The sequence below is a fragment of the Panthera uncia genome, chromosome D1 (genome assembly GCF_023721935.1).
Source record: "Panthera uncia isolate 11264 chromosome D1, Puncia_PCG_1.0, whole genome shotgun sequence".
Taxonomy (NCBI): Eukaryota; Metazoa; Chordata; class Mammalia; order Carnivora; family Felidae; genus Panthera; species Panthera uncia.
In genome coordinates, this window is record NC_064808.1 from 22,370,644 (window position 1) to 22,442,732 (window position 72,089).

Sequence of the window (72,089 nt, forward strand, 5' to 3'; positions counted from 1 at the left end):
GCTATATAAAAGCATGCAACAACAAAAATCTATATGAAGTCATCAGAGAACTGTCAAAAACAATGGGTTTAGATAGACCAAGATTACAGAAAGGGATAATCATGGTGCATTTTGGCTAAAGATTGTTTTCTGATTCTGGCTTCACTCAACAAGTTGAGGATCTGGGTCTATCCCTGAAAGAGGGCTACTTCAGGGACACAGGAAAACCAGCTGAAATTTTTGCTAATTATGATGGGAAAAGAAAAAACTTCTTCTTTTTTTTTTTTTTTTTTTTGAGAGCATAGGTGGTCAAGATCCAGGGAAAAGAGGATTAACTGAGCCTGACACAAGGCAATTCTCCCCTCAAGGCATTGACTAAAATCTGCAGCTGTTTAGGAAAGGCGATATAATGTAAAGGTGAAAGCATGTGAAAAAGTGGAATACAGATTTTGAGAGTCTGGCCAAACTAGGAAGATAAGAGATTAGTGTTCAGGAGGAGCCATAAGGAGAGGCCATAATGAATAAACTAGATTCTTGGTTGGAAGCCATGGAAGCTTATCCTCTAAGAACTGATAAAAACAAACAAACAAACAAACAAACAAACAGACTGACCCTTACCAAATCTGCTACCCATTCTCAACTGGGCTTTGTCTCTTTGATTTAAAGTAATCAGTCACCTTTCCTTCTCTATAACAAAGGGGATGGGCTTTTGCTGGAAGATTGTCCTTTTGTCTGGAATCTCTACAAAGATTTCTTCAAAAAAAAAAAATAGACTACAGAGAATCCAGATATAGACAGAACAAAATGAACACTGATCTCCCATAGCCACAGGGTTGAGATTTCTGAAAACTAAACCCCAAATTCTATCTTTCAGATGACTGGATTATAAAGAAAAACTAAAATCACAGTTTCATAAGTATCATATGGTGAAGTTAAGTCACTGCTTGTAAAACTACTTGTCTAGACAGAGAGATACAGGCAGATTCTGATGAAACAGTAGACTTTGAACCCAAAATGTTTAGTAAGACTTTCTTACAAATGAAAGCAGGGCTCAAATTTCTCCCTTGTCTAAGGAGGACAGCCTCTCCTTATTTAAATCCCTAAAGTAACATCTCTTGATATAGGTGCCCTGCACTACAATGCTGATTTCCCTAAGGACCCACTCATATGCAGCTAGCGCCTTCTAAGTGTATAACCACATTTAAGTTTGATCCAGGAGGAGATATCAAAAACACCAAAATATATGCAAGATTCTGCCAAATAATATATGCAGGAACCTCAGAGAATATATACTTAATGGACTTTTAGAGTTTTGTACCATTTTGGAAGAAATGCAATTTTGGATGGAGTTAAATTTATTATTGAAACTATGGTAACACGACAGTCCAGATTTAGTGTGTTACTTTGAAGTGGCTGGAAGTGACTCCGACAGTTGATACTCTGAAGACTGGACACCAATGGTAGAATACAGTGAATTAAGTTGAGATGTCAAAATTTCCTTAGTATTTTGTAGGAAAAACAAGTAATAATAATTAAAAGGTTTGGGGAGATGGAAATGTTGGAATGGATTTATTATTGATTCTCTGCTAACCTACCTCCTCATTATATACTATACAAAGGCCAGGAGGATACCTTTTTCACAGACATTTCTAGAAATATACAAATCAGGCAGTAACAGCACCTTTAAAGGTCCTATTGTGTCTGTAATCTGTAGCCCAGGAGTCACAACAGAAAATGCCTCCACTGAAATGGGCTCCCTGACATTAATGGGGATGATGAGATACCAGAATGGTAGAGGCCACATATTATCCTCTAAAAAGAAAGAATATGAACAAAGTTACCATAACGGGCCATTATCAGAATTGTTTGACCAATAAAAATCCTTGGTTATGAGAATTTTCTAAGTCTGAAAAAATGGGCAGTTTACTAAAGTCTTAATTTATATAAGTGAAAATATCTTCTGGGCTGTTGAACTCATGGCAATAGAAAATCATGATCCCTCACAAAACTCCCAGATTTAACAAATTCAAAGATCCAGGGCCCTGTGAATGCAGGAGAAAATAGGTTGTCTTGAGGAAGAAATTTGTTATACCATTGCTCATTCTATGGTTATTTTCCAAGTTCCAGAATATACTGTGGAAGTCAACATATTTAACACCTGAATATTCCCCATGTTGGTTTAGTAACCAATTTAGCAAGGTAGCAATAACACATTCTGGAGGAATTTCAGAGCTTTGTGTCCTTTAAACATAAAAGTTACAAATGTCAGGACTGCGGGGGAGGGCAACCTGGGTGGCTCAGTTGGTTAAGTGTCTGACTTTTGGTTTTGGCTCAGGTCATGATCTCATGGTTTGTGAGTTTGAGCCCTGCATCGGCCTCTGTACTGACAATGCAGAGCCTGCTTGGGATTACCTCTTTCTCCCTCTCTCTGCCCCTCCTCCACTCACACTGTCTCTGTCTCTCTCAAAATAAATAAATAAACTTAAGAAAAAGTTACAAAAGTAGTGACTTTTATTATATCTTTCTTTAATACCTCTAAATGGCCTATACAAAAGACAGACACTTTGGAAACCCATAGTGGATTATCATGAACTTAATCAGATGTTAATTCTTACATCTGCTATTCCAGAAGTGGGTTCTCTGCCAACCTCATCTGGTATTAACCAAAGTCTCATGAGTGGCTTAGTTCTACATCTTTGTAAAAACCACCAGATTCAGATTTCTCTCACCTGTCCATGAGACTACTTGCTGCCTTACTGTAGGACTATACCAACTTTCCAGCCTTTTGTCATAATGTGGTCTACAGGAACATTGTCCATTTTTCGTTCCATAGGACAAAGTGTTTGTCTTCTGTGTTGATGATATCATATGGGTTAGGCACTGGTGAAACACATGTGTACCAAAGTGTAGAAATAAAATTTTATATAATTAAGGAACTTGCCATTTCACTGAAATACCAAGGGTCTAATGAAAGGACAAATCGATGCATGTGGCATCCCCTACCACTACCAAGAGAAACACGGGTACTACTGGGCATCTTTGGGTTTCAGAGTTAACATGTATTTCAATTGCATGCTCCTTAAACACATTTACTGAATTACCCGCAAAGGGCCAAGAGGAAAAGGAGACTTTTCAACAGATTCAGGTTACTCCAAAAGCTGCTTTGTCACTTCAGCCATATGACTCTGTCAGTCACATGGTACATAAAGTGTCTGTGACAGTAGAAATGTTGGGAAGGGGAACTCGGTAGGCCCATATGGGACCTAATAGAGAATTTCAGCCCTTTAAAAGTGAATGGACACAGCACTATAGTCCCACTCGGGAATAGTCCTGAAAGGCGGTAGTGAAGAGAAAAACTCCAAGTGGCAGAACTTTAAGCAGAGTACATGATTGTTCACTTCACCTTAAAGGGAAATGGCTACAGATACTGATATACACTGATTAATAAATAGTGTCTAGCAGTTGGTCTGGAGATTAAAAAATTTGAAAGAATAAAGTTGAAAAGTGTCAATGGCATAAAGTGTGAGGATATTTATTCTAATGTGAATGTATTCACCAACAATATCTTCAGTACAACGGACTGTCAAAAATCATGTGGCAAAAATGACTGATTCTGCTGATATCAGTGAGCCTCTTTCCTTAGCCACCCTTGCCTTTAAATAATGGACTCACTGTGACAAATATGGAAATTATCATGGGCAAAGAAAGCTACATGGCATATTACCATCAACTACAGTTGATCAGACCACAGTCTTCAGCAGGTAATAACCACAATTTATCATCAGCAGATAATAACACTGATACAGCATCACTTCCCAGGAGACCATGCAGCCACCTGGTTGAAGGGGAACTGTTTGCACTTTCTGGAATAGGAACATATCTAGATAAAAACTCATGTTCAGTATTACTAATGCATCTGCCCAAACTATCATCTGGAGAGTTAACAAAATGCCTTACTTTTGTCATGCTATTCCAGACACCAATGCTTATCTCCAGGAAATACATTTTACAGAAATTCAAAAACAATATTCTCAGGCTCAAAATGTCCATAGATCTTAGTATTTTCCCCATTACTCTGAAGCAGCTATCTTGATGGAAGGATTCGACGGCCTTTGGAAGACTGTCAGGGCAGCAAATGAATGACCACACCTCGAGGTACTGCAGTAGTGTTCTGCCAGGTAGTGTTTATGCTCTGAATCAGTAACTGATATATAGTACCTTTGTAAAAAAAATGTCCATTTATTTATTTTGAGACACACGCACATGCACGCATGCACGCGCACACACACACACACACACACACACACACACACATAGCGCGTGCATGTGAATGGGAGGGGAGCAGAGAGAGAGAGAATCCCAAGCAGGCTCTGCACTGTCAGCACAGAGCCCAATGAAGGGCTCGGTCCCACAACTGTGAAATCATGACCTGAACTGAAATTAAGAGTCAGGCACTTAACTGACTGAGCCACCCAGAAGCTCTGATATTTGGTATCTTTTAAACCATAGCCATGATACATAGTCACAGGAAAGAAAACAAGGAAACCATATGCTTTGTTTATTACCTTTTATAATCTAAGAAAGAAATACTTCTAACAAGTAAAACCCATGGCCCATCTGATTGGAAGCAGAAGCTGCACAAAGAAAAGAATTACTGTGCTGTGCTGATTAATCTTATCTGTAATGAGGAAATTAGGTTGTTACTCCACAAGGAGAAAGAAGCAGCCCAGGATGTGACTGGAACCATGAGATTTTTTCTGGGAATACTCCAAGTATCCTAAGTCTTATGGTTATAATTAGCTGAAAACCACAGTAACCAAATATAACAGAGACAACTAATAGTGTAAACACTTCAATAAAGACATATGAGTTGCCCTAAGAAGTGAGATACCATAATCAGAATACAGATATACAACGGATTTTGGAATAAGAAACTTGTAATTGTCCTCTGCTACCACTTTATTAATTGCTATGTTATTTATGTATTTTCTTCTTTGCTTTGATATTATTTGTATATATCAAATAATTATTTTTTCTTCTCTTAATTCTAGTATGTGTTATTAGACGTTAAATCTCAAACTCATATTTAAATTAAAGAACATCAGAGGGAAAGTGTAACTTCACTGGAAAGAGAATAAACATCACCCAGAAATTCTATAGGACTTTGCGTCTACCCCTTTTGGGGAGAGACGTTGGCATGAGAAAATTAGTGTTGGCATGTCTTTAGTTTTTTATGTGACAGAGTTCCATTCAGTTAAACTGAAAATTTGCTTAATTAGTGTCTTCATTCAGAAATTGCATATATTTATAAGGGGCATGTGTGAATGCTGCATTGACAAAGAGATGCATTATAATAAATTATTTGCTTCAAGGTAGCATCATCACTTTTGCTAATATTTCAGAACTCCCTTCCCAATATGTGTCTTGGTTAGTTTCCTCACCAGAGGTAACTGCCTAAAGTTTGAAGGCACTCATGAAGTTGAGTTATTATTCTAAACTGTTTGTAGCTGATGGATGTCATGGTCAGAAGTGGTGATTGACACGTTAACTTCTAAAGATACAGAAACTTCTACAAACGTTGGCAGCTATTTAGACCTAGCTATTACCTCCTTTGTAATTGTTGTAGTAGAGTCTCAGATTTCCCCAACTGTCTGTTTTTCTCGTCGCTGGAGTGCTTAAGATCAAAATCATAGTAAGAGGTTTCTGATCTTTTGGCCACAGCCATCTAGACATTCTCTCACCCAACTCTACATACATTGGTGTTACCTCTAGGTCCTATATAAAATCTTTATTTTCGTAATGCTTGCTGTGGCTCTTATGTTCCTACTGAATCGAAAGAGATATAATAATTAAGTAGCTAAATAAACAAAAGAAGAACATATGTGAATGAGTGAAGTGAATATGTTATGAATCAATGATTAAGATTGACTCAAGGGGCGCCTGGGTGGCGCAGTCGGTTAAGCGTCCGACTTCAGCCAGGTCACGATCTCACGGTCCGTGAGTTCGAGCCCCGCGTTGGGCTCTGGGCTGATGGCTCGGAGCCTGGAGCCTGTTTCCGATTCTGTGTCTCCCTCTCTCTCTGCCCCTCCCCCGTTCATGCTATGTCTCTCTCTGTCCCAAAAATAAATAAAAAGTTGAAAAAAAAATTTAAAAAAAAATTAAATAAAAAAATAAAAAAAAAAAAGATTGACTCAAGTAGGACCTGACTGGGGTTCGGAGAAGAAAAATAAATAAATCAGCCAGATATGGCTATAAGTCATCTGCAAGTGATTCCCTTAATTGAGTTGACATTTACACAAAGACGATACAAGATAAAAATCTCGGAGGAGACACATTAGACACAGTCTTCTACCTTTTTTAAAATTAGAAGCAAGACAAGAATAACCACTGTCCTTACTTCTATTTGCCATTGTACTTGCATTGTTTCTCATTGCAATACAACAAGAAAAAAAATAATATCAAAAATTATATAGGTATAAATTATGGTGAGTTGTTAGATTTAGATAACAGAAAGATGGGAAGATAGTCTTAGAATTGTATACCAAGGGAATAAGAAACACATGTATAAACACATTTAAAATAGGTGAAGGGGTGTTGTATTTTTGAGGAGAGAGGCTTGGAGAAGTTCTTTGGGATAATACAAAGGTAAAAAAAAAAAAACAATCAAAATGTAGTTAGGCCTCAGATGTACTATGGTCTTAAATAAAGAGATGGCAATCACTGGGTTTCTTTTATTTATTTATTTATTTTTCTTTCCTCCAGTTCTATTCAACTGTTTGGATGCATATGTGGAGACATACATGAATTTCATAGGTTTTTGGGTAGGCAGGGCAAGGTTGGTGAAGAAGGGGGTAAAGTGATGAACACTGGATTCTAAATTAGGTAAGAAGAAGAGTGAGAAAACACACTACAGGGGGACAAACACACTACAGGGGGACAAACAGAGAGTAGTGGAATCACAATATGAGACTGGTGTATTTGAGGAAGTAAGGCCTAAAGACAGAGAGTAGTCAAAGAATAAGATAATGAAAAATTTTGAGTCTGGAAATGGCATAGTTGTTGGTAATGGAAATATTTGAAGCATGTATTGTGGGCATAGTCACTAGGGTGAAAATGAAAATCAGATTAGTGGAGGCAAAAATATTAATAAAAACAGAGAAAGTGAGTGATTTATATGGATAGTGAACTCCACAAGAATAAGGACAAAAGTAATGATTGAGGTAAAGACAGGGACACGTGCATTAAAATCTTCAGTGATTGAAGGAGAGTGACTGGGAGTTCAGTTGACTCAATAATTTTATGTCACAGGATTCAAATAACTCATTATTCATTTATTTGTGGAGTGAGGGGGGTAGTGGCAATAATTTGGATATGAAAATGAGAATCAACTAGGACAAATTCCTTAACCCCTATCCTACAGCATATGTGGTATAGAAGGAAAAAACAACAACAAAGCTTACCAGAAACAAATTATTTTACAATGTATCATATAAACTCTAACTAGAATCAAATCTGTAACAAGTAGACTCTTGACATCCTATATGAAAAACTCTGCAGTGTCAGTGTCACATTTATTTGGAAAGTAAAAAGTACATATTTATAATTCCTGACCAAAAACACTTAACAAAATTTTATACTCTGCCTTTTTAGTATGTCAATGGCTAGCAATATCCAAAAGTTTCGTTGCTTAAATTTTAATATTTCTGTCTTCTGAAAGATTTAATTCAGAACTTTTAAATGTAAATTTCTTTATCTTAGATAAGTTGTAAATGAAGGTTAATTTATATTATCATTAAGAAACTTTGATCATATGGAATTCTCTAATATTAGAGAATTATTTTCAATTTTTTCTTAAAAAGTTGCTTTATACCACTCTTTGTTTTGCTTTACATATTACTTCTACAAATATAAAAGTAAATGGAGACAATGTGTTTAAAGAAGGTGTTCTAGAAGAAAATTATAGGCCTTGAATACTTTCCAAATTGTGTCTCAAGAACAAATAAAAATTGAAGCTGAGAATTTACACAATTCAGGAAAGCAAATACTTTTCAGTCCATTTCTTTTAACATGATAGAAGTATAAACTTTGTGTGTGTGTGTATGTGTGTGTGTTTAATGGATGGATGTCATGGGGCTTATAGAATCCCCATGTAACTATTTTCCTCCAGAATTATTCTGAAATTCATTTGGGAGCATTTTGTGTTGAGGATGAGGATAGGAAAAAAGGAACATAAACATTACAACCTATGTTCCCCATTGGAGTCAAAACTTTGTAGTAAATGTCGGTTTAGCAAATCAGTTTTGTGGTCTTACCAGAATAAGTACCAATTTTTATCAGGAAATACATGAAAGCTTTGCCTAACACAGAAATGCCTGAAAATGACTATTCTGGATACACTGACTTTGTTAGCATTCTCTAAATGCTCCTGGTAAGCTGTACCAAATAACACCACTAAAGAAAAATAACAACAACAACTAATTAGGGCAATGCTGATAAATCAGACCCTTGGGTTGAAAGAAATTAGATGTTGTTTACATCATTGCTGAAAAACAGACACTCATAAAACTATTCTTCTTAAATGTTAGTTTGATAGCAATGTGTACTTCATAAAACAAATGCTTAGTATCTTCTGATAAGTAACTCACTCATAAACACACATATTTTCCTTGCCTAATTGTCACACAGCTATCTGTCCCACTTGAAAGATGATATGAATGAAAATTCAAGACTTAATGAAAGCTACATTCCCTAATGTTAACTAAATTAGCTTTAACCTTGACTTCACAAAGTCTGTATAACTTTATGACAAGGATATTCTCGCATATAAAAAGATGCCATTCCCTGTCTTTCATCATACTTCAAATTACTTAGCACCTTAAAGATGGCCTTGAGAGGCTTATATAAATGGAAGAATAAATAAACAGGTACATCTATAATTACTCTTCTGTCTCACAAACTGACTTCCAAATCTACTATGATAAAGCCTTCAGGTTTTAGAAAATGTGCTGAGCCATGTTCCAAGATTCAAAAGATTTTGGATTTGACTATTGTTTTTCTGTGTGGCAATATGTTTGGAACCCCGGGGGATAAATCATATAGCATAAAAATGATAATGCAAGCAGAAGACAACAAGAAAGAAGGCTGGGAATTCAATATCAAGTCAGAATCACATCTTAAAATCCTGTAATAGCAATACATAGAAAATGAAAGACGTACTGTTTGATACTTGAGGAGCAAATCATCTTTCCACTTTAAAATTAGAAATGTCAAAGTATTAGGTGTTTTAAAAATAATTGTGTGCTGTATTCTTAAGAATTTGCGCCTAGATGGTTAGCTTCTTTTGGGGTTGGGGATGAGAAGAATGTCAATTTAAAATCCTGTCACATGAAACTCTTAATATTAATGCTACCCCTTGATTTTGTAATGTGTTCTTTGTGTTCAAAGATGCAACCTTTGAGGTGACTCAATGAAGAAGTGGGAGTGGGTGAGAGTTTGGATAATATAGTTCAACAAAGTAGATTAAGTAGGTGTGGGGTGAGGGAGTGATTATTGTTCTGACACTTTGTGATCTAATCGGTGGCATAATTAACTTCAAGGAACCTCTAGCAGAATGGGAAAATGCCATAGACAACTTCTATTCCAGAGTTCTCTATACTCTCTTCATTTTCTTTCTTTCTTTCTTTCTTTCTTTCTTTCTTTCTTTCTTTCTTTCTGTTTCTCTTTCTTTCTTTCTTTCTTTCTCTTTCTTTCTTTTCTTTCTTTTTTTATCTTGCCCCTTTTCCTGGCTATTCTGACACAAATGTCTATGTTTCTGCCTAACGTCCAGGGAAGACTACTTGAAAGAACTCATTTCATCAAATACCAAAAAGCCAAGTCTTCTGAGATTCAGAATGGTCCACAAAAATAAACTTTGCAAGTTACTGAAAATTACTGTGGGATGTCTGTTTTTTAAAGACAGAGAGATGTTAAAACCTCTCTGTTTTGTTGTAAACAAACCAAAAAAAAAAAAAAGGATTTTATTGAAATTAATAATATTATGTTAGGTTACAGTAATTCCTCAAAGTAGTTACTAATTTTACTTGATACTGTTTTTACTGAGAAGTTAAATATTTTTTTAAGAATCACTTGTAATAAATCAATCACAAGCTGCACAAATTAAGTTAACCAGTATCTCCTGATCTTCAGTGATTTTTCCACTAAATGAATAATTCATAACTAAGCAGTTAAAATGATTCCTGAATTAATTCTGTGCTACATGCGACACAGTCATAAACAAATTTATTAACGTGTTTTGCTCCTCCATTTTTTGCTCTTTAAACTAGGACTTGGAGGACTAGTGAAAAAGTTCTACTAGTTCTTCTCCTAAGACTTGAAGACATATGGAGTGAATAAATGCTAACAGGTTTCTAGAAAGGGACTGTCCCCCCAAGCTACATCTACTTTCCCCATACCTCTTTCATCCTGATTCAAGCTTAGAGGAAGGTAATGACAGAAATTAGTATTTTTAAAATCCAAAGGCAGGGGACATTCGCTGCCTCTCTCAAGTAAAGCCCAGGAAGGAAGCAAGTACCCCATAGTGGGAATGGCTCCACGGTCCTGGTTTGATCTCATTGAGGTTCCCCTATGACTCTAGCAAGATGTGGAGATAATAACATAATTTCTATGTTCCAAAAGACAGCATGAAAGTGATAAAGGGTTATCACAATACTAGGAATACCAGGCACCAAGGGAGAGTAGAATAGATCCCAGCGACCTAGGAAAACATAAGAAATACTGAACACAGAGCTGCATCCTAGAGGCACTCGGTCACGTGCAAGCCTTGACTTACTCATAACAAAAACAGAACATCTCAGCAGATTATCAGTGGACAATAAATTCTGTCACCTAATTATCACAAAAACATTAGCATGATTTATGGAATACAGAACTATAATTCAAACTTAGAATTCTCTAACTTCATATGATGATATCTTAATAATTCTACTATTTGAACTCCAACTCATTTCTATGTTGGTTGGTTGAGTAGAAGAATGAATAAAATTGAATGAATTTTTCTATAGAGCAAATTAAAGATTCTAATTAATTTCAACTCAGTTTGTAAGTGATTTGACAGAAATTTGATTTTGGAGGTAATACAATAGTTTAGTTCTTATTTGAATTCCTATCAGGTAGATGCTTTTCAGCTTTGTTAGGAGGGATGCATTTCTTCTGACCCAGTTCTCTTCTGAGGAAATTATGGCCACATTGTATCACCTATGACTCCATCAAAATTCCCACTTATGTTATAGTTGGTAATGCATATCTCCAATTAGCTTCCAGTATCCACATAGAACTATCCTTAAAATCTTTCTATAAAATATCAAAGCTCAACTTTGTATATGCAAGTCAATTTAATCAAGGTTATATGTTTGTAGTTATATTAAAGAAAAATTACTTGTGTTTTAGAATTATAAGAGACAAGTAACACAGGATTATTTATAACAAAGCCAGAAGCAATTGTCTTCCTGGAATGTTTTTATCGGAGGGAGGCAAGCTGTTTTTCCTCTGAGGAAACCCATAATCATGCAATAAACACAGTGCCACTTGACTAATGATTTAAGTACATTTGAAAATAATGCACTTACTCTTAGAGATCTTCTTACATTCTTAATTTTTTAAAGATATTACCTTGAAAAGTTTACATTTAAATAAATATTCTTATCTTTATAAACTTTCATCTTAGGTCTGTTTCTAATATGCTCTTGCATTGCCCCAGGGCAAGGCATCCACTCTGTTCTAATGCAACATTGTATCCTCAAAACATTACTTCTATTATACAGAAGGTAAAGCCGAGGCTTTAGAATTTTCCTTTTCAAAAATAAACTTTGCTCACTGACAATATGTTATCTCATAAATTTAAAAGTGTATTCATTGGGGCACCTGGGTTGCTCAACCGGTTAAGTGTCTAGCTCTTGATTTTCACTCAGGTCATGATCTCGTGGTTCATGAGATTGAGCCCCACGTCTGGCTCTGCACTGATGGCATGGGGCCTGTTTGGATTTTCTCTTTCCCCCTTTTTCGGCCCTCCCCTGCTTATGCTCTGTCTCTCTCTCTCTTTCAAAATAAACAAACAAAAAATTTAAAACAATTATTTAAAAAGTGTGCTCATTATATTTTAAAATAATTATAAATTCATATCAATTATAGTTTAATTTTTTTAAGTTATATTTTATTTTTGAGAGAAAGAACATGAACAGGGAAGGGGAAGAGAGAGAAAAAGAGACATATTCCCAAGCAAGCTCCATGCTGCCAGTACAGAGCCTGATGCGGGGCTTGATCTCACAAAAAATGAGATCATGACCTGAGCTGAAATCAAGAGTCGGAAACTCAACCAGCTGAGCCACCCAGGCGCCCTCTATATCAATTACGGGGTTTTTGTTTTGTGTTTTGTTTTTTAACGTTTATTTATTTTTGAGACAGAGAGAGAGCATGAACGGGGAGGGTCAGAGAGAGGGAGACAGAATCTGAAGCAGGCTCCAGGCTCTGAGCTGTCAGCACAGAGCCCCACACGGGGCTCGAACTTACAAACTGCGAGATCATAACCTGAGCCAAAGTTGAATGCTCAACCAACTGAGCCACCCAGGCACCCCTCAATTACAGTTTTAAGACAAAACCATATGCTAATTATTTCCACATGTGCATAGAAAATTCCGCGGAACTCAAATGGAAGTCTCAACCATGCAATGGACTGCCATAATCTTAGGAAGTATATTTGTTCTTCAAGTACTTCTCTATATTCTGCACAATGCATAACCAATATAGGACTATCAGAAATATTAGTTTCACCTCCATCCACTACATAGTTAAGCATGTACATTTATGGCCAAGAAGAAGATGCAGGAACAAGTTGGTTTTTGTTACAGAGAAAATCAGAAGAGCCATGCAAGATGCATGACAAGAAGACCTGAGACACGAACTGACAAAGTGTGAAATGTAACAGGGACGAAGATAGGAGTTTTGACATAAATGACAACCCATTTCTCACTTACCTCTGATGCCTCAGGCTTCAAATCAGAGGAAAGATTTTGTAGCATGGAGAATCAGCGGGGGCTACAATCCAGCATGGCTATCATCCCACAGAAGTGATGGGATAAAAAAAATAAATCAAAGATTAAGGGATTAGTATTTAATACCAGCTGATTAAAGACAGAGAAATACCACATGCACTAAGCTTCTTTTTCTATTAAATAACACATAAGTGATTTGTTATTTAATAGTTGTCTTTTTTTTATCATTCAACTTTTGTTTTAATGGGTCTCAAGATTCTGTCTTGACCAAGAATTTTGGTCAAGTTGTTTCTATTAAAAGGTACTGATTTTAAAACCTAATAACTTAAAATGGCCACATAGACACACACACACACACACACACACACACACACAAACAAATGGTCCACAGAACCTTCTCCTTTCCTTCTGAAGGCTCTATAACATACTGTGATCATTCACAGTCTTTTACTTTAAACTTAAATGGCTAATTAACACAAACAGTTCTGAGACCTTTCTCCCTCCACTGATTAAGCCTGGGGTAGCAGATATTGGAGACAACATTCATCTAACCTTCTGAGCTCTCTAGGCAGGCTTGGTGCCCTTGCCAGCTCCAGCTGCCTTGTTGTCCACTGCTTTGATGACACCCACAGTGACTATCTATCTCATGTCACAAACAGTAAAACAGCCCAGAGGAGGACAGGTAGAGAAGCTCTCAACATGCACAGGCTTGCCAGGAACCTTATCAAAGATGGCATCATCACCAGATTTCAAGAACTTGGGGCCATCTTCCAGCTTATTCCAAAAACGAGGATCAATCTTCTCCTTCAGCTCAGCAAACATGCAAGATTTGTGAGCTGCAGGACAACCCGGCACGGGTGCATATCCAGCACTGATGTGGCCCGGACGGTTCAGGACAATCACCTGAGCCATGAAGCCAGCCGCTTCATTGGTGGGTCATTTTTGCTGTCACCAGCTACATTGCCACAATAAACATCTTCGACAGATACATTCTTGACACTGAAGCACACACTGTCCCCAAAAGAGCCTCACTCAAAGCTCCATGGTTGCTTTCAACAGACTTTACTTCAGTTGTAATAAAGGTGACCACCATTCTAGGTTTAAGAACACCGGTGTCCACTCAGCCCACAGGGACAATATCAATGCAATTTTGCAGATGTCCTGGAGGGGCAGACACAAGGGCTTGTCAGTTGGATGAGTTGGTGACAGAATGCAATTCAAAGCTTCAAGCAGCATGGTTCCACTAGCACTGCCATCCTTACAGGTGACTTTCTATCCCTTGGACCAAAGCATGTTAGCACTTAGCTCCAGCATGTTGTCACCATTCCAACCAGAAACTGGCACAAATACTACTGTGTGACAGTTGTAACCAATTTTCTTAATGTAGCTGCTGACTTCCTTAATGAATTCCTTGTATATTTTCTGACAGTAGAGTGGCTCACTGCAATCCATTTGGTTAACACCAACAATGAGTTGTTGCACACGGAGTGTGTAAACCAGAAGGGCATGCTCATGGGTCTGCCCATTCTTGGAGATACTGGCTTAAAATTCACAAACACCAGCAGCAACAATCAGGACAGCACAGCCAGCCTAGAGGTGCCTGTAATCACATTTTTGATAGAAAGTATCTGTGTCTTGGGGCATCAGTGATGGTCACAAAACACTTGGCCAGTCTTGAATTTCCACAGAGAGCTATCAATGGTGATGCTGCATTCAGCTTTCAGTTTATCCAAGACACAGGCATGCTCGAAGGAGCCCTTTCTTACTTCAGCAGCCTCCTTCTTGAATTTTTGGATAGTTTGTCAAGCCCACCACATTTATAGATCAGATGACCAGTAGTGGTAGACTTGCCCAAGTCTCCATGTCTAATGACAATGATGTTGATATGATTCCTTTCCCTTCCCGTTTTGGTGTAGGTTTACAAGTGGTTTTCATGACACCTGTGTTCTGCCAGCAAACCCACTGTGACAAAGTAAGAGGTGTATTTTATTTCTCACTGAATGCATGTAATGAAATTCTCATATTTGACCCACCCAGGATACTCATATAACAAAAATAGTTACCAGTTCTCATACATTTGGACAGGAAGAAATTTTTCCCTCATAATCAATTTCTATCAAATTAAGAAGATGCATGTGACAAAGTGGCTTTTAACATTCTCCTCAGTTTGACTAAACTCAAGGCTTCTTCCTGACCAAAGGAACTTCCCTTTTTGTAGAGCATTTATTTTGGAAAACTGGTAACTGTGAATCATTTCCCTGTCCCTTTGAGATATATGCAAATCTTTTTTTTTTTAAATCATCTTGCCAGTTTTATGACCCAAGATTGTCAAGTATCTGGAAGCAATTCCTGTAATCACCAAGAAAAATTAGAGCCTGTATCATACATCTCTGTTAAGAAAGCAGGAGCCTAGGTTCAGTGGGTGCCAGTTAGCAAGGCTACTCACACAGAAAATCATTTGCAAACTCAGGAAAAATTCAATGTGGTGGACACATTCCATTAGTCAACCTCCTCTATCTGTACTAGCTCACCTTAGTGCTAAAAACGGAGAGAAAGAGAGAGAGAGAGAGAGAGAGAGAGAGAGAGAGAGAGGAGAGAGAGAGAGAGAGAGAGAGAGAGAGAGAAAACACAACCTTGCAACTTTTGTTTCAATGGAACTGAGCCAGACTGAGTTCTGGCCTCTTTCCACTATTGGAATATTCTTGAATAAAGCCTTCCTTGCCAATTTAACTTTGCCCAGTGTAAATGTTTGTTTTGACATATGCATCCACATTTTGCATCTTCATAAGAAAACACAGCCATCATCCATTCATCATTCCTTGATTCAGAACTCACATTTATTCATTAATCTGGTACATGCAATAGAAGAGTCTTTCGAGTGTTGGGATAAAAAAATGAAATATCATCGCTCCTTATATTTTAATGGCCAGAAATCTTAAAATTCTATTTGTAAAGTGTATGTTGGAAGTAAAGATTCCTTTGGGAGAAAAAGGCTTTACCCAATCTGGAGCCTCATGATTTACTCAGGAGTTTTTTATTTGTTTATTTTTATTTATTTATCTTGTTTGATTGTTTGATTCTGCTATTTATCTTCCCTGAGCCAGAATCCTGAAAAGGACTCAGACTCTCTTAACAAAGCCACAAACAGAAATTTCAGAAGGCTAGGTTTTTTTACAATGATTTTGGTGTCAGGAGAAGAGAAGAGCTTTTATTCACTTCTTTTTGTGGTCGTTGAATTATTTGCTTCATTTATATTCCTTTCAGATATGAGCATGCAAATGCAAAGCTGAATAGGTGCTTTGTCTTTCTGCTCACCCCTTCTTAGAGAGGGAAATCTACTTTAAACTTTATGTGTAAGTGCCTGATGGAACAGCAGTGTGCTACCCCCAGAGATGTCAGCCACATGACCCTATAGCCCTTCATACTGATTTGGGAGGAGGCAAAGGGACCATTGTTTTGAATTTGATACAACTATACAATTAGATCCTGTCCACTAGAGCCTAAACTTCACCTCTAGGATATATACCTAAGCCATCATATTGTACCACCAGTTAGTAAAATTACAACTCAACTCTCTTAGAGAAGGAACAGAAGTACCTTAAAGAATGTGGCAGACATCAGACAGGTATACAAAGTGAGAGTACTTTCCAGGTTGTTTTTTTCCTGAAGATGGTATTATCTAGAATGAATATTTAACTTGGTAAAGTACATTCATTATGACACTAATCCTAGAATAAGAAGCCACTTACCCTTTCCAAAGCCATGAGGAGAAAAATGTGCTACAATCAACCTATTAATGACAGGTATTTAATAATGTTAAGAACTAACTCAAGAACTAAAGATAGATTTTGACAGAACTCTGAAGTAAATCTACTACCCTGTATCCATGTGTCTTTATTTTGAAAGGATGAAGTGAAATCTGCTGAAGAGGCCAGAGAAATGGAGAGAATTTGGAGTCACACGCCCTGATGTGTGACTCAGTAACTGAAAGGTAAAAAGTATAACTTCAGTGGAATCTATGAAACAGATCAAAACTTCTGGAAGAATGCATGAGAAAGAAGTAAAAGACAAAGGCCATTTACCCAGTTAAGAGTCTAACAAGGTTAAGGATGAGAGAAACCACCTCCTGTGCACATTCTGATTCTGTAGAATTTCTGGCTCAGCTCGGAGAGAACCAAAGCACACATGAAAAAAATATTAAATGAAAAATTGCTGAGATCTAGCAGTTTTATGTTGCCAATTAAAAAAAAAAAGTGTTTACTTATCTATATTGAGAGAGAGAGAGAGAGAGAGAGCACACATGAGCTGGGGGGCACAGAGAGAGGGGAGAGAATCCCAACCAGGCTCTGCACTGTCAGCACAGAGCCTGACACAGGGCTCCATCTCATGACTGACTGTGAGATCATGACCTGAGCCGAAATCAAGAGTCAGATGCTTAACTGACTGAGCCATCCAGGAGCCCTGGATTTTTTTTTTTTTTTTTTACATGTAAAGAAGAGAAGCACACTATGAGTATGAAAAGATGTTCATTGTAGAATTATTATTTTTAATAACTAAAAGCTCTAAATTACCTAAATATTCAAAAAGAGAATGATTGAGTAAATAATAGTTATAATAAAAGAGAATATTAAGCAGATATTCAAAATCATGTTTAAAAACTTAATGACATAGAAATATCCAACCTAATTTTAGGAGACAAAAGCAGTAGGCAAAATACAATTTATGCTAATCATAAGTATATATAATATTACTTATATGTACATATGGATAAATATTAAAATTGTGCTAAAATCGAAATATTATCCTTCCCTAGGTAAGGAGATTGTATATTTTTTTCTTCTTACATATCTTTTCTACTTATTCCTTGCACAAAAAAAAAACACTGTTTTTGCAATCAGAAAACAATCTTCACAAATTAAAAGCTATAAATTGCTGAGACTAAAATTTTGCTCTGCATGTAAGGTAACCAGTCAGCTTGCCACAGCTTCACAGGTGTTGTCAAAGGCAAAGGTATTTATTACTCTTGACCCAGCAGCATGAGCCTCGTACTCACATTGGTCTCCTTGCCCCCAAGTCCCACAGGGGTAGGGCAGAAGATGTGGTTTAGGACCAGGGACCCAGAGTTTATGAAATCTAGATCTCTGGAAGCTTCTAGCAAACCTGTCTCCAAAGGGAGACATTATCTTTATCATGCCCTTCAGGTAACAAATCTGTCCTCTGCACCAAAGGGAGATACTGTCTCTGTCTTTGAAAGCTATTAGCTATAAAAACATCTTTGAAAAGATAGTTTGGAGCAGAACTATCAATGCCTCTTGATAAAATAATTGTGCAGAAATACAAGAGACACCTCGGAGGTATGTGCCCCACGACAAAACACATTTGCAAACTCAGTATCTACTATTTTTTTTTTATTCTAAACCTCTTTGTAAAGGAAACAGTGTCTCCAAGACCTTATTTTTACAATTACTGATACTGCCATCATGCTCCCCTTGCCCTGAGTCTGCTTATCGAGTTCATCATAGGACAGCATTAGAACTCACTTTGAAGACCTACTAAGAACCTATAGCCCTGATTCCCACTTGTGACACTGCATTTCACTGCTAAAAAAACATAGGCTTGCCCTTTGGTTCTTATGCGTAGTTTCCAGTATCTATCACTCCCCAAAGGAATCTGTGGCAGAGGTTATAGAACTCACACTACGAGGGGAAATCTTCCTACCCACCCTGATGTGTGATGGGGCCACTTTGGGTAACCAGCTCATTTCAGCCAGTCAGAACCCAAAGATACAAAATACATTTCCAATACCACTAAGATATATTCTGAGATGACTGCTCTTATCCATAAAATAAATAAAAATATGTTGTTAGACAAAATAAAAGTTTCTGATGCTGGTTCACACAGATACAGCATGCCCGTCTCCAACAAATCAGAATCTCCTACTGGTCAAATGGAGTCCACTGATACCAGAGTCACTAAATCACCATTCTTTCTGGCATTCAGGAAGTTGAAGTCCTCCTGAATTCTTGGATCTGTGTGTCTTTATTTTCTCTTTTTTCGAGAAAGAGATCAAAGTTAAGGTACCAGGAGTAACACAGGCGAATGTCACACCACCTACCCTAACTGTAATTTTGAAAAATCACTCAGACTCAGTGATTTTTCTTTTTCTTACTACCACCATGTCTAACTTTGCCAGTATCCTATTTGAAGAAAAAAAAAAAAAAAGATCTACAAAAGTAGCTAGAATTCCTAGAAAAGTCTAAGTAGAACTTCAATTTCCTCACAAAAAATAAATAAATAAAAGCTGTAAATAGGTGAAGACATGTTAACTTGAGGGGTGAGTGGGAATCCTTTCACTGTGTTTCAAGTCATATCATCACACTGTACACTTTAAATATATCTTATAATTCTATTTATCAATTATACCTCAATAAAGCTGGGGCGGGGAGAAAGAAAAGCCTCTCTAGTCTGTCTAGAAAAGTTCATAAATAAAATTAAAATACTAAAATCATACAGCTTCTCTAAAATGTTCATGGCACCTAGTGATTTCTTGAAAAGGCAAGTAACAATTTACTATGATGGTAACTTGTAGGATTTGCAAACACCAATGTCTGAGAACAAAGAAGAGAATTAGTATGGTCTATGCTGATTATGAATTAGCTGTTTTCATGTTTCTGTTCATATCTCCTATTAAATAAATGCTTTGGTTTACATCCAATTAAAGATTTTATTGGTCCACAAAGCTTTTCTTTTCCCCAATCTATTATACTATCAATGGTTAAATAAATAAATAAAACTCTACACTATGAACAATGGTAGGAATACTGGTGAGTTAAAAAAATGTTATATTTTTCATGCTGACATTTATGAAAAGTCAATAAAAATGTTAGAGAACAGAAGCAGACAATCATATCCTTTTTTTCTTTCTTTGTCAATAGTGTAAATAGGCCCATATTTTATAAATATTTTTGTGTCCTACTTCATTTCACTTAGCCTGAACATTTTCCAATGTCATTACAAAGCTTTATTGTAACCAATTATTCAGAAGTAATATAACTTATTTAACTATTCACTTTTGGGTACTAGTTATTTTCTTATTTTTCACACTCACAAAAAATAGCTGCCTATTTTTTCTGTTACCGATATTCTAGATCATAAATTGGAGACATGTTATTTCCTAAGCTAGATTCCAAGAAGCAGATTACTGTATTATTAAAGGATGGGGTCATTTCTAAGGCTCTAGATACCTTACTGCCAAATTGCCACCCAGTATGTTGAATCTATTTGCACTTCTTTTCTGCTGCCTGGGAATTTTCATCCCACTGGAGTCTTCTGAGAACTCATCACTAGAATATTAGAAGAAAAATATTTTGTTTCTGTTAATGTTTGTTTGTTTATGTTATTTACATTTCTTCATTTTTGAGCAACAGAGAGGGACAGAGCACAAGTGGGGTAGGGGCAGAGAGAGAGAGGGAGACACAGAATCCGAAGCAGGCTCCAGGCTCCAAGTTGTCAACACAGAGCCCAACGTGGGGCTCGAACTCACAAACTGTGAGATCATGACCTGAGCTAAAGTCAGACAGTTAACTGAGTGAGCCACCCAGGCGCCCCAAATGTTTATTTATTTTTGAGACAGAGAGACAGAGCGTGAGCGGTGAAGGGGCAGACAGAGAGGGAGACACAGAATCTGAAGAAGGCTCCAAGCTCTGAGCTGTCAGCATATTCATTTTGGTTTTAATTTCTATTTCTTTACTGAGAATTAAAATTAAACTTTTTTTCTCTCATAAAAATGTACCATTCGTATTCCTTCTTCAGCAACTTCTTAGTCTTTTATGATTGCAAAGGCTTTTTCGATCTCTATTTTACTCTCCTGTTCATAATGGTTAAGCTAAAAATCTGTATTTTTCTCTAGTCCCTTAATGTGAATTGGGTTGTACCCATCAGAAAGCATGAGTTCTGATGGAAGTGGAGGTTGATGCCACCTCTCTGCTGTGGTACTAGCAGACTAGCGGCTTCCAGAGCATGTAGATATTGGCAGTGCCCATTTTCCAAATTCTGTTGTCTACTCACCAGCTTCATCAATGTGGAGCACTTGTGACATTAACAGCAAAGTTTCTAGCAGAGCAAAATTGGGGTCCTGGCCATTCTCAAGGCAAAAATCTTACTGTGGCTCTCTGCCTGAAGCCGAGCTATCCAACCAGCCTGATGGCAGGGCCTGGGCGGTGGATGGATCGGAACTGCAAGGCGCCCCACAAACAGAGAAGCTTCTTGTACTCTTGCTTTTATGTAATTTGGCCTTAATAAAAGTACCTGGGGAACTGTCTGTTGGGGAATTGCCCTCGACAGGCCCCCTGGGAAAAGAACCATTGGGAAAGAAATAAGGTTCTGCAAGGAAATTGTGCGGTCCTACATTTAGCCCTTGCCACCCCCTATAAAGACTCCTCTACCTAAAGGAAGGATAGCCTCATACATTTCCCAGCCAAGGAAGGAACAAACGGATTTGAAAGCCCCACTCCAGTAACTAAGGAGTGTATCTATGGGCACAGGTCACTCCAACCCCTAGGCCCACTGGGCCCCCAGGAGGCATTCCAGATGATGATTGAACCTAGTCAGTTAAGGTACAGAATGGTTCATTAGTTCCCAGGTGCATTGTCTCTCTGGGAATGCATAAGGCGTGGGTTCCTAAGGCCCTCTTGGCCCCCTCCTGGAACCTCACACCGAGGTGAACACTTTTGTTCTTCAAAACCACAAATGGTTCAGGGAAACAACTAAGAGGTCATGTCCCTGTAACTGTTCCACTTGAGGTATGAGAGATAAATGACCTTTCATGAAAACAGCAAAGCAAATGCTTTATAGATTATAGATAAACGTAGATACATAATGAAAACAATGAAAGAAATTAATCAATAAGCAAAGGGCAGGAGGGAACATTACGAGAAAACAATCATGTTATTCCTTAAAGGGTGATTACACAAAGGAACAATTTTAGAATTAGGTAACGCCAGAAAACATAGATGATGCACGCTATAAGGAAATTGCTAGCAAATATAATGCCACGTTTGCCACAATAAAGTGGCCAGTCCAACACATTGCTGTTGTCTGTGTCCATTTTTATTTTTGTTTTATTTTATTTTCACTTTTTCACTGATGCCATTCATCCTTCGGGAACCCCCGGACCTGCTGGAGCTGGACTCCGGCAGCTCTCTGAATCCCACTTCCCTAGCCATTCTGAAAATTTTGAAAGCACCTCTCTTAAATTTCTTTCTGCTATAAATATCTGCAGTAATTTCCATTTCCTACACTGAAACATGGCTAATACATTGTCTATTCCTCAGGTCTTCAGGTTTCTGTCCTATGGCATAGTTTACTGAAAAATTTTAGTGACTTTTTTTGCAAAGCATTGCAAAAACAATTAATATTAAGTATTTGATAACCCTCTTCATAAAGGGTTTTTAACTACTATACCCTAGTATTAGTATTAATATATCTATTAGTATTTATTCATTCCAGGATCTTTGATTTCTATATTCTGGATTCCAACTTTTCTCTAGACTATTCATTAATTCCCTTTATTATTACTTTTTAAATTATGAGATACATTTTAGCTTTTGATACATTTAGAAAATATAAAGTTATAGTTGTTTTAGATTTTAAGTGTTTTTGGGTTTTTTTTATCATTAGTGTGTTTTCTTACCTGTCAAAGAAGAATGTCCTTATTTTTCTTTAACATTTTTTTGGGTACTCATATAAATTATTTTCTTCAGATGAACTTGAGAAATGTGTTGTCAAGTTCTAAAAACTAAGTCCTAAGCTAGTTTTAGAACGGTTTACATCTTTACATGGCTGAAACTTTCCATCCATATTCTTCATTTATCATTTGTTCAACATTTTCATGTTTTAATAAAATATCATAGTCCTAATTTTCTTAAGATATTTACATTTCTTACTAAGATTATTCACAATATTTTCTTTTTCATTGTGTATATATTTTTTCTCTTTAATAATTCTTTATCCATTTCTCCCAACCCCCACCTCCCACCTCTAGCAACCACGAACTTGTATCTATAAAACTGTTTGTATTGGATTCTACACAGAAGAGAGATCGTATGGTATTTGTTTTTCTGTCTGATTTCACTTAACATAATATCCTTGAGGTCCATCTATTTTGTTGCAAATGGCAAGATTTCATTTTTTATAACTGAATAATATTCCTGTGTGTGTGTGTGTGTGTGTGTGTACCACGTCTTCTTTATCCACTTCCATTGACAGACACAGGTTTTTTTCATAACTTGGTTATGTAAATAATGCAGCAATGAACACAGGGTTGCATATATCTTCTTTTGCATTTATGCTTTTAAATCATATTTTCATTTTCTTTAGATAAATACCCAGAAGGAGGATTGCTGGATCATAAGATAGTTGTGCATTTTTTGTAATTTTTTGAAGAACCTCCATAGTTCTTTCCATAGTGGCTACACACATTCCCACCTACAGTGCACAAGGGTTCCCTTTGGTCTACATCATCATTTCTTGTCTCTTTGATAAAAGCCATTCTGACTGGCGTGAGGTAATATCTCATTGTAGTTTTGATTTTTATTTCCCTGATGATTAATGATGCAGAACGTCTTTTCATGTACCTGTGGGCCATCTGAACATCTTCTGTGGAAAAATGTCTGTTCAGGTTTTCTGTCCATTTTTAAATCAGATTGTTTTTTGTTTGTTTGTTTGTTTGTTTTGGCTATTGAGTTGTATGAGTTCTGCACATATTTTGGACATTATCCCTTTATTAGATAAGTGATTTGCAAAAAAATTATTTTTTCTCAATCAGCAGACTGCCCTCTCATTTTGTTGATAGTTTCCTTCAGTGTGAAGGATGTTTTAGTATGATGTAGTCCCACTTATTTTTGCTTTTGGTGTCAGATTTTAAAAACATAAAATAATCTCCAAGACCTATGTCAAAGATCTTACTGACTGTATTTTCTTGTAGGAGTTTCTAGTTTTCATGTCTTACCTTCAAGACTTAATTAATTTTGAGTTAATTTTTGTGTATGCTATATGACAGTGGTCCAGTTTTATTGAAGAGACAGTTCTTTGCCCATTGTATATTTTTGGCCCCTTTGTCATAAATTACTTAACCATATATGCATGGGTTTGGTTCTAAGCTTTCTATTCTATTCTATTGACCTATGTGTCTCTTTTTATGCCAATACCATACTGTTTTAATTACTATAACTTTGTAATATAGTTTGAAATCAGGGACCATGGTACCTCTAGTATTGTTCTTCCTCAAGATTGCTTTGGCTATTTAGGTTGTGTGTGTGTGTGTGTGTGTGTGTGTGTGTGTGTTGCTATACAAATTTTAGAATTACTTATCTATTGTTTTGAAAAATGTCACTGTAATTTTGATAGGGACTGCACTGAATCTGTAAATCACCTTGGATAATATGGACATTTTAACAATAGTGATCATTCCAATTCATAAGCATAAATATCTTTCCATTTACTTGTGTTTTCAATATCTTTCATTAAAGAAGTTCCAATATATAGGTCTTTTACCATCTTGGTTAAGTTCATTACTAGGTATTTTAACCTCCTGCATGTAATCATACATGGAATTGGTTTTTGTTTTTGTTTCTGTTTTTTAATATTTATTTATTTATTTAGGGAGACAGGGAGAGAAACAGAGAGAAAGAGAGAGAGAGAGAACAGGGTAAGGACAGAAAGAGAAGGAGAGAGAGAGATAATCTCAAGTAATAATCTGTGCTGATAGCACAGAGCCTAATGTGGCATTCAATCTCACAAACTATGAGCTCATGACCTGAGCCAAAATCAAGAGTCAGATGCTTAATTGACTGAGCCACCCAGGCACCCCCGGAATTGTTTCCTTTATTTCTGTTTCAGATAGTTTGATTATTGGTGTATAGAAATGCAACAGATTTTTGTGGATTGATTCTTTATCCTGCAACTTCATTGAATTAATAAGTTCTAATATTTTTAAAAAAATTTTTTGATGATGTCTTTAGGGTTTTCCAAATATAATATAATGTCATCAACAAGTAGTGACAGTTTTACTTCTTCCTTTTGAATTTGAATTTTTTTCAAATTTTTTCTTGTCTAATTGCTCTGGCTAAGACTTCTATTACCATCTTGAATAAGACTTGGTAAGACTGGGCATCCTTGTGGTCCTGGCTTTAGATGAAGGCTTTCAGCTTTTTATTGTCAAGTATGAAAGGTTTTCAGTTTTTTACTGTCAAGTATGATGTTTAGCTATGGGCTTCTCATATATGGTCTTTATTATGTTGATGTAAGTTCTCTCTGTACCCACTTCACTGAGAGTTTTTTTTTATTATAAATGGATGTTCAAGTTTGTCAAATGTTTTTTTTTCTGCATCTATTGAGATGATCATTTAATTTTTATCTTTCATTTTGTTAATGTGGTATAAGACACTGACTTATAAAGGTTGAACTACCCTTGCATCTTTGGAATAAATCCCACTAGATCATGGTGTATGAAATTTTAATGTATTGTTGAATTCATTTTGCTAAAATTTATATCTTCTCATACAATTATACTATTCACAAATGGGCCCCAACTTATAATGGTTTGTGATTTTTTTGATGTTACAATGGTGTGAAATCAATGCACATTCAGTAGAAACTATACTTCAGTATTTGAATTTTGAACTTTTCCCCAGACACCAATATGCAGTGTGATACTCTATCGTGATGCAGGGCAGCAGCATCACGAGGGTAAACAAAAATATACTTATTACTGTCCTGTACCCATACAACCTTCTGTTTTCACTTTCAGTATAAGATTCAATAAATTACATGATACAGTCAACACTATTTTATAAAATAGCCTTTGTATTAGATCATTTTGCTCAACTGTAGACTAATGTAAGTGTTCTGAGCGTGTTTAAGGTGGGTTGGGCTAGGCTATGATTCTTGGTAGGTCGGGTATTTTCAATTCACAATATTTTCAATTTATGATGGATTTATTGGATGTAACCCCATGATAAGTTGAGGAAGATTGTATATTGCTCCAATATTTGCCTAATAACCTTTGCCAGCATTCATCTTGTGCAACAATGGGATCATTTAATTGTGCTCTCAGAGAGTGATTTCTCTCTAGTATCACATCACTCCCAAATACTTGTAGTTGACTTTCATTTGTTTTTTTTTCTTTAATGTTACTATCCATTGCTAAAGATGCAGTGTTTAAATTTTCTAAAAATAGATTTACCAGTCACTTTTTGTTTTGTTTTGTTTTCAAGCCCTTCTTTGCAGAACTACAGTGGTCTGTAGTGTCAGAAGAAGTATTCAGAAGCAATCATACATATGACTTAGAAGCACTTCTAAAGGAAGCAGGTGGATAACCACAGGAGCCAAGTTCACCTTGGAAATGGACTCTGAAGAGTTATAACTCTCTATCACAAAGAAAATAACCCCAGGGCATCACTGCTCGCTTCCCCCAAACTATGTGATACACGTATAAGATTCAGTGCCACATGGTGAGAATGAACACTTTCAGAAGTGTGAGAATTGCTGATAAAAGAGAGTTGATGGCACTGGGGAATGGATATACTTTCAAAGTAGGTAAAAGCAACCAGTGCAAATTATACCTTAGAGGATCCAGAGTTCAAAACCAGTCTTAATCTAAGTTGTGAGTGAAGAGACAGGGAGCAGTTCTGGAGGCTATGTTTTTTCACATATTCATTTATTATATTTGAATTAATAACATCAGAAAATAACTACTTGGGGGAAAAAAAGCATTTCTGTGATTTCTAAAGTCCAGAAAGAAAAAAAAAATTCAACATTCTCTCATTTAGAAGACATCTTTTCAGGCTTCAAATAGGATTGAGAATGCATTAGGTACAATTATGTGATTCTTCTTCTAAATCATTCCTTACATTAGGTGTGGAAAAAGTAAGAAATTTGCCAAAGGATCTATGATACTATTCCAGCGAATTCAATGTGCCATAACTTTAGCATATCTTGGAGCTATTTTGACAACTAATACCAACCCCATCATTAATATTTGCACAGAAATCTAGGACAGTGTTCAGGAACCTTTTTCTGTAAAAGGCCAGTTTATAAATATTTTAAGCTTTGCAGGCCATTTTGTCTCTGTTGCAACCACTCAACTTTGGCATTATAGTGCCAAACCAGCCATGAACAATATGTAAATTAAGTCAGTGCTGTGCTCCCATAAAAGTTTATTTATAAAAGTGGGCTGTGGGGCAGATTTGGCTGGGCCATTTATACGTTATCAAATCTTAGTCTAAAACATCTATTTACACTTGAGTTATAAATTGCAGACTATTCTTAGGATGAAAGAATGTCTGTTTATCTGCATTATTTTTTTTTTCCTTCTTGCATCCCTTGTGATCACTGTACACATTACTCACAGGATGCTCTTGGTGTCATCCTTGATTTATCTGCATTTTCTTGCATTCGGAACATTGATCCTACCAGGAGTTCCTCACATATCTTTACCTGGAAATCTCATTCATACTTTTTTTTTATAGTTTATTTATTTTTGAGAGAGAGAGAGCGTGAGCAGGGGAGAGGCAGAGAGAGAGGAAGAGAGGGAATCCTAAGCAGGCTCTGGTGTGGAGCCCAATGCAGGGCTCGATATAGTGACTGTCATATCATGACCTGAGCCCAAATCAAGAGTCAGTCAATGGACTGACCTACCAAGGTGCCCTTCCTTCAGACATTAAACTAACCCTAAATGTGCCTCCATCTTCCCTCAGCTGTGTCATTCTTCCTCTTACCTCTTAAAACCATGTATCTGCAGACTCCTTAGGAAACCCTCAGTTTCTCCTCTATTTTCTCATTGTTTATAAACATGCATTCAGATAAGTGGATTTCAGATTTTTCCCCCTTAAATTAACCAACACAGTGCTTTGCACGGAACGATACACAGTTATCCAGTGGCTAAATGCCTCAACAAGCATTTATATTAGAAGGGAAAGGAAAAGGATTTAAGGTAAATGTCATGGAATCAATTTGGCTAGAATGTTTCAAGTAAACCACAAGTCAATTAATTTTTATTTCCATGTTAATTAAACAACATAGCCTCTCCATATTGGAAAATTGCAAAATTGGCTGAGACTCTTGGGCACTTGATACAATATGTTTGAATAAGAAATTTTTGTCATTTAATGAAACTGACCCATTAGTTTTATTAAATCATTTAATTTTTCTAAGGAATTCCACATAAAATACTGTGTAAACATATAAACAGCATTTTATTATTTTTTTTTAAGAGACAGAGAGACTGAATGTCAGCGGGGAGGGGCAGAGAGAGAGGGAGACACAGAATTCAAAGCAGGCTTCAGGCTCCAAGCTGTCAGCACAGAGCCCTACATGGGGCTCAAGAACTGTTGAGATCATGACCTGAGCCAAAGTCAGAGGCTCAACTGACTGAGCCACCCAAGTGCCCCTATAAACAGAATTTTAAATAAACGTGGGTGATTATCTTCTAATGACATCTAAGTTACTAAATTGGTATTCCATTAGCATTTCAATATTATCATAGATAGTTGTATTGTTTTTTGGCGATATGAAACTAGATCACAGAAAAATTCAAATTATTAAATAAATACCAGTATATTCTTTGCAATTTCATATATTTATCCACCAACAAATTCATCAGTTGTTTTCAATTTTAAACTCAATAAAAGAGACTCAATTAAAGAAAATTAAATTAAAAGAACATCATGAAACTCAAGGACTTTCAATCCTTTGATGGGAAAAGCTAATTCCCATAGTTCTCTTGCTTTCAGGAATTCTGTCATATATCTTTTCTTTTTTCCATTTTTTTTTCTTTTCCTAAAAATAATCTGAGTTCTTATAGCACTTTACCATTATGTAAATTCAATTGCACTTACATCAACTTTGTTTTGACAGTGAAAAGGAGACCTCTTTCATGTCTAGTGTGTTTTAGGTACAAATGCTTGGGGAGAGAGTCACTGAGGGCAGCAAAGGACAAGACAAGGTCAACTGGAGACTGCAACTTAAGAGAATCAGAAATAGCTCTTCATCCTGGATCAAAAATCATGTCTTAAAATACCACATAAGAGTACACAGTAATATTCACAAGGCAGAATTTTAAACACAAGCAAAGATGTCTTGGGTTATTTATGAGGGTCTGGAATCTACAAATTCAGTCCAGGTATTGGAGGAACTAGTTGCCTATATTAAGTGGGATTCTCTGAAGAAGAAATAAATTAAAAAAAAAAAAAAAAAAAGGATTCTCTGGATGCAAGTATCCAAACCAACTTGACCAGGTAGAAACAAAAAAGCGGAATTTATTTTAAGGATTTAGGGGCTGATTCCAATAAGATGGCAGTAGAACCTCAGCAAGGAACTAAAAATGAAAACTGAAAAATTGGCTGAACTCTTCAGCACTTGACTCTGCCTTTCTCTCTGTGCAGTGCTTCCAAGATCTCTTCCAGAACATGACCTTTCCTTGTTCTTCTTCTTATACATAACAGGTAAAAGTAGGTTACCCATCTTTCCTCAAAAACCTATACCAAAATAAATTAGAATTTCCTCATCCTAATTCCAAATGTCCAAGGGTGATAATTTCATTTGCCCAACTTGTGTCAGGTGTCAATACTGGCCTTAGTGAACTGTACCATCACACCTGTCAGGAGACCAATCAAGGTAAGAAAATAGGGAAAGTAGGCATTGTAAGCTGGAATGAAACCCCCAAAATGTGTTTACTCTAAAGTCTCAGAATTCAGATCAGTACATAGCTCAATGTGGAGGACATTATCAAACAACGTGGATAGGGATGAAAACTGTTGGCTTAAAATTTGGCAATGGTGACCATAAGCATAAATAAATATTTTGCCCAAGAAATTGCATTTTTAAAAATTCTGAAACAAAGGTATAAGCTTTGCATAAAATGTAGGTATAAGGATGTTAATCATACCTTGTTTAGAGAAAAAAAAGCCAAACAATTGAGGTTCTAAAAATGATATTATATCCAGAGAGTGTTGTTGGTTACAACTATACTAAGAATTCAATATAATGTGGGAATTTTTTTTTCCCAGCAAGAAAAGTAAATTTTTGGAGAATATTTATATTCTATGGCCCTGACTGAAGGTTTCATTTAAATTTCCAAAGGATCTATCTCCTGGATATAAACACTTGTGATTTATAAACTTTTTTATTTATTATCCTAGGGATGCCTATATACATACCAGAGCATTTCAAAACCACAAATTATATCACTCATTTAGTTGCTGATATTCAATTATTTTGGAAAAAGTATACATTTGCTTACATTATATTTGAATCCCTTAGCCCTTTGTGAATTTATCCACAGCCTATAAATCAGTTTAGTCTAAAAGGTCCAAACTTTTTTCAGGTCTACATATCTTACTGCAAGAGAGCACAAATAATAATTCTGACTCTAAAATTTTGATATTCAAATTCATTTTGAAGTTTAGGCTCTTCAGCAATCCTACAATCAGGATAATACCTCTGAGGAGGTGAAAACCAAAGTCAGAGAAATCAGCAATATATGTTTATTGGGGAGGGTACATAAGATATTTAGGCAAAAGCAAGAGTCTATGTAAAGTTCCAGAGATAGGACAGGGAGAATACATATGTGTGTGTGTGTGTGTGTGTGTGTGTGTGTGTGTGTGTGTATGACATTTAAACCCAAAGTAAGGAAAAAAAATCCATTAGTCCATACTGATAGATATAAATGATTAAATATAGAAGTAAATAATGACCAATCTCTGATGCAGAAAAATTCTGAATAATTTATGCCAACACTTTGCTTTCAAGGAGGTGAAGCAAAGCTCTCCATTACTTAAGTACAGGATGTGTATAGTGACCACCTTCCAAAGACTACAGTATGGAAAGAGAAAGAAAAAAAAAAGAGAGAGAGAGAGAGACAACCAACGGTGGAAAAACATGACTAACACTACTTCAAGCCAGGTGATCAGGTTTAACATCAGCACCAATATGTTATATTGATAGTATGCACCCTTGATGTGATGTGAAGAATATGGCAATTACCTCTGTGGTCTTCCTCCTCAAAAACCCATAGTCCCAGACTAACCATGAAAAAAACATCAAACGTACCAAAATTTAAGGATATTCTACAAAATATCTGACTAGAACTCCTCAAAATTGTCGAAGGAAGTCTGACCAACTGTCTCAGCCAAGAGGAGTCTTACTAGATATGACCATTAATGCAATATGTTACCCTGGATAGGATCCCAAGAACATAAAAAGGAAAAGAGGGAAAACTGGGCAAATTTTAATGAAATATGGACTTTAGTTGACAACAGTGTGTCAATATTGGTTCATTAATTGTTACAATTGCACCATATTAGTGTAAGATAGTAATAGAGGAAATTGCATGTGGGGTATGCAAGAACTCTGTGCTATCTTCATACTAGTTTTGTAAATCCATGAAGCTGAAAAACTGTCCCATGTGTTTCATCTTAAGAGAGATATACCATAGCATAAGCTGAATTCAAAAGATGTGAATTCAGAAATGATTCACCAACTGCCTTCCTTTGCGATCCAGCCTGTGCAGAAAGTACTGTGGTCCTTATCCCCCTGGAACATTAACATTTCTAGTAGGATAGTGGACATCAAGCCATTAAGCCAATAAATGAAAAAATATAATCACACACTGCAATTGTTCCCATGAAGGAAATAGGCAAAACCCCTACATGTAAGCTTCATAGTGCCCCAAATGTTATTCCCTTTTTAGTCCTTCACCCACCTGCAGCCCATCCCTCACCCTGTGCTTGCTTGTCAACTCATAGTTTGGGATAGCTGGTTGCAGATATCAAAGTGTGTGTAACAAAATGCAGTAACAAAAATGTGTGAAATGTGTTGTTGTTTTCGTTCTTACTACTTCTCTGGGATGAATTTTACTCTTCCACTATTTCCTTTATATTTTAACAACATATATTTTAGAAGCATAGCCACATATATTCTAAAAAATCCTTTTAGGAGGATTTTTCTTACCATGGAAAATCATGGATTCTGGAGGACTATGGATCAAGACTGAGGGAAGGAAAGAAAGCTACCTAATCTGGCCAGACTGCGAAAATGAACCATGGCTTTCACTTAGACATTGTTAGACATTACAGTCACAAGATCCTCACGTATATGTCTAGCTGCTTTTTATTTTTATTTTTTTTTCATTTTAATTATTTGAGAGAGAGAGAGAGAGAGAGAGAGAGTGCTAGCTGGGGAGAGAGGCAGAGGGAGGGAGAGAGAATGTTAAGCAGGCTCAGTGCTGAGCCTGATGTGGGTGGGGCTTAAGCCAAAATCAAGAGTCAGGTTCTCAACCGACTGAGCCATCCAGGCGCCCTTAAGGCTAGGTGCTTTTAAGATATTTGAGTTTGTTGACTGAGATAAAATTAGGCATTCATTTTCATTTGTTTTAAACTTAGTTTTTATTTGAAACTTTATTTCACATAGTCAACTTCGGTGCCTACCTGAAATTTTTGCTTTTTAAAATTTAGTTTCACACAATCAACAATATAAAGCAACTTTGCTTAGATTAAGATATAATTTTTGAAAATTAGTGGACCAGCTATAATTTTTCCACAATTGTTCTCTTATTTAATGGTGCATTACAGTTGTCTTTAGAATTCTCATGTTGAATAACCATAAACAGAGTGAGCATCCACTTTCAGCGATACATCAGGTCAACAAATTATCGTGTGAATCTGTGTTAGGATTTGAACTGATCTCAGGTTTAAAGTTTTGTTGCCATTTCGTTTTTCTTCATTTCTTTAGTTTAGAGGTCAAAGGTCATACCAAAAACACTGAAGCTTCTGGGTGTCGTAACTTTCTGGACTTGAGACCATGGAGTTCCCAGAACCATTTAGATGGAAGAGAATTAGCTAGAAAGCACTGTTTCATCTTTGAAAGTGTCGACTGTATAATTCCAGAGTCATTATGGAAGCAGGACAAATTTCCTAAGGGTGACCAAGCACAGGTAAACATCTTTGTGAGGAAATTCTTATGACTGTTAACCCCCAGGTTACAGGGCGACATTGGTTCAATGATTGTAGAGCAATGAAAAAGAGAGAAAATGTGATCGTTATTTAAAATACTTTGGAAACTATATTTTTAATGGTTATTCAATTTGAAAAGATGAATGAGTTAAAATGAGCATAAGAGAGGCTTGTGTGGATAGAGCTATTTCGAAATGGTTTCATACAAAGAATAACATTCTTATTCACACAATTTAATTTGTATGGAAGAAAATGAAAACCCCTAGAGCAGACATTTGAGGATTGTCTGACCAGCGTCCATCCAGTCTCTTCTGAGAACTTCTCCTTTATTTTTTTATCTGATGAACTCAGATAAAACCCGGGACATAGTCATCAAGGAGTGGTTATTAAAATGAGCAGTCTTTAAGGTTTTCAAACTGGAAAATGGTTGGGGGGGGGCAGAGTTAATTGGTGGTAGGTGATTCTTGAATGAGAAAAAAAATAATTGATTATATAGGTTCTTAGAAAAGTAAAAGAAAATAGCCTATCTTTAACAAAAAATCATTTAATGTTAAATAAGAGAAGCTATAACATACAAAAACAGGGAGACAGTATGTTAACAGTTAAGAATATGCTGTTAACAGTAGAATCCCTGTTCCCAGATATTTTCAGAGTCTTACTGGAGTCTTACTCCATGTTCTTCCAGTGGCTTTGTGGTTTAGCATTTCCTTCTTCAGAGATTCAATAAATGAATCGTATTTTATATTTTGTGAGTGTTGTTCCTATTTAACCATCTCTTCTTCAGTATTGGAATTTAAGGTATCTGAAGTATCTATTGTACAGATCTATTTCAGTTTATTAAACTTCACTATTTTTCAGGGCTGGGAGGGTCTTTATTTCATTGATAATATAAATAATAATTAATAATACAAATCATACCAATGCTTTTTCTTCTCGTTTCTTTATTTTTTTAAAGTTTATTTCTTTATTTTGGGAGACAGGGAGCAGGGAGGAGGGTGAGGAGCAGAGAGAGGGAGAGAATCCCAAGCAGGCTTCAAACTGTGTGCAGGGAGCTGACGGGGGCAGGGGGCAAACTTGCAAACCTTGAGATCATGACCTGAGTGGAAATCAAGAGTTGGACATTTAACCAACCACCCAGGCACCCCATAATTACTTTATTTTTATTCTATTGCTTTTTTCCCCCAGATCCTTTAGTTCAGCATATGTTATTTAAAAAGTAAACAAGGGGCGCCTGGGTGGCTCAGTCGGTTAAGCGTCCGACTTCGGCTCAGGTCATGATCTCACGGTCCGTGAGTTCGAGCCCCGCGTCGGGCTCTGTGCTGACAGCTCAGAGCCTGGAGCCCATTTCAGATTCTGTGTCTCCCTCTTTCTCTGCCCCTCCCCTGTTCATGCTCTGTCTCTCTCTGTCTCAAAAATAAATAAACGTTAAAAAAAAAATAAAAAATAAAAAGTAAACAAAAAACTAGTATTATTTGTGATCATAAACTATTTATTTATGTTTAATTCTGTTTTAGCGGTATCCTACATTGACATGTTTTTCATTAACATTTCATGTATTATTCTTGCATTTGTTAATTTCTTTTATAATTTCCTGGATAACTCAAGTTATATCATAATAGTTGGTTCCTAACACAGATTTTTTGGTCTCTTTTGATTTACTATCTAGTTTTTCTATTTGTATGTATTTTTTATTTTATCAAATTAAGATCTTTTAACATGTTTCATGAATATTCAAAAGTATGCATATTATCAGGTGTAGAACTCTAAATAAAAATAAAGTCTTAATGTTATACTGCTATTCAGATCTTTAACGTCCCCACCTTTTTTCTTCTCCATCCACTAGCTTCAGAGAATGTTGTGTTAAAAATTTGTAACTATTTCAAAGCTCTTAATTTATCTGTATTTCCCCTGGAGCTTTGTCTCTTGATGCTTTATACATGAGATAATATTTTGTTAATTACAATTATTTTTATGATGATTTTGTTTTATTTAGTTCTTTCTTTTACTAGGTTCTATTTCATTCTTCCCTGATTTTTCCCTTTTTATCTGAATAAAATAATAACACATGATACAATCAGAAACCCAGATTTGTTTTGTTTTGTATTGTCCACCTTTATACTATTTTCTAAATTTTCAGTTTTTATCAAATTTTGTTCTTTTTTTTCATCTTTGACAACATATCGTTGAAGCTTAAAATTAATTTGAAAGACTTTTTAGTACATAAATTTGTTTTTTCTGTATTCATATAAGGACTGATATATCAAAACTCACTTTGAACATGTTTGGTTCTGTTCCCTTGCTTTTTTGTTGTGTTTGTTGTTTGTCTTTTGTTTTGTTTTGTTTTTTGTCTTGATTAGGTCAAGTTTTCTTCTATCTTAGGTCTATATTATTTTTCTCTCAGTTATCTCTTAATACTTACATAGTCATTTTACCCACTGATATTTATACTGTGTAACAATATAGTTACAAGAATATTCTCTCATTTCACTTATAACTTTCATACTGAAAAATTTGAGTTTTGTTTTTTGAGTTGTTATGGACATAATTTCTTGTTTTGGAATCAGAGGTTTTAGGACAACAACAATATGCTTTCATAAATTATTAGATCAACCTTTAATCCTATATCTTTTTTCACACCTGAATTACTGGTTTTTAAAACTTCATATTTGAGTATTTTCAATACAGGTTTCTGTTTGCCAAACATTCAAACATCTGAGATGCCTTAGAACATCTTTATTACCTTCTCAAATTTAAATGAAAATTTGAATGTTTTAAAATTGTAGAATTACAAATTATTTTTCATTCCTATATTAACCAGAATGAGCTATACTATGTTATTATAATAAACTACCCTGAAATATCACAATAAAGTTTATTTGTTGGTCATGTCTGAGGCAGATCAGGCTGCCCTCCATGGAGCCCTTTCCATGCGGTGACTCAGGAATCAAGGATACAGAGGACTGAAATCTTTGCTTTGTTTACTAATATTTCATGAGCCTAGAAGAATGCCATGCACTTAGTGAGTGATCAAGAAATATTTGTTGCATCAATTAAATAATGACTAAAAAGTAGAGGAAAACATGGACAGAAAAACAGAAAATGTTTGTAGCATTGTACTACTGAGGAAGTTGATATTTATAAAATAATACGTAGTTTGTTTAATGTATCAACATATGCTAAGAGGAATTGCTGTAGGACTTTCTTCTAATATAGAATACAATTCATTTGCATCTTTAACTGGGTGTGAAAGGATGCCCAGACACATAAATATGGTGGTGTTTTTCTTAAGAATGTGAGCAAACTTCCTAAAACACTAATTTAGTATTAGATGACAAAAATTAGGGAATGCAGAGCTTGATGAATCTTATTAGTTCTCAATTTCTCCATTGCTCCCCTGTTCCCTTCATCACTTCTTCCTCTAACTGTGCCCTATGATTTACTGTCCAATACATTTTCAGTAGAATTATTGCATAATATTTGTTTTGGGTTACAATCCAAAATGTAGTCAATCAGTCATTTGTGATTGTTGAATTGAGTCTACTCGCTTTTATTTCTCATTGTTGCAAATTTAATTATAATTTTTAAGGGAACATTCCATTTTATGAAATATATATTCACATAAAGAAATTTGTTAGGCCATAGAAATCTGCTACCTAAAAAGAAATTACAATCTTAACCATCAGACCCTTGGTTTCTATTCATCGCTGTACATTAGGAAGCTCAAAATGGAGTTAAGGGACCAAAAACAAATTGCAGTTATATTTTCAAAGAATATTCTAAGAATTATTTCCACTCCATGTCCTATTAATAAGTCATTGCCCAAGGAAGCACGGGCATGCCCTGTAGAGGAAAGTTTCCTCCCTTATACTTTTGATGCTAACCCCCACCTTGCTGCTCCTTTAGCAAGGTGACTTTTCTGACATTTCATATGTCATTAATTATTTTTCCATTTTGCTTAATCTTACCACCCTCAGTAATTTGTCATATCCTTTGAATTCAGACACATGTGGTTGCATGCTAAAGGGACTGAAACACATCAGGAATCTAATTTTTCTTGACAACTACATTATGTTACCTCTAGCATTGGCATATTTTAAATTTCTATGTTTTCTCCTGATTTGATTGACACATAGCATACTAAATGGCCTTAGCTCTCAAATATACTTGACTATAGCCCCAAGAACTTCACCCTCTGATAAGTGAGTATGCTCTGATTTTTAGAAGCAAATATTCTTGTAATTAAAGGAAACCTTTCTTTTATCCTTACTTAGGATAACACCTTAAGGAATAGCTTTCAATTTGGGATTGGAGCTTCACAACTTATTGGCTTATAAATACTATAATTCAGTTTGACGTTTGGAGTAACAAAATATCTCTATTCTATAGTATTTAGCTTTTAGTTTATCTAAAATTCCACAGTATTTAGTGTCTATAAGCATTACTGACTGTAAGTTTCTTACTTTAAATTTTTTTCTCATGTTTATTAATTTTTGAGAGAGATAGACAGAGTGCCAGCAGGGGAGGGGCAGAGAAAGAGAGGGAGACATAGATCTGAAGCAGGTTCCAGGCTCTGAGATGTCAGCACAGAGCTGGACATGGGGTCTCAAACTCACGAAGGGTGAGATCATGACCTCAGCCTAAGTTGCTAGACCTAGAGCCTGACCGGCTGAGCCACCCAGGTGCCTCAAAGTTTCTTTCTTTTAACTGTGCATCTGGGGGCACTTGAGTGGCTGAGTCAGTTAAGCTTCTGACTTCGGCTCAGGTCATAATCTCATGGCTCATGGGTTGGAACCCCATGTCGGGCTCTGTTCTGACAGCTCAGAGCCTGGAGCCTGCCTTGGATTCTGTGTCTCCCTCTCTCTCTGCCCCTCCCCGACTCACACTCTGTCTCTCTCTCTCAAAAATAAATATTACAAAATATTTAAATGTGCATCTGAAAGAAACCTAATTAATATACTGAATTCCCTTTGCCATAAGCCATATTTACACCATACATCATTTTCCTGAAGATAAGCACAGTGATAAGGAAACTACATTCATAATAACATTTGGCAATTTCTTTAAAGATAGGAAAACAAGACTGTTGTCTTTTTCCTTGAAATGAAAACAATGTCTAAAAAGGGATACAAATTCAAATAATTTGGCTTTAAAAAATAGCTCATGGCCTTTCTACTAGTTTCCTATGACTGTCATAACAAGTTACCACAAACTGGGTGGTTTTATTTATGTATTTATTTATGTGTTTATTTAACTAAAAAAATATATTTTCTTAATGTTTATTTATTTTTGAGAGAGAGACAGAGCATGAGCAGGTGAGGGTCAGAGAGAGAGGGAGACACAGAATCTGAAACAGGCTCCAGGCTCTTAGCTCTCAGCACAAAGTATCACATGGGGCTCAAACCCACAAACCATGAGCCATGAGATTATGACCTGAGCTGAAGTTGGAGACTTAAGTGACTGAGCCTCACAGGAGTCCCAAACCAGGTGGTTTTAAACAACAGAAATTTATTCTTTCTTGGTTCTGAAGACTAGAAGTACAAAGTCAAGGCATCTTTAAGGTCATGTTCTCTCTGAAGGCTTTAGGGAAGAATCTTTCCTTGCCTTTTCCTGGCGTCTGGCAACTCCCAGAAATCCCTGCATTCCTTGGCTTGTAACCACCATCAAGCTAAATCTCTGCGTCTGTCTTTACACAACCTTCTTTTCTATGTCTTTATGTGGCTTTCTATTCTGCATGTCTCTCTTTCTGAATCTCCCTCTATTTTCTCTTCTAAAGAACGTGTCATTGGATTTAGGGCCCACTGAATCCAATAAGACCTCTTCCTGACTGGGCACATACGCAAGCACTGAATGTCCCCAAGATATTGCATTCTAAGGTTCTAGGTAGACATGAATTTGGGGGGATACCATTATAATCTGCATCTATAAAGTAGAAGACTATATACGGAAACACTTCTGAAAATGAATCTTACAGACAAATCGTTTTAAAAGCTAATATTAATTCAATCGTCCATTTTCCACTAAATCCTAGTAACACTAGGATTTGCCCTCACCAGATATGCCCATATTACCTATGGCAGCACGTAAGAGACACCCTAGCACTCCATGTGCTTTAGCTGGGACCACCCCTTCCCTGGTGTTGACACTTCCAGCTCAATCACTGCAAATCAACCACTTACAGGACCAATTACAAAAAGGAATCTATAATTAGAGTTGATTACCACTTATTTCCAAAAGAGTATCAGCACAAATCTTATTAGGTTTTTTATTCCTGTGTATCTCACTCATTTCTAAGTACAGCAATCTTATACTTTGTCTTCCAAATGAGGCCACTTCGGAAAGTGGAGGAAACACTATCAAGAACTACAATGAATAGGCGCAGGCATAAATGGAAACAGACATATGTACATTCTACCAATAATGGCCCCTCATCAAATGGGCCTTTATTCCTATGTCTCTAGCCACTGAACTAAATATCTGTGGGGCTCTACCCTCTGGGTTTTTCAAACCCTTCTGCTATGCCCTCTAGAGTGTATGTGAGCCGTCATCAGTGAACTGTATCCTATACCCCAAACTCTGCTGCCTTCACCATTTTGTTCAATCTGAAACCTACCTGCAAACACCTCCAGTGTAGATTATTCCAACATTTCTCCTACCAGGGAGCCTGGGGTCGACTAGGTGTCTTCCTTGTTCTTCAAAATGCCATTTCCTTTCTAAAAGGCATGAGTTCACACTATACTACTGAGACACTGTATGCTTTTGTGGTTATCTGCTAATCTCCAAATCATTCCCCCTCCTTTCTCAAAAATTATATTATCCAGTTCTCTCTCCAGCACTATTTTTGTTGTACTTTTAGTGACTCATAATTTCAACTGTATCACCCACCCAACACCTTAGTGATTCAGTTCCTTCAGTTGACCACCTTTAGCAATATTTACCTCCACCGTTTATCATCCACCTGCTCCCATGTGAGACAGCACTGTGTCTCATACGAGCAGTTTTAAGTACCCACTAAAATTACCACCCTCTATCTCTCCAGTTTATCGTTCAGCTATCTTCTACTCCTCCTGTCATCAGTGCATCCACTGTGACTATCCTTACCATCATATAAACATACTGCAATATTTCTCATGTAGAGGAGAAAAACACTCTTAGTTCTCATAGAATCCCCTCTAGCTCCTATCTCTTTATTTAGTACAATTTATAGCAACACTTACTGAAAGTGTTGTCTACCAACCTGTCCAACTCCTCTCAAAAGTCAGTTGCATTATGCTTCCATCCCAATAACACTACTAAGCCAGGGAGAGCTCTTGTAATTGCAGCCAAGAATTTTCATCTTGCCAATATGTTTGGACCTCTCAGCAGTGATGACAAATTGATTTCCTTCCCCTTCTTGAAACACCTGCTTCACTCAGCATCCTGGGCACTACACACTCTTGTCAGTCCTCCTTTGCTGTCAGCTCCTTCTCAATATCTTTTGCCCTTTTTTCTTCACTGTGTTCACTCTCTGAGTCATCATTTTCATTCCCATGGCTTTATGCTACTTGTACATGCTATTGATTACCACATTTTCCCCCTTCTAACCTGGATGTCATTGCCCAGGCCTCCAGGCTCAGGTGTGCATTTACTTACCTATCATCTGTCCTCAGAAGTCTAACACATATCCCAAATTGAACATAGCCAGGACAGCTCTTGAAGCTACCCTCAAACTATTTTTTTCCTCGTGGGTCTTCTGTTAATCGATAAAGATCACCATCATTCACCTGGTGACTCAGTCTAAACACTTAGGAAACACTGTCACATTTTGTTCTCTCCTTCTCATACCCCATCCAATTTTTTTAACACGATTGGCTCTTCTTTCAAAATATACCACAAATGAGACCACCTCTTTCCATGTATTACCACCCTAGTCTAAGACACAACCACAGTTCTTGTGAAATACAAACATAGGTCTCTATGGGTCTTTTTTCTTCCGCTATTCTTATCTGAAATCTATTTTCAGCACAGTTTTCCTCAGTGATCTTTTTCAAAGGCAAGGAAGATCTAATCCTTCCTTTGTTCCATCCTATCACAGGTAGAAAATGCCAATTCTTTATGTTGGTATACAATGACTAGCTTGGCCTAGCGGGTGCTCACCTCTCTAAAACCATCTCCCTACTTTTGTTTTTTATGGTTTACATCTCTTCCAAATGACTCTTTCCTGATGCTTCTCAAGCATACCTATTTTTTTCTACTTTAGAGTCTTTCTACTTTCTAACTTCTTCCTAAAATGTTCTTTCCATAGATATCCACATAGTCCACACCCATTTCTTGTAAATCTTTACTCAGCTATATCTCAAACCATGATCCCGCCCTCCATTCATACTTTTATAAAGACTTTCATAAAAATATAAACTATAAAAACATGTCAAAGATTACATTTAATTCATTAATTAGGGAGGGATCAGCAAAATGTTATAAGCAGTTCAAAGGAGAATTTAAATAATCATACATATATATGCAATAAGGAATTCTTAAATAAATTTATAAATAGATGCCAAACCAGTCTACCCATGGGGCAATGATCAATAGAACTGTGTCACATATGATTTATTTGCATTTTTATGAATGCAATTTTTATTATTACCAGTTTTTGACATTTTAGAGTTGCAAATTAGCTCAAAGGCAATGAAAAGAAGAGATTACTTGGAAGAATACACTAGATGGGACACACTCAGTAATCTTTTTTATTTTCCCACTTCAAAGTCTTTAATAATGTTTACTGACACTTGCTCTCCTCCTATCCTCCTTTACTCTCCCTCACTAAACTTATTACTAAATTAAAATATATTATATTTTTGCATTTTTATCATCTGTCTCTCTCATTAGAAAATAAGCTCCATGAAATCATAAAATCTTAAAATTTTGTGGCATATAGTAGCTGTTCATAATCTGTTGAAGGTTGAAGTCATGCATATATTTCATAATAGCTCCTAGATATTATCTATTCATACCATATATTTTTTAAAAGGTAAATAATGACTCTGGTCAAACAGAAAGTGAATATATTTCAAAGATTGTGTTTAACTCTTTAGTTACCTAGTAAGAAACTAGTTAAAATTAAAACTATACTGTTAAAACTAGTTTGAAAGATAATTCAAAGTAAGCACACATACATAGAAAATCAGGAATGGTTTCACAAGAAATAAGTTGGTTATAAATTCAAAACTGATGTGAGAAGGGCCAATCATACCTCAATTGGACACATCCATTTTCATTTTTATGAAAACTAATCATTGGCATTACTATCAATTTTCTACAACTTACAGAGTTTTGAAATAGCTCAAATATAATGAAAGGTATGGATAATTTGGAATATTAGAGAGAATACCTGGTAATCTTTTACTCCATTTCAAAATCTTTCATGGTTTTTTTTTCTAACATAGCATGGAATATAAAAATATAAGAACATTGGGGGGTTCCGGAAGATGGCGGCGTAGGAGGACGCGGGGCTCACAGCACGTCCTGCCGATCACTTAGATTCCACCTACACCTGCCTAAAGAACCCAGAAAACTGCCAGAGGATTAGCAGAAGGGAGTCTCCGGAGTCAAGCGCAGACTAGAGGCCCACGGAAGAGGGTAGGAAGGGCGGCGAGGCGGTGCGCGCTCCACGGACTGGCGGGAGGGAGCCGGGGCGGAGGGGCGGCTCCCGGCCAAGCAGAGCCCCCGAGTCTGGCTGGCAAAAGCGGAGGGGCCGGACAGACTGTGTTCCGACAGGAAGCGCGACTTAGCGTCTGGGAGGTCATAAGTTAACAGCTCTGCTCGGAAAGCGGGAAGGCTGGAGGACAAAGGGAGGGAGAGCTGCTGAGCCCCCGGACGGCAGAGCTCAGCTTGGGGGGAAAAAAGGCGCCAGCGCCATCTCCCCCGCCCATCCCCCAGCCAAAATCCCAAAGGGAACCAGTTCCTGCCAGGGAACTTGCTCGCTCCGCGCAAACACCCAACTCTGTGCTTCTGCGGAGCCAAACCTCCGGCAGCGGATCTGACTCCCTCCCGCTGCCACAGGGCCCCTCCTGAAGTGGATCACCTAAGGAGAAGCGAGCTAAGCCTGCCCCTCCAGCCCCCGTGCACCTTGCCTACCCACCCCAGCTAATACGCCAGATCCCCAGCACCACAAGCCTGGCAGTGTGCAAGTAGCCCAGACGGGACACGCCACCCCACAGTGAATCCCGCCCCTAGGAGAGGGGAAGAGAAGGCACACACCAGTCTGACTGTGGCCCCAGCAGTGGGCTGGGGGCAGACATCGGGTCGGACTGCGGCCCCGCCCACTAACTCCAGTTATACACCACAGCACAGGGGAAGTGCACTGCAGGTCCTCACCACGCAAGGGACTCTCCAAAATGACCAAACGGAAGAATTCCCCTCAGAAGAATCTCCAGGAAATAACAACAGCTAATGAACTGATCAAAAAGGATTTAAATAATATAACAGAAAGTGAATTTAGAATAATAGTCATAAAATTAATCGCTGGGCTTGAAAACAGTATAGAGGACAGCAGAGAATCTCTTGCCACAAAGATCGAGGGACTAAGGAACAGTCACGAGGAGTTGAAAAACGCTTTAAACGAAATGCAAAACAAAATGGAAACCACGATGGCTCGGCTTGAAGAGGCAGAGGAGAGAATAGGTGAACTAGAAGATAAAGTTATGGAGAAAGAGGAAGCTGAAAGAAAGAGAGATAAAAAAATCCAGGAGTATGAGGGGAAAATTAGAGAACTAAGTGATACACTAAAAAAAAATAATATACGCATAATTGGTATCCCAGAGGAGGAAGAGAGAGGGAAAGGTGCTGAAGGGGTACTTGAACAAATTATAGCTGAGAACTTCCCTGAACTGGGGAAGGAAAAAGGCATTGAAATCCAAGAGGCACAGAGAACTCCCTTCAGACGTAACTTGAATCGATCTTCTGCACGACATATCATAGTGAAACTGGCAAAATACAAGGATAAAGAGAAAATTCTGAAAGCAGCAAGGGATAAACGTGCCCTCACATATAAAGGGAGACCTATAAGACTCGGGTCTGATCTCTCCTTTGAAACTTGGCAGGCCAGAAAGGCTTGGCACGATATCTACAGTGTGCTAAACAGAAAAAATATGCAGCCGAGAATCCTTTATCCAGCAAGTCTGTCATTTAGAATAGAAGGAGAGATAAAGGTCTTCCCAAACAAACAAAAACTGAAGGAATTTGTCACCACGAAACCAGCCCTACAAGAGATCCTAAGGGGGATCCTGTGAGACAAAGTACCAGAGACATCACTACAAGCATAAAACATACAGACATCACAATGACTCTAAACCCATATCTTTCTATAATAACACTGAATGTTAATGGATTAAATGCGCCAACTAAAAGACATAGGGTATCAGAATGGATAAAAAAACAAGACCCATCTATTTGCTGTCTACAAGAGACTCATTTTAGATCTGAGGACACCTTTAGATTGAGAGTGAGGGGATGGAGAACTATTTATCATGCTCCTGGAAGCCAAAAGAAAGCTGGAGTAGCCATACTTATATCAGACAAACTAGACTTTAAATTAAAGGCTGTAACAAGAGATGAAGAAGGGCATTATATAATAATCACAGGGTCTATCCACCAGGAAGAGCTAACTATTATAAATGTCTATGCGCCAAATACCCGAGCCCCCAGATATATAAAACAATTACTCATAAACATAAGCAACCTTATTGATAAGAATGTGGTCATTGCAGGGGACTTTAACACCCCACTTACAGAAATGGATAGATCATCTAGACACACAGTCAATAAAGAAACAAGGGCCCTGAATGATACATTGGATCAGATGGACTTGACAGATATATTTAGAACTCTGCATCCCAAAGCAACAGAATATACTTTCTTCTCGAGTGCACATGGAACATTCTCCAAGATAGATCATATACTGGGTCACAAAACAGCCCTTCATAAGTTTACAAGAATTGAAATTATACCATGCATACTTTCAGACCACAATGCTATGAAGCTTGAAATCAACCACAGGAAAAAGTCTGGAAAACCTCCAAAAGCATGGAGGTTAAAGAACACCCTACTAACGAATGAGTGGGTCAATCAGGCAATTAGAGAAGAAATTAAAATATACATGGAAACAAACGAAAATGAAAATACAACAATCCAAACGCTTTGGGATGCAGCGAAGGCAGTCCTGAGAGGAAAATACATTGCAATCCAGGCCTATCTCAAGAAACAAGAAAAATCCCAAATACAAAATCTAACAGCACACCTAAAGGAAATAGAAGCAGAACAGCAAAGGCAGCCTAAACCCAGCAGAAGAAGAGAAATAATAAAGATCAGAGCAGAAATAAACAATATAGAATCTAAAAAAACTGTAGAGCAGATCAACGAAACCAATAGTTGGTTTTTTGAAAAAATAAACAAAATTGACAAACCTCTAGCCAGGCTTCTCAAAAAGAAAAGGGAGATGACCCAAATAGATAAAATCATGAATGAAAATGGAATGATTACAACCAATCCCTCAGAGATACAAACAATTATCAGGGAATACTATGAAAAATTATATGCCAGAAAATTGGACAACCTGGAAGAAATGGACAAATTTCTAAACACCCACACTCTTCCAAAACTCAATCAGGAGGAAATAGAAAGCTTGAACAGACCCATAACCAGCGAAGAAATTGAATCGGTTATCAAAAATCTCCCAACAAATAAGAGTCCAGGACCAGATGGCTTCCCAGGGGAGTTCTACCAGACATTTAAAGCAGAGATAATACCTATCCTTCTCAAGCTATTACAAGAAATAGAAAGGGAAGGAAAACTTCCAGACTCATTCTATGAAGCCAGTATTACTTTGATTCCTAAACCAGACAGAGACCCAGTAAAAAAAGAGAACTACAGGCCAATATCCCTGATGAATATGGATGCAAAAATTCTTAATAAGATACTAGCAAATCGAATTCAACAGCATATAAAAAGAATTATTCACCATGATCAAGTGGGATTCATTCCTGGGATGCAGGGCTGGTTCAACATTCGCAAATCGATCAACGTGATACATCACATTAACAAAAAAAAAAGAGAAGAACCATATGATCCTGTCAATCGATGCAGAAAATTGATGCCTTTGACAAAATCCAGCACCCTTTCTTAATAAAAACCCTTGAGAAAGTCGGGATAGAAGGAACATACTTAAAGATCATAAAGGCCATTTACGAAAAGCCCACAGCTAACATCATCCTCAACGGGGAAAAAATGAGAGCTTTTTCCCTGAGATCAGGAACACGACAGGGATGCCCACTGTCACCGCTGTTGTTTAATATAGTGCTGGAAGTTCTAGCATCAGCAATCAGACAACAAAAGGAAATCAAAGGCATCAAAATTGGCAAAGATGAAGTCAAGCTTTCGCTTTTTGCAGATGACATGATATTATACATGGAAAATCCGATAGACTCCACCAAAAGTCTGCTAGAACCGATACATGAATTCAGCAAAGTTGCAGGATACAAAATCAATGTGCAGAAATCAGTTGCATTCTTATACACTAACAATGAAGCAACAGAAAGACAAATGAAGAAACTGATCCCATTCACAATTGCACCAAGAAGCATAAAATACCTAGGAATAAATCTAACCAAAGATGTAAAAGATCTGTATGCTGAAAACTATAGAAAGCTTATGCAGGTAATTGAAGAAGATATAAAGAAATGGAAAGACATTCCATGCTCATGGATTGGAAGAATAAATATTGTCAAAATGTCAATACTACCCAAAGCTATCTACACATTCAATGCAATCCCAATCAAAATTGCACCAGCATTCTTCTCGAAACTAGAACAAGCAATCCTAAAATTCATATGGAACCACAAAAGGCCCCGAATAGCCAAAGTAATTTTGAAGAAGAAGACCAAAGCAGGAGGCATCACAATCCCAGACTTTAGCCTCTACTACAAAGCTGTCATCATCAAGTCAGCATGGTATTGGCATAAAAACAGACACATAGACCAATGGAATAGAATAGAAACCCCAGAACTAGACCCACAAACGTATGGCCAACTCATCTTTGACAAAGCAGGAAAGAATATCCAATGGAAAAAAGACAGTCTCTTTAACAAATGGTGCTGGGAGAACTGGACAGCAACATGCAGAAGGTTGAAACTAGACCACTTTCTCACACCATTCACAAAAATAAACTCAAAATGGATAAAGGACCTGAATGTGAGACAGGAAACCATCAAAACCTTAGAGGAGAAAGCAGGAAAAGACCTCTCTGACCTCAGCCGTAGCAATCTCTTACTCGGCACATCCCCAAAGGCAAGGGAATTAAAAGCAAAAGTGAATTACTGGGACCTTATGAAGATAAAAAGCTTCTGCACAGCAAAGGAAACAACCAACAAAACTAAAAGGCAACCAACGGAATGGGAAAAGATATTTGCAAATGACACATCGGACAAAGGGCTAGTATCCAAAATCTATAAAGAGCTCATCAAACTCCACACCCGAAAAACAAATAACCCAGTGAAGAAATGGGCAGAAAACATGAATAGACACTTCTCTAAAGAAGACATCCGGATGGCCAACAGGCACATGAAAAGATGCTTAACGTTGCTCCTTATCAGGGAAATACAAATCAAAACCACACTCAGATACCGCCTCACGCCAGTCAGAGTGGCCAAAATGAAGAAATCAGGAGACTATAGATGCTGGAGAGGATGTGGAGAAACAGGAACCCTCTTGCACTGTTGGTGGGAATGCAAATTGGTGCAGCCGCTCTGGAAAGCAGTGTGGAGGTTCCTCAGAAAATTAAAAATAGACCTACCCTATGACCCAGCAATAGCACTGCTAGGAATTTATCCAAGGGATACAGGAGTATTGATGCATAGGGGCACCTGTACCCCAATGTTTATAGCGGCACTCTAAACAATAGCCAAATTATGGAAAGAGCCTAAATGTCCATCAAATGATGAATGGATAAAGAAATTGTGGTTTATATACACAATGGAATACTACGTGGCAATGAGAAAAAATGAAATATGGCCTTTTGTAGCAACATGGATGGAACTGGAGAGTGTGATGCTAAGTGAAATAAGCCATACAGAGAAAGACAGATACCATATGGTTTCACTCTTATGTGGATCCTGAGAAACATAACAGAAACCCATGGGGGAGGGGAAGGGGAAAAAAAAAAAAAAAAGAGGTTAGAGTGGGAGAGAGCCAAAGCATAAGAGACTGTTAAAAACTGAGAACAAACTGAGGGTTGATGGGGGGTGGGAGGGAGGGCAGGGTGGGTGATGGGTATTGAGGAGGGCACCTTTTGGGATGAGCACTGGGTGTTGTATGGAAACCAATTTGACAGTAAATTTCATATATTAAAAAAAAAAAAAAAGAACATTAGTGTCAGAAAAAAAAAGAACAAAAAGAACATTATTGTGAGAACTATTCATAATAGGGAACATACCTAAATTTTTTGTATTCCCAGTACTGCATGTAAGTTATCAGCCAAAATTTAAGCAAGTTGTAAGCCAACAAAATGTGATTTTTTTCACCATTAATCTTGCATTTTGAATGTATGTTTTTCTAATTATCTTAGCTGTCTTAGTTTACAGAGCAATTAAATCAGGTGTGCTAGTTTGGCCTTCTATACGGACTAGTTAGCTTTTCTCTCTTTCTTAGTCATATTAAATCCTCAAGTTAAGTTTTTTTCTCTCCTGTATAATAGAGTCTTGGCCACAAGAGACTGTGGAAAAAAGATTCGAATATTTAACACGAATCTTTGTTCATTGCTTTAATTGTAACTAATGCTGTACTGAGAAACAATTCTGAAATGTTCTCCTTACCTGTTTAGATGAGCACCAGAATCTTAATTCTAAAAAGAAAATGGGTACCATCCATTCTATAGATTTTCTTAATTTTATTTTGTTAATGTTTGTTTATTTTTGAGAGAGAGAGAGAGAGAGAGAAAGAGAGGGAGAGAGAGAGAGAGAGAGAGAGAGAGAGAGAGAGAGAGGAAGCATGAGTCGGGAGGGGCAGAGAGAGAGGGAGACACAGAATCTGAAGCAGGTTCCAGGCTCTGAGCTGTCAGCACAGAGCCCGACATGGGGTTCAAATCCATGAACCTTGAGATCATGACCTGAGCTGAAGCTGGATGATTAACCAACTGAGCCACCCAGGTGTGCCTAAAGATTTTAATACTACACAGTAAGTATGAAGTTTGGTTAAACATCCATGAATTTGATTGAAACATTATTATACATTTGACTGTCCATAGCTATAGATTACTACCTATAGACAATTTCTTATCAATGCTATTTCTCCCTAGTGTATATTTCAAGTACCTATTGATAACTCTGATCCATTCTGGATATTGATTTGTTTCTCATGCTAGTTTTGCCCATGTGGCCTGTCTGAGAAATCAGCATATTACTTCAGACCCTTCTTTCTATGTCTTAGACTTTATCTTTACATTGACTCAAACTAGAACTTCCAATCACTGACTATAATAGTCATAATGGCTGCTTTATGACATAAATCTGCCTCTAAATGTAAACTCTTCAATGAACTCCATTCTTCAACTAGGCCACCCTCTGTTCTCATAGCAAGCATTACAATGCTAAGGTGCTGAAACAATTTGTGAGAAGACTATTTTCCTGATTAGAGGCAAAAATGAAAAAATGGGAGCTGTGTCAAAACATTTCCTTTACAACACCATTAAGCATGTCCCAACCAACACCCATAAGTCAGAACGTTGCAATTAAAATATTTTACACTCAGTATAGTATAGGTTATACTAGCTTATCTTACAGTGCTGGTCATTAACACAATATGAAAAGAGGACAAATTATCTTGTAGAACACACTCAATATACCCTGAAATTTTGACTTTTTTCAGGACCATATGAATTTATATATTTCAGTAATCTTTCTATATTGTTTTAGATTGCTACCCATGTCTCTTATATATTGGAAAGAACATCAATATCAATACAAGATTTTCCTTGGCCTTTGATCTGTTTAACATTGATTTCAACCAACATATGATACAAAATTAAACTGCACAAATTACCATCAAACAGTAACTGATCTAGGCCAAGTGTATTCAGAGCATTTCAGCTTTGGAATATGATCTCTATAAATCAGTAACAAAACTCATGCATGGCCAGTATCTAGGTACCGACCTGTATGTGTGTACATGTGTAGTTGTGTGTGTGTGTGTGTGTGTCTATGTGTGTGTGTGTGAGTGTGTGTGTATGAGCACATGTGCTCATGCTTTTCTTTGTTTTCTGTTTTACCGTTTGGTCTTCATAAAAAATAAATGTGCAACAGTGCCAATGCATTTACCTAAGCACATGTTGATTTAGTTTTCTTTTTTGTAATCAATAATATTTTGCATAGACTTAAACTGTGTAAGTGTACATGTAGATACATGTGTGCGTAGATATTTTAGATGGCTATGACTGTACCTATAGCTATAGATACAGTGGTTCAGAGTTTTTAAAAGTGGTTTTCTGGGGCGCCTGGGTGGCTTGGTCGGTTAAGCGTCTAACTTCGGCTCAGGTCATGATCTCACGGTCCGTGAGTTCGAGCCCCGCGTCGGGCTCTGTGCTGACAGCTCAGAGCCTGGAGCCTGTTTCAGATTCTGTGTCTCCCTCTCTCTCTGCCCCTCCCCTGTTCATGCTCTGACTCTCTCTGTCTCAAAAATAAATAAACGTTAAAAAATTTTAAAAAAATAAAAAATAAAATAAAAGTGGTTTTCAAAATTTTCAACAATGATTTATCTAAAACTCTTAGAATTTACCTGGAAGACATTTAAATGATAAAGTCAGATACTAAAAACATGAAAGAGCATCTGATTTTAATGGTACAGTTTTCAGACACTCCTGTTTCTTCCACTAGCTTTTGTCCTTCACAAAAAGAGTTGTAACACTACTAAAAATAACATCATCTGATAAAAGATGCTCTGTAAGTAAAAACACCATGATAATAAAATAATCAACTCCCCTAGGAAGCCTTAACTGACATTCTCTCCTAGGTGATATCATACTTTTTTTTTTAAACATAGAATTGCTTGCCTGTGGCCCTCAGGAAGGCAAATCTTTTGGGTGTGTAGGGATTGGACTTTTATATCTATTTCCTTAGTTCCTAGCATGCTGCCTACACCAGAGCAGGTGCTCAATCTATATTCTCTGAATCAGTAGAAAAAAATATCACAGGAAAAAATAGCTGAAAACGATTTCCCTAAAGAAAATTATCATCAAGACACAATGAGAACAACCATTAGAATTGATAAATATATATCTCCATTAAAATATTCTGCTTCACAATCATTTGAACAAAGAGAAAAAGCAACAGTTGTTAAGATTAATATAAATGGGCTAGGTGCTACACAGGAACAAGGATGGAAGGTTGTTCCTGGTTCAGAATGAAATATGGCGTATTACACATTAACTCTGTAGTATGTATTCTATATAAGGTGTACACCTTATGGAATAGAAGACGAGCCATGGTAACTATGAACGTCAGAGGAAACAGATAAAGGCACATTGAGCGAGCAGAGCATACAACCAAATATAAAATAAACAGTGGAATTTGGGGAAAAAAGGGTGGACCAGAAGTAACTGAGTTGGGTCTTTGTCATATTACCTACTGATTTGATTACTTAGGGAGATTGTTAGACACATGTATTTTATCTAAGTTAATAGAGAGATGGTGGTAACAAATTATAGTATGAGCATTTGAAAAAACAAATGTATGAGTGGGAAAACCAAGTATTAGTTCCTTGATCTGATGTAGAGAAATGTAATTTTCTAAGAAATAGAATGTGAACCTGATTCTGTGATGTTTCTAAACTATAGCATTCTGCTCTGAATTGTGATAGATTTTTACAAGCTTTAGTTAAGCAACAATGATGTATCTAAAATTATCTACATGTATTCCTTTTGTCCTTTTAGGTTTCTATATATCTTTTGTATTGTATTTTTATATCACTATCTTAGCATCTTCTTTCTAATACCTTTTATATGTATATATGTATACACACATTTGCATATAAAAGGTTACATGATACAATTGAATTGCATGTCTCTATGTAGACATTCAAAAATGTATTTATTAAATGTGTATTATGTGCTAGAAATAAAACACATAAAAGAAAATGAGATATAGTCTTGCCTTGTGGAGCTTGGTGTCAGGGTGGGGAGATGAATACATTAAAAAGTATTAGAGTATACAATAAACAATCTTTGATCAAGATTTATATAACAATCTATGGCAGTATAGGAAAAGGAGTGTGCAGGATATTTATTACAGAGAGGCAAGGAAGGTTTCACAGATGTTAAAATACTTGAATGCAGTGTCTAAAATAAAGAACACACAGGGCATAAAAAAGAGAAGAAAAGAGGCAATGTCAGAAAGAAAATAGCACTTGCAAAGGCACAGAGGGGTACAAGACTGAAACACACTGAAAATCACATGCAGATCAATCTGACAATGTGTTACAAATATATACAGATATGTGCGATTTGAATAAATCCAGGCATATTGCTTTTTTATTCTGTTTGGACACATACTAATTTTTCCTTCTCTAATTTTCCCCCAATAGTAGTAAGAAAAAAAAAATCCTTCTTTTTCAAGGACATACAGAAGAAATCTGGCTAATACTTCCTCAAAGCAATAAAGCAAGAGTAATGTAATTCAATCCAGCAGCTACAGGACACTCTACTCCTCTTCATTACTCCATAAAACATTTTGCCTATTTGTGAGGAAAACATTTCACTTTTAAATTGGGATTCCAAACTACTCTCATAAAATGGAGGTTCTTCAGGTCCAAATTTTATTTATTTATTTATTTATTTATTTATTTATTTATTCATTTCTGATCATCATAGTTGTCATTTCTTGCTTGTCCTGGGAATGGGCTATTTCCTCCCTCCTACCCCAGCCTTTGTAAAAAAAAAAAAAAAATCACACAAGGGAATGAAATAAAATAAAATCATGATTTACTGGTTTCAGCTCTAGTCAGAGAAGCATTTTGTCAATTCTTTCTAAACACCTTATAAAGCATTTACATCTTCAATGATACCCAAGGTCATGTGAATCTCTGAGGCTATTTTTGATGGAATATTTTTACCAGGTCTGACAGCAGAGAACATAGCACTGAAGCTCACACTTCACAAATGTAATTTGGAGTGTTAATTGGAAAGGACCTAGCTGACCCAGTGATTTCTACTCTCTAAGAACTCATGACAAGATATCGAATCCTTCCTTCTGAAGTCTGGTGGACAGGAAAGGTGAAGATCATGTGGGATTTTGTTGAGGGAGGAAAAGGTACAGATTATGGAAAATAGGAGAAGAAAAATAAAAGGAAAAAAACGTTTTGATTGCTTGGTAAAAATAATGAAAACAAATTATATCACTTCGGAAAGTTGAAGCAAATGATCTAAGAATGGTTGGGACTAGTCCAGTTTCTATTCAGAATGTCTTTGAAGTAAAGTCAAGAAAGATGCCCAGAAGTTTTGGGACAGAAAAGTCAAGCAAAACCACAAGGAGACTTGTAATTTCTCAGTAGGAAGTGTAAGCCCACCTAGCACACTGTCAGGCCATCTTTCTCTCATAATCTGCACAGCTAGATTATGTGTACCACTTAGACCAGGCAAGCATGAGGAGCTCAATTTCAAAATCCTATAAAGCATGTTCTGAAGTAGAAGTAAACTGGAATTTCTGGGGACCTAAGAAGTACCTTCTATACAAACCAAAAATGTATGAGGGCACTGGGGTGCCAGGGATGGGGGTTGGGGTCGAGTAGAAGTCACAAAAAGGAAAAGTAACTTAAGCACAGAGAGAGGCGTGTGCCATTCCCTCCCCTAGTGAACACTTTTCTCACTCATAAAACTAGTCTGTTTAGGCAAAGAAAATTTAGTCTGTATTAAAATCATGGCATTTTCAAGAAGAAATGTACTTGTTTCGATCATATGTTATGTAAAATGAAGAAATTGACAAATTTTTTTCTTAGAAGACTTCTATCAGTACTGACTACTAAATAGATTGAGAAAATCATCTCTCCTGGTCTTAAATTTTTATAGATGTTCCTAAAATGTTCATTTAGCTCACCTCTGGTAACAGATTGAGTAGAATGATTTATGAACAGGGCTGATTTCCATACCACTGATGGATGCTTTATTCACTTAATGATCACTGGCAAGTAGCAGCTACTATAAAACTTCAAGTGTCATTAATAGGACTTTTTAGCTCTTATACTGTAAAACACAATTTGTGAGCTTTTTTTAAAAAGACATAAAGCCTTAAAAAAAACTTTACTTTTCCATGTACTAAGCATTTTAACCTCAGATCATATATCCAACTACTTTACTGTTATGTTTTCAGGCAATATATATAAAAAACAGAATGAATAATATATTAAGGATGGATAATACACTAAACTACATATCATGAAGAAAGAGAATCTCCAACAAAAAATAGGAATATCTCCTTTTGAAAAATTATCTACATAAATAAATGATAAATCTAATGATAAATGATAAATCTAAGTAAATGATTTTACTAATACTATCAAATGCAGGCTGCTTTAACTGTATACTGTATACTATATGTTATTTTCAGGTGTTGACATATGTGTGTGATTTTAAGGAATTTGGTATTAGAAATATTTTTAAAATATTTTCTTTATATATGTTGCTGTTTTTATATAGAGGATATAAATCTGTGCAACTTTAAAACTCCAAGGGACCTACTGGATATCATTCCCTAATTCAGTAATTCAAAGGCTTTTGTCAAATTTACTCCTATATCAGTGATTTATGGTAGGTATGGTGAGGAGGGCTGGTGCTTGAAATTGTTTTCCATTTGATAGAGGGCATCATGACACCAAAATCGGTTATGTGGGTCTTGATGTCTCAATATTCTCATCTGGGTACTGAGGGGGTTAGACTAGCTGATCTCCAAGGGCTCTGACATCTCATACATTATTCATTTCTATAAACCCAGAACATAAAAGGAGACACTCCGCAAATTTAAAACAGTAAAGTGTACGATGACTGACATCCCCTCAAAAAACTTATTACATCCATTTTAAAACTACAATCTTTAGGGAGTATATAGGGATTTTGGTAAAAATCTTGTATTAGTCCGAAAATACAAGACATAGACCACATCCTGCTTCTAGCATACATCTTCTTAACTATAGCAGAGCATGGTTGTATATTCAAGCACGATGGTCATTTAAAAATTTACTAATATAAAAAAAAGATCACTTTCTTGATGCAATGTCTCTTTCAAGGTGAGGGGTTAGGGGATTAGAGATGCTGACTTTATGCATTACAGATTAAACCATCCCTAATGAAACGAGAAGGTTCAGTTTCCCACTCATGTTACCATTCATCTTATAATCATTTTAAACTTCCAGGTACCTCAGGATGCATCTGTTGGGAGAAATAACTTTGAACTGAACATTTTTTTTGTTGTTGTTAAAACTCCATCTATAATCTGGCTTTTTATGTTTTATCTGAGTGAAACTGTTCTTTGACATTATGAGGATGGGAAAACACAATTTAACATCCAACTGGAAACCAGAAAAATTAGAAATCACTTCCATTTCTTTATACACACACACACACATACATATACATATATGTATATATATTTTTTTCCTGTTTCACCAAACTTCAAGAGTTACATGTCAGGAGACTGGACTCTATTTATTTAGGGAGAGCAACTAAGAGACAAGTTCACCTCAGGAGCCTGAAGCACATAGGCAAGGCAATTTATCACATAAGGTTTAAGAGTAGATAGGGCCTACTTGAAACAAAAGCAAAATGTCACCTCAGTGGACTTGATGAGAAAGGAGGGACAGAATGTAAGGAACTGAAAGAGGTTCAAGTCATGAAAGGATTACATTGTAGATATCTTCAGTCAAATCCCACTCTATGGGCCCTTAACTCCTGCCTTGCCTTGTAATAGTTTCCCTACAGGAGCCACTGTGTTAAGCAAGTTATACGAAGTTACTTGGGCCCACTTGCAGTGATCTGTCCCGCAGAGACATGACCATGGACTGAGCTCTCCCTCTCTGTGCCCTTCCCACTTGCAAATGAGGCACACCACCTCTGAGGTCCAAGATAGTTGTTTTTATTACCAAAGAACCATTTAGCAACAATTGGGAAACAGGTGTTATTTGAATGTTTTTTAGCATTATGTTTGTTAAAAATAGAAGGAAGTGGGGCAACTGGGTGGTTTACTCAGTTAAAAGTCCAACTTCAGCTCAAGTCATGATCTCAAAGTTCATGGGTTCGAGCCCTGCATCGGGGTCTGTGCTGACAGCTCGGAGCCTGGAGCTTGCTTCAGGTTCTGGGTCTCCCTCTCTCTGCCCCTCCCCCACTCATACTCTGTGTCTGTCTCTCAAAAATAAATAAACATTAAAAAATTGTTAACAAAAGAAAAACAGAAGGAACAGCCAACTACTTTGGCTGACCCATATTTGGAAATGTGGGTCCTGATATTTTCTTTTCACATTACTAAAAAAAATGGAGGTGAGATTTTCTTTTGTTTTTTTTGTTTTTTTTTGTTTTTTTTTTGTTTTTTTTTAATAAAGGGTATTATACCCTTTGGAAGATGCATCTTTTGCATTGTTTGCAAAGTAAAAACAGCCTGTTATTATAGACTAAGAACATTAAAAAAAAAGTATAGAAGCTACAAACTATAAAATCTAATCAGCAAGAGAGTTGTATCAGTTAATGTTATACTTACCTGCAAGTAATGGAAAGTCTTACAAAATTAGCTTCAGTAAGAGTTAATTTCACTTGCAGGGCAAGAAGCCCACAGGTGGTCTGTAGATGATGAAGCTGATTAATGACTTCATCAGAGATGCAGTCTTTATAAACCATTCCTTACTTAATGGGAAAGCACATTCCCTTGTGTCACAAGATGATGGCTCTACTTTTAAGCATCACCCCAGATTCCAAGCAGGAAGAAATAAAGAGGGCTAAATCAAAGGGCCAGGACAGACAGGTCTGTCTCATTTTATCAGGGAAGCAAGAACTTTGCCAAATGCCACACCCAGGAAATTCCAGTTATATACCATTGGCATGAAGTAGGGCTCATGGCTACTAACTGCACAGCTGTTAACAGCTGAATTCCTTATGTGCACTAATGCAAGAAAGAGGGTAGCCCCATTCTTCAAGAAGAAAGTCAGAGCAAATAATAGGCAGACAATGAACTTGAGGGTTATTTTTTTAAGTTTATTTAGTTGTTTTGAGCAGGGAAGAGGGTCAGAGAAAGAGAGAGAGAGAGAGAGAGAGAGAGAGAGAAAGAGAGAGAGAGAGAGAGAGAAATCAAACAGGCTTTGTTTGTGTTTCTGTCATGCACAGCCCTACTCGGGACTCGAACTCATGAACCGTAAAATCATGACCCGAGCCGAAATCAAGAGTCTGTCGCTTAACCGACTGAGCCACCCAGGTGTCCCTAATCTTGAGTTTTTAAACTCCAGCTAGCTTATATTTTTGTATGTGTGTGTGTGTGTTTTTGTATAATGAGAATTCCCTGACAGTATGTGTGTGTGTGTGTGTGTGTGTGTGTATATATATATACATACATACATATATATACATACATATATATATATATATATATATATATATATATATACACATATATATATACAGGAAATTGTCATTTTCTTACTTATGTTTGTTAGTTATATATTTTTCTTTATAAAAATATCAAAAACAGTTACTCTGTACCATCTTAGCCTTCAGTTAAAAACCAATATAATCTTGGCTTTGGAGCTCAAAGCCAAGTTGAACAATTACATTGGATACAAGGCAACAAAAGCCACAGACAGCATTCTATAACAGTACATGAGAAGGAAACAGAACTTCCCCTGGGAGATCAAAGAAATCATTTGTTTTGTTAAAGACACTTAGGCTTCCACAAAATACAGAAATATTTCTGGTGACACTAAAAATTAATATAAATAAAAACCTGACATGGAGAAACACACTTTAAAAATAAAAGAAATGTGAAAAAATATATGATTAAGAAAAAAACCCAAACATCTATTCAGAGGAGTCTACCAAAATGGCCTAAATTAGATTACATACGAGTTTATATTACCAAATAAGGGATATGAACATCCCGGTCTCACTAAATATATTTCTGCCTAAGACTTGTGAATTCTAAACTCCAAAAGTGAATTGTAAACTCCAAATCACTTTACGGTAGGTGCTTTTTAAATTGTCACCAATTTGTTCTACATAATAAGGGTAATGTTGTGTTTTCATATCTCTATGAAATGATCACCGTGCTGACAATACCAAGATCATTTTAAGTAGAGAACAAGCCCTTAATTTGCTGTTTGAAACAAGATGGGCATAATTAAATAAAATATCGGTTTCATTAGTTCATCAACTTAAATGAGCAACTACAGTGTGTCAGCATATCATCAGATAGAAGTATTAAGATCAATACATTATGGTTTATTGTGCTTATGGAGCTATGGGATAATCAAATAAGACAACAGTTATATATTGGGCTTTGTTATTTTTAAATAATGTAACTCCCTTAATTAAAGGTAGCAGATAATTTCACAGATACCCACACAAACAAGAAATAGAAGTAGCCAGAAAGCTGTCAGAACAGAGCCGAACATGGAGCTCGATCTTGTGATATCATGACCTGAGCTGAAAGCAAGAGTCAGGCACTTAACTGAGACACCCACGGGCACAGGCCACCCAGGTGCCCCTGCCAGATCCCTTTTTAAATGCCTGGAACAGGAAAGAAAGAAGGGAAGCAATCAGTGGGGAGGGAGCGGGAGGAAGGAGAGGAGAAGAAGAGGCCACAGGGGTGGTAAGAAGTGGATGCAAAGAGAGTAAAAGCAAAGGGAAAGAAAAGCTGAAAAGATGAGGAGCAGAGAGAGAAGGGGAGAATAAGCAGAAAGTCACTGTATTGCGACACTGCAGAACTCATTGAAAAAGCCCTGGGCTGGGAGTGCAAATGAGCAAACAGAGTGGACACATAGATGCACTAGAGAGGGCCAGCATGGTGGCCACAATGGCCACGCTCCTAACAGGTCTCCCTACTTCCACCCCTACAGCCTGCAGTCTGTCCTCAATAAAATAGTCAGAGTGAACCTTACTGACTGTGGGCTGGGTCATGTTTCCCTGCTCAGCAACTTTCCATGGTTCTTCATCTTATTTAGGGTAAAAGTCAATAGCCTTTTAATGGTCTACAAGGCCTTCTGGATTTTTTTCCCTATTTTTACAATTCTCTGACCTCATCTCCTACTGCTGTGCCCCAGCTCACAAGCTTCCTTCCCCCTCTGGAATATCCCATAAGGGCTCCTAGCACAGAACTCTGCACCGGCTCTCTTCTCTTCTAAAAATCGCTCTTCCTAGCTACCTTCTGGCTCTTTCAAGTCTTTGCTCACATGTCAACTTCTCAGATGCCTATCCTTAAGCGAATAAATGGTTTGCAATCCCTTTCTGACAACACTCTCAATCCTCCCCGCTTTGTTCCATTGTTTCTCCTTATCCAGAACACTTGCCAAATCAATTGAATTTATCACATTTTCTGTTTCATATCTATCTCTTACAATAGAATATAAACTCTTTGAAAAATATTGTCAAAGATTTTATTTTTTTTCTTTTTGTTCACTTATAGACCCTTAACATTCTATCTTATCCTGAACAGCAGACAGCTCATAGTCATGAATATATATATATATATATATATATATATATATACCTACACACACACACACACACACACATACATACATACACTTTAATAAATAAATGACGTTAGTTCTATACCCAATTTTCTTTAGGGATCCATATCAGAGCATCAATTTATTCTTAAATTTTAAATTTCAAAATATTTCTTCTATATAGATTACCAAATGTTGATGTGATTCCTACAAACATATCGTTAATGCATTTTGATGGATACAAATACTTTATAGCTTATTCTCATTCATAATAATCCATGTAAAAATAATCATCATTTCACAATCTTTTTGGATGCCACTTTCAAGTATGTGTGTGTGTGTGAGTGTGTGTGCACGCGTACCACACTTTCTACCCTAGTCACACATATATGGAAAAAGTCTTGCAAAAGGTACTAGAAAAGCTCAAAAGAAGCTGTATTAAACAAGGAGGTGTTAGGAGGAACATTTTGAATGATTTCATGAGTACATAATGGAACATATTATAGTCATTCTGAAATTATTTAGGCAGTCAAGACAGGATGGGGTGTTGTGAGATTAAGAATGGAGAAATTATACAAAAGTGTAGTATTTTGTGTGAATTTCCTATGTGGATTTTCATGTAGCTATATTTAAAAAGGCATCATGTGAAAAGTGATGGGAGATAAAAAATGACCAAAATACTCAACTTCTTTCAAAATCCAATGTTTTCACCTCTCTACCTTACCAATTAACACCTCCTCTAACCCCTCTCCTTACCATTCTAATAGTCTCCCTCCCTTCTGTATTCTTCCATACAGAAGAATAAAATTTTTTAGAATCAAAATGTTTTCAGTTATAAAAAATCAATTTTAAAATTAATTGTTATTTATTCCCCCTAAAATTTCAATTTTCTTATAATTTCAATCAATTTCTGCCTTTCCTATTGGTTTACTGTTCACTTGCTTGGTTCCTCTGTTAGAAATTATGTTTTCCCCAGATAGTTGTAACCTGTTATTTACCTTTGCAAGTGCCATGATTATTTAGATATGAAGGTATTCAATAAAGAATTCTGATGAACTTCTGAATTGAATAACTGGTGACCTTGTACACCGGTTTGCCAGAGACAATCTTAGTTTATGCTATGACAACAGTGTAATTATTAATAGAACCACCTCTTATTCTTAACAATGCTGCCATTTGGATGAACAGTTGTGTGAACTTCCTCTTTGTGACCCACACTAGAGCAAAACCTATAATGTAGCACCACTGTGGCAATGCAAGTTGTAGTAACTGCACCAAAGCACTCTAAACTTCCCAGTAGTTGGTAGCACTTGCTTGGAGTCAAAATCAATGTCTTTATTCCATTCTTATGTAAACTCCATCATGGGTCTTTTTCTGACACTTAGAAACTTGTACCTATAATCTCAACTCCTATCTCATTTTTTTCTCTTTTTTTTCCCTCCTTCCCCACCCTTCTACGATGTTTAGTTAAATTCTGACTTCATTTCTCTGTATTTTTTAAAGTTTTTATTTAAATGCCAGTTAGTTAACACACAATGTAATATTAGTTTCAGGTGTGCAATATAGTGCATTTCTCTGTATTTCTAATGTGCTAACAGATGGGATTGGCATCCTTGCCATGGATTCACTATCTAATACATAATATTGTCTGTAAACGTTAGATTTTATAGTTGTCAATTACTCAAACTATTTAAAAAATAATTTAGTATAAAAATAATTTATTAGACTGACCCCAGGTTTATTACTGAATGTCCATAAACACTGGAACTAGGAAATGCAATAACAAGTGGTCCCAGATATTGGCCGATTAAGATCACATCACCGGTACCCTTCTTTTTCATTCACTTTCTGCTCAGAAGATTTGTTTTCTTCCATATTTCTCTCGCCTCGATGGTGTAGCAAAAACGTATTCCCCTTTAGTGATCAGGATCATCACTCAAACCAACACTCGAATCCCAGTCTTGACTCATTCATGGAACAAGGAAGCAGAAAAGCCTATTAAGCAGGTTTAGTTTTCAGTTCAATGTAGGTTTACTGTCATTATTTTGGAAATATTTTTCCAAGTCTTTAAAGCATGGGCCTCAGATTTGCAAGGACACAGACATATTTCAAGTGGGCCAGTATGTCCAACATCAGAAGATACCACCCCAATGCCTCCTAAATGACTCCGATTTAGTTTGGGACTCACAACCATATCCCATTGCTAGAACTTTGTGAATGTTACTTTACATGGCAAACTTTATGTTGAGATGGGAAGAGTACATCCCAGGGGACCCAATCTAACCACAAGAGTCCTTAACCATGGAGAGTCTCTCCAGGCCACAAAGAACCAGAGAAATAGCAATCTGAGAAGGAATCATCTTGCCTCTTCTCCTCATTACTGGCTTAGAAGATGGAGAAAAGGGCCGCATGCCAGTGACTGTGGGTCGCCTCTTAAAGTGGAAAAATAAGAAAACATTCTCCTCCCTTGAGCCTTCTGAAAGAAAAGCAGACCAACTGACATCTTGACTTTAGCTCAGTGAGGTGTGCACTGGACTTTCAGTAAACAGAAGTATAGCACAGTAAGTTTATATTGTTTTAATTCACTAATTTTGCAGTAATTTGTTACAGAAGCAATAAAAATATTTTATGCTTGCTATAGTGAAACCTGCACATTTACAATTGCTGGTTAACAGTATGAAAAGAATGATTCTGACTTGACTGCACATTAAAATTACCTGGAGAGCTTTTAATATTTGCAATGCCCAGGAACCAGTGTCCAGCCCAATTAAATCAGAATCACTGGGGCTGGAATCCAGGTAACAATATTTTCAGAGCTCCCCAGATGATTCCAATATATAGTCAAGTTTTGAGAACCACTCATACCTGGCATTCTGCAGAAGAGTATTTATCTGCTCATACTGTGACTGAAATACTAGTACATTTTTTTCCACAAACCTGTAAATATTGGCTACTTCTAGATGAGAAATTATATACAATAAAACAAGTGAACCCCACTAGCTGGTAGCAACTAATTACTTTATTTCAAATATGCAGGGACCTTCCCAGAGAATGCTTCTTTGCAGAACATTAGATAATATAGTGTTTTTCCAAAATTTTCATTCTAAGCTAGAGGTCTTGAGTAAGCATCACCTGTTTCATATTTTTGATGAGATGAAAATAATTTGGTGGAAGGATGATTTTAACAACAGAGGGAAAGGACAAACATTTGAAAAGTGAATGGCCTTAGAATGGTCATGTACTGCTGCATTTTAAAGGTCAATCCACTCATCAAAAGGAGGGAAGCATACTAGGTTTATTCTTGATGAAAATTACTAAGCTTACAGTTGAAAATAAAGATGTATTTTTAGAAAGGTGCATTTTTTTCCAAAAAGTAAATTTATCCTGTACTTCATGACTTCAATTACCAAAGCAAATAGTTTACACAGTTAAAACTATATCTTTTCTACTTGTATGGTTTATTTTTACATGTATTGAAAATACAATTGTTATAAATGTGATTGTATTATATTACCACAAGATATAAGAGCTAAGGATAAGGGAAAATGATAAACAAAAACAGTTTAGTAAGCTGGCAACAGGAAAAGAAGTTCCATAAAAAACACTGGGCTGTGGCACAAAAACAGGCACACAGATCAATGGAACAGAATAGAGAACCCAGAAATGGACACACAGATGTATGGACAACTAATCTTTGACAAAGCAAGAAAGAATATCCAATGGAATAAAGACAGTCTCTCCAGTAAGTGGTGCTGGGAAAACTGGACAGCGACATGCAGAAGAATGAACCTGGACCAATTTCTTACACCATACACAAAAATAAACGCAAAATGGATGAAAGACCTAAATGTAAGACAGGGAGCCATCAAAATCCTCGAGGAGAAAGCAGGCAAAAACCTCTTTGATCTTGGCTGCAGCAACCTCTTACTCAACACGTCTCTGGAGGCAAGGGAAACAAAAGCAAAAATAAACTACTGGGGCCTCATCAAAATAAAAACCTTCTGCACAGTGAAGGAAAAAATCAGCAAAACTAAAGGCAACCGACAGAATGGAAAAGTTATTTGCAAACAACATATCAAATAAAGAGTTAGTATCCAAAATCTAAAAAGAACTTATCAAACTCAACACCCAAAAAAACAAAGAATCCAGTGAACAAATGGGCAAAAGACATGAATAGACACTTCTCCAAAGAAGACATCCAGATGGCCAACTGACACATGAAAAAATGCTCAACATCACTCATCATCTGGGAAACACAAATCAAAACCACAATGAGATACCACCTCACACCTGTCAGACAACAGATGTTGGCAAGGATGAGGAAAAAGAGGATCTCTTGCACTGCTGGTGGGAGTGCAAACTGGTGCAGCCACTCTGGAAAACAGTATGGACATTCCTCAAAAAATTAAAAATAGAACTACCCTACGACCCAGCAACTTCACTACTAGGTATTTATCCAAGGGATACAGGTGTGCTGTTTTGAAGGGACACATGCACCCCAATGTTTATAGAATCACTATCAACAATAGCTGAAGTATGGAAAGAACCCAAATGTCCATCGTTGGATGAATGAATAAAGAATAAAGAAGATGTGATACACACACACACACACACACACACACACACACACACACACACACACACTAGAGTATTATTCAGCAATCAAAAAGAATGAAATCTTGTCATTTGCAACTACGTCAATGAACTACAGGGTATTATGCTAAGCAAAATTAGTCAGAGAAACACAAATATCATATGACTTCACTCATATGATGACTTTAAGACACAGAACAGATGAACACAAGGGAAGAGAAGCAAAAAAAAAAATATATGTATATATATAAACAGGGAAGGGGACAAAACATAAGAGACTCTTAAATATGGAGAACAAACAGAGGGTTACTAGTGGGGCTGTGGGAGAGGGGGTAGGCTAAATTGGTAAGGGGCATTAAAGAATCTACTCCTAAAATCATTGTTGCACTATATGCTAACTAACTTGGATGGAAATTTTAAAAATATAATAAAATAAAATAAATTATAAAGAAAAACACACACACAAATATCAACACATTTATCCAAGGAAATGAAAGACCTGTACAATGAAAGGTACAAGGCTTTGATAAAAGAAATTGAAGATTACACAAATGGAAGGACATCTACATTCACAGATTAGAAGAATTAATATTGTTAGAATGGATTCCCATACTATCCAAAGCCATTTACATATTCAATTCAATCATATCAAAATTGCAATGGCATTTTTCAAAGAAATAAAAAATCAAATATTTGTATGGAAACACAAAAAATCCTGAATAGTAGCCAAAGCAACTCTGAGAAAGAACAAAACCAGAGGAATCACACTTCCTAATCTCAAACCATACTACAAACTGTAGTTATGAAACAATATGATTTTGACATAAAAGTAGATACATAAAAGAAAGGAACAGGGTTGAGAGCCCATAAACAAACTCATGTATATACAGTCAACTAATATTTGATAAGGGAGCCAAGAATACTCCATGGAGAAAAGGTAGTCTTGAGAAGTGGTGCTGGGAGAATTGGATATTCACATGTAAAAGAATACTGAAACTTATGATTCAGATGGCACTGAACTTCATGGGCAGCGAAGAGAAACATGTGGTACAATTGGAAGCCACGTAGGACTATTCATATCTTAATTGTGATGACAGAAAAAAAAAACCTGTATTGCGATTTTTGAGTTATGATTTAATCTGGTCTTCACCCTTAAAAAAAAAAAAAAGTCTTCTTATCAATAAAATACTGTTTACAAAGAAAAAAAAAAAAGAACACTGGGCTGGAGTTGAGTGACCTGAATATTTACCCTGATTCCAGAGCTGACCCATTCACATATCACTCCAGGTAAAGAGTCACTCAGAGAAACAGCATCAGCCAAGCAAATGAGATATATTTGAATATATTCAAAGGCTAAGTTTAAAATTCTATTAATTGAGATCTGGATGTAATGCTAAAAATAAATAAAATACAGTGTTGAAAGAAAATCCCACTAACCTAGAATTCCATATCTACTGAAATTATCCCTCAAGAGTGAAAGAGAAATAGAGACTTTCTCACATGAAACACTGAGGGAATGTATGGCTACTGGACCTGCTCTACAAGAAATATTAAAATAATTTCTTCAGGGAGTAGGAGAATTATATAGGTCAGAAATTCAGATCTACATAAAAAAGAAAGAATGTCAGAGAAGAAATAAATGAAGATAAATAAAATATTTTCTCATTAATAGACCAAATTAAAGATTCCTTTCTCAAAGGAATAGCCAGTAACAATGTATCAGGTGAATATACTACATGGGTAAGTAAAATGAATGACAGCAATGCTATAAGGGATGAGAGGGGAGAATTAGGGCTACTTTGTTATAAGGTATTTGCACAAATTGTGAAGAGTAGTAGTGTTATTTGATAAAGGATTTAGATTAGTTATGAATGCATAGTGCAAAGCCTGACAAAACTCCTAATTCAAAATAAATAAATAAATAAATAAATAGGCAATTGACATGCTGAAAGAGAAAAAAAAATGGAATCATATAAAATCAGGAACTAAAAGTAGAGAAGGCAGAAAATGAGAGAAAAAGAATACATACAAGTAAGAGAAATAAGGTGCTAATATGGTGGTTAGTAAACCAAATGCATCAATGACCACTTTAAAATTACTGTAAGTTTATTTACTTATTTTGAGAGAGAGAGAGTGCAAATGGAGGAGGAGCATAGAGGGAAGAAGAGAGAATCCCAAACCGACAACACTGACCCTGATGGAGGTGTGGAACTCATAAACCATGAGATCATGATCTGAGCCGAAACCAAGAGTCAGATGCTTAACCAACTGAGCCATCCAGGTGCCCCAGTAATCACTTTAAATGTTCATTGTATAAATATACCAATTTAAAGACATAAATTGTCAGAGTGAATAATAGAAATTCAAAAATCCCATAAGGTACAGCTATGTATTTTCTACAAGGAACTCACTCTAAACATAAAGAGATGGATAGGTTAAAAGCAAAGAAACAGAGAAGGTACACCCTGATAACAATAATAAAAAGACAGTTGGAGTAACTATATAAAGATGAAACAAATTTCAGAGCAAAGAAAATTATCAGGGATAAGGAGAGACATTTCATAATAATAAAGAGGTCAGTTATCCAAGAAGATACAAAAGTTCTTATCATTTATGCATCTAAAGACAAGGTGTTAAAATCTGTGAGACAAACACTTATAGAACAAGAATGAAAGACAAACCCACTACTACAGTTGGAGACATCAATACCCTCATTAATAGTTGATAAGTTAAGGGGGCAGAAAACTAGTAAGAATATAGTTGACCTGAACAGAAGTATCAATAGGCTTGATTTAATTGACATGTATGGAAGATTTCATTCCATAACTTAGGATACACATTCTTCTCAGACCTATATAGAACACTAACCAAGAAAAACAACGTTCTATTCCCCCCCAAATACACCTGAATAGTTTTAAAAGAATATAAATCATACAAAGTATGATTCTCCTCAGAACACAATAGAATTAAACCAGAAATCAGTAACAGTAAGATAGTTAGAAATGCCCCCCAAAAAATATTTGGAAATTAAGCAATATAATTCTAATAAAATATTGATCAAATACTACTCAGGAAAACTTTTAAAGTATTTGAACTAAATGTAAATGAAACGTCCAAATTTGTGAGATGCAGTGAAAGCAGTGCTTAGAGGAAAATTTATAGCACTAAATACATTTAAAATAGAAAAATCTAAAATCAAAATCTTCCATCTTAGAAAAATAGAGAAAGAATAATAATATAAGCCTAAAGAAGAAAAAAAATAGCAGAAATCAAAGAAACTGAAAACAGAAAAATGATAAAAGAAAGCAATGATATCAAAAGCTTTTTTAAAAGATAAATCAAATGAATAAATCTTTATTTAGACTAGCAAAGACAAAAATTCCTAACAAAAACAAATTACTAACATTAAAAAATGAAAACAAGACCATCATTATTAATCCCATGAACATCTAAAGAATAATAGAAAAATGTTTAAAAAAAACCTCCATGACTATCGTTTTAAAACAAATAAAATGGAACTATTTTTTGAAAGACACAAGCTACCAATACTCACACAAGCAGATAAATATATAATCTGAATAGACTTATACCTATTAAAGAAACTGAATCATTAATTACATAAGTTTATAAGAAAGAAAACATCAGGCCCAGGTGGTTTCAGTAGTGATTTCTGACAAAAAAATTTAAAGAAATGATGTCATTGCTGTACAATCTCTGCCAGAAAACAGAACCAGAGGAACCACATCCTAACACGTTCTGTGAGGCAAGCATTACCCTAAACTACCAATCAATTCTCTCATAGATACAAAAATACATAGACATATAATCCCTGATCAAAATGTTAAAAAATCAAAATCAATAATGTATAAAAAGAATTCAACACCTTGATCAAGTAAAACATATTCCAGTAATGTAATCTACCCCATGAATAAGCTAAAGAAGAAAAGTCATGATTGTATCAATTGATGCAGAAAACTGTTTTATTCTTGATGAAAATTTTCAGAAAAGTAGAATTAGACGGAAATGTTCTCAACTTGAAAAAGTCTACAAAAACAAACAAACAAACAAACAAACAAAAAACCCAGAAAAACCCTACAGCTACAATCTTACTTGATGGTGAAAAACTGACAGCTTTTTTTCCTAGAATTAAGAAGGCAAAGATGTTTCCTCTCACTACTCTTACACTGAAAGTACTACCTAGTATAAGAAGACAATAACTTAAGATAATTAATAAGACAAGAAAAAATTAATAAATGATTAAAAAATGATTAATAAATGATTGTAATGAGGTCAGAGTTTGTTAATATAGAAAATCAATTGCTTTCTTATATATCAAACAATTAAAACTGCAATTTGAAATTAAAAACACAATACTATTTATAACAGTACTTAAAATGAAATAATCAGGTATAAATCTAACAAAATATGAACAGGATACACATGTGGAAAAATATAAAACTCTGATGAAAGAAATAAAGAAAATCTAAATAAATAGATATTCTGTGTTCATGGATTAGAAATCTCAGTATCGTTGAGGTATCAATTATTCCCAATGAGATTTATATATTTAATTAAATCCTAAGCCAACTCCCAGAAACCTATATTTTTTATATTGACAAAACTGGTGATATCAAAGAAGAAAAGACCCCAAATAGCCAAAACAAAAACAAAAACAAAAACAAAAACAAAAACAAAAACAAAAACAAAACAAAACAAAACTATGCTGAAGAAGAAGAAAGTTGGAGTACTGACACTACGGACTTCAAGACTTACTATTACTCTACATTAATGAAGGGACCATGTTATTGGTAAAGGAATAGACACATAAATCAATGGAACAGAATAGATAGCCCAGAAATATACACAAAAATATACTGGGCTGATATCTGACAAAATCAAGAGATTTTTGACAAAGGAGCAAAGGGAATTCAATAGAGATAGGAGTCTTCTCAACAAATTATAGTGGAACAGCTGGGTATCTATATCAAAAAAAAAAAAAAAAAAAGGATCCAGATAGAATTTAAAGGTTTCATAAAATTTATGCGAAAAATGTACCATAGACCTAAATACGAAATGCAAAACTATAAAATTTACAGAAAACATGGAAGAAAGTCTAGGAACCTTGGGTTTGACAATGAGCTTTTAGATAAAACACCAAAAGCATGATCTGTGAAAGAAAAGCAAATTTGATAAACTGTTAAGTAAAATTAAAAATGTCTGTGAAAGGCAATATCAATAGGATGAGAAAACTAAACACAAACTGGGAGAAAATATTTATAAAACACATCTGATACAGTGGTTATATCCAAATATACAAAGAGCTCTTAAAACTTAGTACTAGGGAAGAAATGCCCCAATTTAAAGTGGGCAGAAGACCTGAAAAGAAACTTCACCCAAGGGGATATATTCATGACAGATGGTAAACAATCAAATGAAAAGGTGCTTATCATTATTTATTAGGGAATGCAGATTAAAACAACAGGCTGATACTACTACGCACGTATTGAAGAGACTGAAATATCTGATGATTAGCAATGTTGAGTACTTTCTCATGTGTCTGTTGGCCATTTTCTTTGGAAAAATGTCAATTCAGGTCCTCTGCCTGTGTGCTAATTGGGTTGTTTTGCTTTGGGATTTGGTGTTAAGTTGTATAAATTCTGTCTATATTGTGGTTATTAGCCCCTTATTGGATATATCATTTGCAAAGATCTTCTCCCATTCAGTAGGTTGCCTTTTCACTTTATTAGTAATTTTCTTCACTACGCAAAAGCTTTTTGTTTTGAAGTAGCCCTAACAGTTCATTTTTGTTTTTATCTTCCTTGCCTTAGGAGACATATCTAGAAAAATGCTCCTGTGGCCAACGTCAGAGAAATTTCTGCCTGTGTTCTTCTCTTCTAGACCTAAAGGGTATTGTGTTAATGAGTCAGACTGAGAAAGACAAATACTATATGATTTCCCTTATATGTGGAAGCTAAAAAAAAAAAAAAAAGAATAAACAAACAAACAAAAAGCAGAATAAGACCTGTAAATACAGAGAACTAACTTATGGTTGCCAGATGGGAGGGAATGGGGGGATGGACAAAATGGGTGAAGAGGGGTGGGAGGTACAGGTTTCTAGTTACAGAATGGGTAAGTCACAAGAATAAAAGTTACAGCATAGAGAAAGCAGTCAAAGGCATTGTAATAGCAGAGTATGGTGACAGATGGTAGTTATACTTGTAGTGAGCACAGCATAATGTTTAAACCTGTCAAATCACTGGGGCACCTGGGTGGCTGTCAGTTAAGCGTCCGACTTCGTCTCAGGTCATGATCTCACGGTTCATGGGTTCAAGCCCTGCGTCAGGCTGTCTGCTGACAGCTCAGAGCCTGGAGCCTGCTTTGGATTCTGTGTCTCCCTCTTTCTCTGCCCCTTTCCTACTCAGGCTCTGTTTCTATCTCAAAAATAAGTAAACACAATAACAAAAATTATTTTAAAAAAACCCTGTTAAATCACTATGTTGTACACTGAAACTAATGAAACATTGTATGTCAACTACACTTAAATTAAAATTTTAATTTAAGGGGTGACGGGGTGGCCCAGTCGGTTGAGTGTCTGACTTCAGCTCAGGTCATGATCTCAATGTTGGTGGGTTTGAGCCCTGTGTCAGGCTCTGCGCTGACAGCTTGGAGCCTGGAGCCTGGAGCCTGCTTCGGATTCTGTGTCTCACCCTCTCTCTGCACCTCCCCCCTTGCACTGTGTCTCTGTCTCTTGAAAATAAATAAATGTTAAAAAAAAATTAAGTTAATTTAAAAAAACGGAAAAAAATAAAGTGACTTAAAGTTAAAAAAAAAAAGGACAAGACCAAATGCTGCTAACAATATGGAGGAAGGGGAACACTGATTCGTTTTGGAGAAAAATATAAAATGCTATAGCCACTTTTGAAGACAGGCTGGCAGTATCTTACAATGTTAAACATATTCTTTTCATATGACCTAGTAATCAAGCCTTACTAATTTATGCAGTTTATTTGAAAACATGTTCACCCAAAAATCTGCACACAAATGTTTACAGCAGCTTTATTTATAGTCACCAAAAAATGGAAGCAAAAAAGATGTCCCCCAAAAGGTGAATTGATAAGTAACTGTGGTACATCCATGCAATGGAATATTATTCAACAATTTAAAAAATGAGCCATTAAAATGCAGGGAGTGAGCACAGCATAATGTTTAAGAGAGAACCATTAAATGCACAACACTAAGTAAAAGAAGAGTATGAAAATATTGCATTTTTTGAGACTGCATTTCTTAAGATGCATTTTTTGCATCTATAAGAGACTATAGATGCTGGTGAGGATGCGGAGAAATGGGAACCCTCTTGAACTGTTGGTGGGAATGCAAATTGGTGCAGCCGCTCTGGAAAACAGTGTGGAGGTTCCTCAAAAAATTAAATAGATCTACCCTATGACCCAGCAATAGCACTGCTAGGAATTTACCCAAGGGATACAGGAGTGCTGATGCATAGGGGCACTGGTACCCCAATGTTTATAGCAGCACTTTCAACAATAGCCAAATTATGGAAAGAGCCTAACTGTCCATCAACTGATGAATGGATGAAGAAATTGTGATTTATATACACAATGGAATACTACGTGGCAATGAGAAAGAATGAAATATGGCCTTTGTAGCAACGTGGATGGAACTGGAGAGTGTTATGCTACGTGAAATAAGTCATACAGTGAAAGACAGATACCATATGTTTTCATTCTTA

At 36.3% G+C, this 72,089-nt stretch overlaps 1 pseudogene; it reads right to left on the minus strand.

Moving 5' to 3' along the window:
• Positions 1 to 13,568: 13,568 nt before the first annotated feature.
• Positions 13,569 to 56,930, minus strand: LOC125928917 (elongation factor 1-alpha 1-like; annotated as a pseudogene).
• Between the last annotated feature and the right edge of the window lie 15,159 nt (positions 56,931 to 72,089).